The sequence below is a fragment of the Aethalodelphis obliquidens genome, unplaced genomic scaffold (genome assembly GCF_003676395.1).
Source record: "Aethalodelphis obliquidens isolate GAN/ISIS:26980383/991018 unplaced genomic scaffold, ASM367639v1 scaffold58, whole genome shotgun sequence".
Taxonomy (NCBI): domain Eukaryota; kingdom Metazoa; phylum Chordata; class Mammalia; order Artiodactyla; family Delphinidae; genus Aethalodelphis; species Aethalodelphis obliquidens.
Window position 1 is genome coordinate 7,182,725 of NW_020838002.1, and position 63,805 is coordinate 7,246,529.

Sequence of the window (63,805 nt, forward strand, 5' to 3'; positions counted from 1 at the left end):
TTCCATGTGTCTGTATTTTTTCCAGTTTTCTTCCTGTAACTGATTTCTAGTTTCATACCATTGTGGTTGGAAAATATGACTGATACGATTCCAATCTTCTTAAATATATTGAGACTTGTTTTGTGACCTAGCACGTGATCTATCCTGGAGAATGTTTCATGTGCACTTGAAAAGAATGTGTAGTCTGCTCTTTGTGGATGGAATGTTCTATCAATGTCTATTAAGTCCATCTGGTTTAATTTATTGTTTAAGGCCAATGTTTCTTTTTAATTTTATTTATTTATTTATTTATTTATGGCTGTGTTGGGTCTTTGTTGCTGTGTGCAGGCTTTCTCTTCTTGTGGTGAGTGGGGACTACTCTTCATTGCGGTGTGCAGGCTTCTCATTGCAGTGGCTTCTCTTGTTGCAGAGCACAGGCTCTAGGCTTGCGGGCTTCAGTAGTTGTGGCACACAGGCTCACTAGTTGTGGCTCCCAGGCTTAGTTGCTCCATGGCATGTGGGATCTTCCCTGACCAGGAACCCAACTCACGTTTCCTGCATTGGCAGGCAGATTCTTAACCACTGTGCCACCAGGGAAGTCCCAAGGCGAATGTTTCTTTATTGATTTTCTGTCTGCATGATACATCCATTGATGTAAATAGGGCATTAAAGTTCTCTATTATTATTGTATTACTGTCAACGTCTCCCTTTATACCTGTTAATATTTGCTTAATATATTTAGATGCCCCTATGTGTATATATGTTTACAAATGTTATATCGTCTTCTTCTATTGACACCTTATTCAGTATGTAATGCACCTCTTTGTATTTTCTTATAGTCTTTGTTTTAAAGTTTACTTTGTCTGATATGAATATTGCTACCCCAGGTTTTTTGGGGTTTTCTTTCATTTCTATTTGCATGGAACGTCTTTTTCCCATCCCTTCTCTTTCAGTCTGTGTGTGTCTTTAGCTCTGAAGTGAGTCTCTTATAGGCAGCATATAGATGAGTCTTGCTTTTTTTTTTTTTTTAACCCATTCAGCCACTCTGTCTTTTGATTGGGGTATTTAGTCCATTTACGCTTAGAGTGATTAGTGATAGGTATGTACTTATTGCTATTTTGTTACTTGTTTTCTGGTTGTTTTTGTAGTTCTCTGTTTTTTTCTTCTTTTAGTCTCTTCTCTTGTGATTTGATGTTTTTTTTTTTTTTTTAGTGTTATGTTCGGGCTCCTTTCTCTTTGTTGTTGTTGGAGTTTCTTTGGCATTTATTGAAAGTTTTTGGTTTCTGGTTACCATGAGTTTCATGTATATTGACTTCTACATGTATCTGTTTTAGTTGATAGTTGTTTAAATTTGAACACATTCTAAAAGATCTATATTTTTTATTCCGCCCTCTACATTTTATGTTTTGATGTCATATTTTACATTTTTTGTATCCCTTAACTACTTATTGTAGTAATAGTTGATTTTATGACTTTTGTGTTTTAATCTTCATCCTAGGTTTTTAGGTGGTTAATCCACTTCCTTTACATATATTTCCCTTTACCAGTGAGATTTTTTTTTCTTCGTGTATTTTCTTATTTCTTGTTATTGTCTTTTCTTTTTCACTTAAAGAAGGCACTTTAACATTTCTTTTAAGGCCAGTTTTGTAGATGAACTCTTTAGTTTTTGCTTGTCTGGGAAACTACCTCTCCTTCAATTCTGAATAATAACCTTGCTGGGTAGAGTACCCTTGGTTGTAGGTTTTTTCCTTTCAGCACTTTAAATATATCATGCCACTCCCTTCTGACCTGCAAACTTTTCAATGAAAAATCAGTTGATACCCTTAAGAGGGTTCCCTTGAATGTGACTCTTTGTTTTTCTCTTTCTGCCTTTAAAATTCTCTCTTTATCTTTAACTTTTGGTATTGTAATTATGATATGTCTTGGTGTGTATCTCTTTGGGTTCATCTTGTGTGAGACTCTCTATGATTACTGGAAATAATTATCTGTTTCCAAGTTAAGGAAATTTACAGCCATTATTTCATCAAATACATTTCCTGCCCCCTTCTCTCTCTTGCTCCTCTCCTTTTGGTACTGCTATAATGTAGTGTTAATTTGCTTGTTGTTCTACATGTAGTTGTAGTTTTGGTGTGACTGTGGGAGGAGGTGGGCTCCAGCTCTTCCTACTCTGCCGTCTTGAGCCCTCTTTCTCAACACTTTTTCTTAGTACATGATGAAACACATGGACAGAAAATCAGTAAGTATATAGACTTATATTATCAACAAATTTGACCAAATTGACATTTGTAGAATGTCAACAGACATTCTCTACAGCAGAAAGCATATTCTTTATAAGTGCACAAGGAATACTAAGATAGATGATTTCTGGGCTATAAAACAAATTCTAATAAATTTAAAGGGACTGAAATCGTATGAAATAAATTCCCAGAACACAACAGAATTAAACTAGAAATCAAAAACAGAAAGGTGTCTGGAAAATTCCCAAGTATTTGGTTTATGACAACATACTTCTAAATAATCCATTTTTCAAGAGAGAAATCATAATGGAAATTAGAAAATGAGTTGAGTGAAAAAGAAAACATGATATATCAAAATGTTGGGTATGCAGCTAAAGCAGTGCTTGGAGGGAAATTTATAGCATGAAGTGCTTCTGTAAGAAAAAAAGCTCTCAAATCAGTTATCTAAATTTCAATTTTAATAAACTATGAGGAGAAAATCAAAACTAAGTAAGAAGTAGGGGGAAAATAATAAACATAAAAGCATAAATTTATGAAATACAATTAAAAAACATAAAAACCAGGACTTCCCTGGTGGTCCAGTGGTTAGGACTCTGTGCTTCCACAGCAGGGGGGCACAGGTTCGATCCCTGGCTAGGGAACTGGGATCCTGCATGCCATGTGGCACCGCCAAAAAAGCCCAAAGACAAAAACATAAAAAAACATTTCTAAAAAAGCCACTTCTGGAGTGGTGAAGGAAGGGCCTTTAAAAATTCACTCTTCCATAAAGCAATGAGAACCCTGGCAAAAATTATCAAACCCAACTTTTTCAAAACTCTACAAATCCTTGAAACAATCCAAGGAACATCTATCGAATAAAGAGAGTCAAATTTCAGTAAGAACAGTGAGCTTTGTGGCATTTTAGCTGTCCTATTCCTTCTCTCCTCTCCCCAGCATAAACTCATTGTGACTAGCCTTTTCCCCTGAGGGTAATGTCAAAAGGAATGAGCGGCAATTGTTTAATATTGCAGCTGCTTCAGGTGATGATAATACCTGAGATAAACAAGAAACTATCAAAAAAAGACTTGAAAAACTGGGGAATGATAAGTTTATGGGAGTTTTCAAAAGCTCTAATATATTCTTGTGAATCTAGGTCATGCACATGTGCAGGGAGGTGTGTATGCCCAGGAAAGATACGAGATGACTGAATCTCTCATCTCTGGCTGATCTTGAGGCTCTGACAATCATGATGTGAAGGCTAAGACAGAGTTATAAAGTGTCTGCCAAAAAATTGACAGTGTACCTCAACATGTTCAGAGAGCCTTAGACAAAGGCTGAGAGACTTATTGGTTTAGGGGATTTAAGGAAATCTCTATCCAGTCATTAGCTGACCAACAAGTTAACCAACTAAGCAGACTTCAGTTGGCACACATGACAAAGAATACAGACTTTACAGAATTAGTTCAGAAAAGTCATTAAACAAATAAGCAGCAGCATCACCACCAACAAAGAGCAACAAGAAGCCCTGGAAAGGAGGGAGGGAGTTGTCACTTTATATTATTTTAAATGTCCAGTTTTCAACTAAAACTTACAAGACAAGGAAAGTATTGTCCCTACACAGGAAGAAAAGCAGTCCATAGAAATAGTCTCTGAGAGAACACAGTTAGTTGGAATATTTATGTTCATCTAGTAGTTTTTATATAAATATGTCCAAAGAACTCAAAGAAACCATATCTAAAGAACTAAAAGATCATATGAGAATGATGTTGCACCAAGTATAGAATATCAGTAAAGAAATATAACATTTTTTAACAAGAAACAAATATAAATTCTGGAGTTGGAAAGATTAATAAATGAAATGAAAAATTCACTAGAGAGGCTCAACAGCACATGAACACTGGCAGAAGAAAAAATCAGTAAACTTGAAGACAGTCTGATTTAAATAATTCATTCTGAGGAACAGAGAGAAAAATAGATTGAACAAAAATGAACAGAGCCTCACAGACCTATAGGACACAATCAATTATACCAACAATTAAATAAGGGGAATCCCAAAAGGAGGGGAGAGAGAGAAAGGATTAGAAAAAATATTTGAAGAAATAATGGCTGAAATTTTCCCAAATTTGATGTAAAAACTATTAATCTACATTCCCAAAGAGCTTAATGAACTCCAAGTAGTATAAACTCAAATGAGAATCTGGAAAGCAGCATAAGAGAAACAATTTTCATGTACAAAGAATTCTCAATAAGATTAACAGCTGATTTCTCATCAGAAAATATGGAGACTAGAAGGCAGTAGTATGACATATTTCACGTGCTGAAAGAAAAAGATTGTCAACCAAAAATTCTATACCAGCAAAACCATCCTTTAAAAATGACAGATAGGGCTTCCCTGGTGGCGCAGTGGTTGAGAGTTGGCCTGCCAATGCAGGGGACGCGGGTTCGTGCCCTGGTCCAGGAACATCCCACATGCTGTGAAGCAGCTGGGCCCGTGAGCCATGGCCGCTGAGCCTGCACGTCCGGAGGCTGTGCTCCATAACGGGAGAGGCCACAACAGTGAAAGGTCCGTGTACCACAAAAAAAAAACAAAAACAAAAACAGATAAATTAAGGCATACTCCAAAAAAACCCAAAAACTGAGAGACTATGTCACTAACAGATCTTCCCTAAAAGGGAGACCTTCATGTTGAAAGAAAAGGACACAAGACCAACAAGTTAACCAACTAAGCAGACTTCAGTTGGTAAAGGTAACCACATAGACAAATATAAGAAAGCGTAATTTTTTGTAAGTCTTTTTTTCTCATATATGATTTAAATGACAATTGTTAAAAGTGAGAATTTAAAACTGTGTTAATGATCTTATAATAACTAAAGATGCAATTTATATGACTAATAGTATAAAAGAGGGGGCAGAGAAAAGAGCTATATAGGAGCCAGTCTCTTGAAGTTAAGCTGGAATTAATATGAACTAGATTAATTTAAGTTGTTAATTGTTAAGATTTTAATATGTTAATTGTAATCCTTAGGGCAACCACTAAGAAAATAACTCGAAAGAAAAAAAGAAAGAGAGAGAGAGAGAGAAAGAAAGAAAGGGAAATGATAAGGGTACATTAGAAAATATCTAACATAAAATAAGGCTGTAATAGAGGAACAGAAAACAAAATGACAGAATACGTATAGAAAACAAATAGCAAAATGGCATATGTACATTCTACCTTGTCTGTAGCTATATTAAATGTGAATGGATTAAAAACACTGATCAAAGGGCAGAGACTGGCATAATGATTTGGAAATACATGATCCAATCGTATGCTATCAATAATAGACACTTCAGATTCAAAGACGCAAATAGGTTGAAAGTAAGTTGATAGGAGAAGATATACCATGCAAGCAGTAACCAAAAGAGAGCTAGAATGGTTCGACTAATAATATTAGGCAAAGTAAACTTTAAGACAAACATTGTTATAGAGACAAAGGACATTTTACAATGATAAAAGTGTCACTCCATCGGGGCTTCCCTGGTGGCGCAGTGGTTGAGAGTCTGCCTTCCGATACTGGGGACACGGGTTCGTGCCCCGGTCCTGGAAGATCCCACATGCCGTGGAGCGGCTAGGCCCGTGAGCCATGGCCGCTGAGCCTGTGCACCCGGAGCCAGTGCTCCGCAACGGGAGAGGCCACAACAGTGAGAGACCTGTGTACCGCAAAAAAAAAAAAAAAAAGTGTCACTCCATCAAGCAGACATAACAATTCCTAAATTCAAGAATAAAGTAACGAACATTACTACTGACCTTACAGAAATAAAAAGGATAATAAGGGAGTGCTATGAAAAATTATATGTCTGTAAATTAAACAGTTTCAATGAAATGGACAAATTCCTAGAAAAACAAAAACTAAATCTCACTAAAGGATAAATAAAAAATCTAAGAAGAGCTATATCAGATTGAATTGTTAATAAAAAAATTCTTCCCTAACACACAATCCAACTTAAAAATGGGCAGAAGATTTGAATAGACATTTCTAGAGAAGACATACAGAGGCCAACAGGTACATGATGCTCAACGTCAGTTATTATCAGGGAAATGCAAATCAAAATCACAATGAGATATCACCTCATACCTGTTAGAATGACTTCTACAAAGCCTTCTTAAATACAACGCCAAAAATACAAGCAACTAAAGGAAAAGTAAGTTGGATGCCATCAAAATTCAAAACTTCTGCACTTCAAAGGACAATATCAAGAAAGTGAAAATACAACTTACAAAATGAGAGAACATATTTTCAAACCATATATCTGACAAGAGACCTGTATCTGGAATATACACATAACTCCTACAAATCATATGTATTAAAAGATACACAACTCAAGTAAACAAATGGGCAAAGATCTGAGTATACATTTTTCCATAGAAGATATACAAATGGCCAAGGAGCATATGGAAAGCTGTTCAACATCATTGATCATAAAAGAAGTGCAAATCAAAACCACAAAGTGCAAATTTCACCCCACTAAGATGGTTATAATAAAAAGACAGATAATAAAAGGTGTTGGCAACAATATGAAGAAATTGGGACACTCATACACTGCTGGTGGGAATATAAAATGGTGCAGCTGCTTTGGAAAGCTGCAGTGGAATTTCCTCAACATGTTAAACATAAAGATACCATATGATGCAGAACTTCCACTCTTCGGTATTTACATGGAGAATTGAAACATATATCCACATAAAAACAGCTAGCTTCATACTTGGTGATAAAATATTGAACACTTTCCCAAAGATTGGAAATCAAGAAGAATATTTGCTATCACAACTTCTATTTAACTTTATACTTGAAGGTCTGTCCAGTGAAATAAGGCAAAAAAACAAAAATGAAAAGCATAATTTGACAGGAAAAAGTAAAACTATCCTTATCTAGAAATAAAAGCAAAATTAAACAAATTGAACCTAATCAAACTTATAAGTTTTGCACAGCAAACGAAACCATAAACAAAATGAAAAGAAAACCTACAGACTGGGAGAAAATATTTGCAAATGATGTGACCGACAAGGGCTTAATTTCCAAAATATACAAACAGCCCATATAACTAAATATCAAAAAAGTAAAAAATGCAATAAAAAAATGGGCAGAAAACCTAAATAGACCTTTCTCCAGAGAAGGCATATGGATGGCCAATAGGTACATAAAAAGATGCTCAACATCGCTAATTATTAGAGAAATGCAAATCAAAACTACAATGAAGTATCACCTCACACCAGTCAGGATGGCCATTATTTAAAAATCCACAAATAACAAATGCTGGAGAGAGCGTGCGGAAAAGGCAACCCTCCTACACTGTTGGTGGGAACGTAAATTGGTGCAACCATATGGAAAAGAGGATGGAAGTTCCTTTAAAAGTTAAAAATAGAGTTACCATATGATCCAGCACTCCAACTCCTGGGTATATATCCAGAAAAAATGAAAACTCTAATTCAAAAAGATACATGCACTCCAATGTTCACAGCAGCACTATTTACAATAGCCAAGACATGGAAGCAGCCTAAATGTCCAAAACAGATTAATGGATAAAGAATACGTTATATAGATAGATAGATAGATAGATAGATAAATTGGGACTCATGAAATTACTAGTAGGAGTACAAAATGATACAGCTGCTTTGGAAAAATGGACACTTATAAAAGCAAAACATTTACACACACAAAGAACCAGATTGGAAAAAAAAAAGTATTTGCAAAACACATATCTGATAAAAGTATTTGCAAAACACAGGACTTATATCCAGAAAAACAAAGAATTTTTACAACTCAGTAATCATCAGACCAACAACCTTACTTTTTTTTTAACATCTTTATTGGAGTATAATTGCTTTACAATGGTGTATTAGTTTCTGCTGTATAACAAAGTGAATCAGCTATACATATACATATATCCTCATATCTCCTCCTCTTGCATCTCCCTCCCACCCTCCCTATCCCACCCCTTTAGGTGGACACAAAGCACCAAGCTGGTCTCCCTGTGCTATGCAGCTGCTTCCCACTAGCTATCTATTTTACATTTGGTAGTGTATATACGTGCATGCCACTCCCTCACTTTATCCCAGCTTACACTTCCCCCTCCCCGTGTCCTCAAGTTCATTCTCTACATCTGCTTCTTTATTCCTGTCCTGCCCCTAGGTTCTTCAGAACCTTTTTTATTAGATTCCATATATATGTGTTAGCACATGATATTTGTTTTCCTCTTTCTGACTTACTTCACTCTGTATAACAGACTCTAGGTCCATCCACCTCACTACAAGTAACTCAATTCGTTTCTTTTCGTGGCTGAGTATATTCCATTGTATATATGTGCCACATCTTCTTTATCCATTAATCTGTCGATGGACACTTAGGTTGCTTCCATGTCCTGGCTATTGTAAACAGAGTTGCAATGAACATTGTGGTACATGACTCTTTTTGAATTATGGTTTTCTCAGGGTAAATGCCCAGTAGTGGGATTGCTGGGTCATATGGTAGTTCTATTTTTAGTTTTCTAAGGAACCTCCATACTGTTCTCCACAGTGGCTGTATCAATTTACATCCCCACCAACAGTGCAAGAGGTTTCCCTTTTCTCCACACCCTCTCCAGCATTTATTGTTTCTAGATTTTTTGATGATGGCCATTCTGACTTGTGTGAGATGATACCTCATTGTAGTTTTGATCTGCATTTCTCTAATGATTAGTGATGTTGAGCATTCTTTCATGTGTTTGTTGGCAGTCTGTATATCTTCTTTGGAGAAATGTCTGTTTAGGTCTTCTGCCCATTTTTGGATTGGGCTGTTTGTTTTTTTGATATTGAGCTGCTTGTAAATTTTGGAGATTAATGCTTTGTCAGTTGCTTCATTTGCAAATACTTTCTCCCATTCTGAGGGTTGTCTTTTTGTCTTGTTTATGGTTTCCTTTGCTGTGCAAAAGCTTTTAAGTTCCATTAGGTCCCATTTGTTTATTTTTGTTTTTATTTCCATTCCTCTAGGAGGTGGGTCAAAAAGGATCTTGCTGTGATTGATGTCATAGAGTGTTCTGCCTATGTTTTCCTCTAAGAGTTTTATAGTGTCAGGCCTTACATATAGGTCTTTAATCCATTTTGAGTTTATTTTTATGTATGGTGTTAGGGAGTGTTCTAATTTCATTTTTGGCATGTAGCTGGCCGTTTTCCCAGCACCACTTATTGAAGAGACTGTCTTTTCTCCATTGTGTATTCTTGCCTCCTTTATCAAAGATAAGGTGACCATATGTGCATGGGCTTTCTATCCTATTCCATTGATCTACATTTCTGTTTTTGTGCCAGTACCATACTGTCTTGATTATCGTAGCTTTCTAGTATAGACTGAAGTCAGGGAGCCTGATTTCTCCAGCTCCGTTTTTCTTTCTCAAGATTGCTTTGGCTATTCGGGGTCTTTTGTGTTTCCATACAAATTGCAAAATTTGGGGTTCTAGTTCTGTGAAAAATACCATTGGTAGTTTGATAGGAATTGCATTGAATCTGTAGATTGCTTTGGATAGTATAGTCATTTTCACAATGTTGGTTCTTCCAATCCAAGAACATGGTATATCTCTCCACTTGTTTGTATCATCTTTAATTTCTTTCATCAATGTCTTATACTTTTCTGCATACAGGTCCTTTGTCTCCTTAGGTAGGTTTATTCCTAGGTATTTTATTCTTTTTGTTGCAGTAGTAAATGGGAGTGTTTTCTTAATTTCTCTTTCAGATTTTTCATCATTAGTGTATAGGACTGCAAGTGATTTCTGTGTATTAATTTTGTATCCTGCTACTTTACCAAATTCATTGATTAGCTCTAGTAGCTTTCTGGTAGCATCTTTAGGATTCTTTATGTATACTATCATGTCACCTGCAAACAGTGAAAGTTTTCCTTCTTCTTTTCCGATTTGGGTTCCTTTTATTTCTCTTTCGTCTCTGATTGCTGTGGCTAAAACTTCCAAACCTATGTTGAATAATAGTGGTGAGAGTGGGAAACCTTGTCTTGTTCCTGATCTTAGTGGAAAAGGTTTCAGTTTTTCACCATTGAGAATGATGTTGGCTGTGGGTTTGTCATGTATGGCCTTTTTAATGTTGAGGTAAGTTCGCTCTATGCCTACTTTCTGGAGGATTTTTATCATAAATGGGTGTTGAATTTTGTCGAAAGCTTTCTCTGCATCTATTGAGATGATCATATGGTTTTTCTCCTTCAGTTTGTTAATATGGTGCATCACACTGATTGATTTGCGTATATCAAAGAATCCTTGCATTCCTGGGATAAACCCCTTCATCCTTTTAATGTGCTGTTGGATTCTGTTTGCTAGTATTTTGTTGAGGATTCTTGCATCTATGTTCATCAGTGATATTGGCCTGTAGTTTTCTTTCTCTGTGACATCTTTGTCTGGCTTTGGTATCACAGTGCCGGTGACCTCGTAGAATGAGTTTGGGACTGTTCCTCCCTCTGCTATATTTTGGAAGAGTTTGAGAAGGATAGGTGTTAGCTCTTCTCTAAAGTTTGATAGAATTCTCCTGTGAAGCCATCTGTCCTGGGCTTTGGTTTGTTGGAAGATTTTTAATCACAGTTTCAATTTCAATGCTTGTGATTGGTCTGTTTATATTTTCTATTTCAGTCTTGGAAGGTTGTGCATTTCTAAGAATTTGTCCATTTCTTCCAGGTTGTCCAATTTATTGGCATATAGCTGCTTGTAGTAATCTCTCATGATCCTTTGTATTTCTGCAGTGTCAGTTGTTACTTCTCCTTTTTCATTTCTAATTCTATTGATCTGAGTCTTCTCCCTTTTTTTCTTGATGAGTCTGGCTAATGGTTTAACAATTTTGTTTATCTTCTCAAAGAACCAGCTTTTAGTTTTATTGATCTTTGTTATCGTTTCCTTCATTTCTTTTTCATTTATTTCTGATCTGATCTTTATGATTTCTTTCCTTCTACTAACTTTGGGGGTTTTTTGTTCTTCTTTCTCTAATTGCTTTAGGTGTAAGGTTAGGTTGTTTATTTGAGATGTTTCTTGTTTCTTGAGGTAGGATTATATTGCTATAAACTTCCCTCTAAGAACTGCTTTTGCTGCATCCCATAGGTTTGGGGTCGTCGTGTTTTCATTGTCATTTGTTTCTAGGTATTTTTTGATTTCCTTTTTGATTTCTTCAGCAATCTCTTGGTTACTTACTAGTGTATTGCTTAGCCTCCATGCATTTGTATTTTTTACAGTTTTTTTTCCTGTAATTGATATCTAGTCTCATAGCATTGTGGTCAGAAAAGATACTTGATATAATTTCAATTTTCTTAAATTTACCAAGGCTTGACTTGTGACCCAAGATATGATCCATCCTGGAGAATGTTCCATGAGCACTTGAGAAGAATGTGTAATCTGCTGTTTTTCGATGGAATGTCCTATAAATATCAATTAAGTCCATCTTGTTTAATGTATCATTTAAAGCTTGTGTTTCCTTATTTATTTTCATTTTGGATGATCTGTCCATTGGTGAAAGTGGGGTGTTAAATTCCCCTACTATGATTGTGTTACTGTCGATTTCCCCTTTTATGGCTGTTAGCATTTGCCTTATTGAGGTGCTCCTATGTTGGGTGCATAAATATTTACAATTGTTATATCTTCTTCTTGGATTGACCACTTGATCATTATGTAGTGTCCTTCTTTGTCTCTTGTAATAGTCTTTATTTTAAAGTCTATTTTGTCTGATATGAGAATTGCTATTCCAGCTTTCTTTTGATTTCCATTTGCATGGAATATCTTTTTCCATCCCCCCTACTTTCAGTCTGTATGTGTCCCTAGGTCTGAAGTGGGTCTCTTGTAGGCAGCATATATATGGGTTTGTTTTTGTATCCACTCAGCCCGTCTATGTCTTTTGGTTGGAGCATTTAATCCATTTACATTTAAGGTAGTTATCAATATGTATGTTCCTATTACCATTTTCTTAATTGTTTTGGGTTTGTTATTGTAATATTTTCCTTCTCTTGTGTTTCCTGTCTAGAGAAGTTCCTTTAGCATTTGTCATAAAGCTGGTTTGGTGGTGCTGAATTCTCTTGGCTTTTGCTTGTCTGTAAAGGTTTTAATTTCCCCTTCAAATCTGAATGAGATCCTTGCTGGGCAGAGTAATCTTGGTTGTAGGTTTTTCCCTTTCATCACTTTTAATATGTCCTGCCACTCCCTTCTAGGTTGCAGAGTTTCTGCTGAAAGGTCAGCTCTTAACCTTATGGGGATTCCCTTGTATTTTATTTGTTGCTTTTCCCTTGCCGCTCTTAATATTTTTTCTTTGTGTTTAATTTTTGATAGTTTGATTAGTATGTGTCTTGGCGTGTTTCTCCTTGGATTTATCCTGTATGGGACTCTCTGCACTTCCTGGACTTGACTGACTATTTTCTTACCCATATCAGGGAAGTTTTCAGCCATAGTATCTTCAAATACTTTCTCAGTCCCTTTTTTTCCCTCTTCTTCTTGTGGGACCCCTATAATTCGAATGTTGGTGCATTTAATGTTGTCCCAGAGCTCTCTGAGATTGTCCTCAACTCTTTTCATTCTTTTTTCTTTATTCTGCTCAGCGGTAGTTATTGCCACTATTTTATCTTCCAGGTCACTTATCTGTTCTTCCACCTCAGTTATTCTGCTATTGATTCCTTCTAGAGAATTTTTAATTTCATTTATCGTGTTGTTCATCATTGTTTGGTTGCTCTTTAGTTCTTTTATGTCCCTGTTAAACGTTTCTTGTATTTTCTCCATTCTATTTCCAAGATTTTGGATCATCTTTCCTATCATTACTCTGAATTCTTTTTCAGATAGACTGCCTATTTCCTCTTCATTTCTTTGGTCTGGTGGGTTTTTACCTTGCTCCTTCATCTGCTGTGTATTTCTCTGTCTTCTCATTTTGCTTAACTTACTGTGTTTGGGGTCTCCTTTTTGCAGGCTGTGGGTTCGTAGTTCCCATTGTTTTTGGTGTCTGCTCCCAGTGGGTAAGGTGGTTCAGTGCGTTGTGTAGGCTTCCTGGTGGAGGGGACTGGTGCCTGTGTTCTGGTGGATGAGGCTGGATCTTGTCTTTCTGGTGGGCAGGACCACATCCAGTGGTGTGTTTTGCGGTGTCTGTGAACTTATTATGATTTTAGGCAGCCTCTCTGCTAATGGGTGGGGTTGTGTTCCTGTCTTGCTAATTGTTTGGCATAGGGTGTCTAGCACTGTAGCTTGCCTGTCGTTGAGTGGAGGTGGGTCTTAGCATTGAGATGGAGATCTCTGGGAGAGCTTTCACCGTTTGATCTTACGTGGGCCCGGGAGGCCTCTGGTCGACCAATGTCCTGAACTCAGCTCTCCCACCTCAGAGGCTCAGGCTTGACACCCGGCCAGAGCACCAAGACCAGAATGCAGACTATGACAAAGGAATCTAACTGTGTTACAAATAACTTACATAACCACACTGAAGGGATTGAGAAAGTAAGGAGCCAAACGAAATAACTCTGGAAAGCAGTGTTTTGATAGAAACTGAAAGCTAAAGACAAAAAGAACTGTCCACAAACACTGTACTCTGGTTGGTAAATTCATTTCTCAGAGGGGTATGGATTAGCAATTCTGAAACTACTTTATATGTATACTAAGGTTGAAGAAATAAGTAATCATACTGTAGAGAACAAGAGCAATGTTTCTCACTGTCTGAGAAAGAAGTTACAAAAAGGAAGGGAGGTAAAGGTGGGAATGAACCCTGTGGTGCTGGATCAGAGTTGGAGTTAATGATAAAACTCCTGGGTGTTTTTTAAAATATGTATAAAGACAGAGTCAGACATGAATAGAGGTATGTAAGTATATGTGTATGTATGCGTGAGTACTATCCCTACATACATTTCCCAGCTCTGTCCACCGAGAGAGTCCAGAAGCAGTCACTCTCCAGGAGAAATGAGCATTCCCAGTACCCGGACGTGGTTTGTAAATATCATCCTTCATTATAAGGGATCAGGCTCCTTGAGGAATTGTTTTATTTCCTGGAAGAAACAGAATGGAACCTCTTAGAAACCGCGGGCTAGCTAGCTAGCCAAGGGCAATCCTGGGATGGGTGCACCTATGAGCTGTTAACAGTCAAGATGCTCAGCAGTCCATCAAGGGGACCTGGGCAGGGCACCAAGAGCATCTGCTGCAAGTATCCTTTGGAGAGGTGATCCCAGGAAATACTTGTATAACAGTGCTATTTACAGGCCAGCTTACTCAGGGCACAAAGAGCATAAGCATAACCTTTCCCCAGCCCCTTCCAGGCAGTATGTCAATAGGTAGAACAGGTGGGACCACATGGGTAGTACCACACGAACATTATCAGAATCAGTAGGAGAATAAAACAGGTCAGCAGTACCCAGAAACTCAGCCTCTGAAGCAGTTGATTTGTATGTCCTAACCAGATCTCAAATGCCTTTTCTCAAGAAACATACTCAGCTTTTGATAATTAATTGCTTTTATCTTGGGCAGCCCCATTTTCCCTACAATGTGTCCCAACAAGTTAGCCCAGGTCTTCAGTGACACCTCAAGACTTGGAGCAGTAGGAGTGTTCTAAATGGTAGGACTCTGATGACATTGGCTCCTATGGTCCCTCCTCCTCCAAGAAGAGGTTTCAATTTTTGGAAACACGGGGACTTTAAAATTTACCTTCCATGCTCCTCCCTTTCTTGGTATTCTCCTGGAAATAAGAAGAAATTTATCTCTTCAATAAATTCTAATGCCAGCACTTTCTGCCAACTACAAGATTCTTTCAAGTTTAATCTCATTAAAGTCCATTGACTTTCCCCAAATCAGCAATGACCTTTTGAAAGTCTATATCTGTATCTACACAATAATTATGAACCAAGTTTTTCTATTGCCTCAAAAGAATCATTTGGTTACAGCTATTAGGGTTGAAATTAAGTGGCATAGAAAGTATTTTGAGTAAGGATTCTCAGCAATCCTTTCTGAGCCCCTACCCTACTAAGATATGGTAGTTATGAGTTTGCTCCACAATTTATTGATTAAGTCACTTAGTTCAACAAATATTTATTGCTGGTCTTCTGTGTGGGGGCCACTGTGTAAGTCCCGCAGATATGTGATATATACTAAACATTCTCTGACCTCATGAAATTTACATTCTATGTAGATAGATAGACAGTAAACAAATAAAAAAGTAAAACATGGTACAATATTTGGTGGTCAGTTCCATGAAGCAAAATAAAACAAGGAAGGATAATAAGAATTTTGGGAGGAGAAGAGTTTGAATTTTTTTTAAGGGAAATCAGGAAACACTCAATGAGATGGCCAAATTTAAGTAACACCTGAAGATGATGAGGAAACAAGGCATGTGGAGATCTGGAGAGTGAGCACCACAGGCAGAGGATTCAGCCATTACAAAGCAGGGTCCTGGGGCATGGGTGTATGTTATATTTATTCTCAACTGTATTATAATTTATGTGAATAATTATAGTAATAGATATTGCTAAATTAAAACTAACTCCAAGCTTCCACTCAGCAAAGCTGATGAGATGTTCAGTGACAGTCATTATTGAGCGTCCTTCCCACTCCTTAGACTCAGGGAAGAGTCCCTGTGCCCTGGAAAGGGGCCTCCAGTCCACTGCGGTCATTGCTGGAATGGTCATGGCCTGAGCTCACTGCAGAGCAAGCTGCTTTCTGCTCATGACGTCCATCTTCCTCATGACCAACTTGCCCCCCCAAGACTGTAGCCTCAGGGATCAGTCCCCGATAGGCATGTGCTATCCCCATCAGATGTCCTGCCCCATCTAGGAATGCTACATGGGAGCTGAAGTTCCCTGCTTCTTGGACCTACATCTCGGAGCAATCCCTCCATCAACACGGGCTTCAGGAATCAAACTACTAGCCTCCTGTCTTAAACCCTGAGGATATGTTGTATATGAAATAGTCTCTGACCTCATGAAATTTACTTTTTTTTCCTGTGTAAAAATGTTTATTTGTACTAATGCTTAGAATATAAGAACTGAAAAAAAGAAAGACACCTCAACTCCAAAGGGACAGTGAATTAGGGCCTGCCTGCAGCCAAGAGGGAGCACACTCCAGGGTGTCCTGGTACGGACTGTCCACCCTACTACTGAGTGTCACCAGGCAGAAAATTGAAGAATCAGCGTGTGAAGATCTTACCAGCTGCTAGCAAGTGTTGAAGGAACGAAAGGGAAGCCAGGATACACAGAGCAGGAGGCCAAGGCTCCCAATTCAGTTCAGGGCAGGAGCTGAATGTCCAGGTCCAAGAAGAACAAAAGGGGATTTTGAAGGTACACTTCCATTCCTCACCCCCCAATACCTCAACGGAGCTCCCCAGCCCCTGTGAGCTAGGTTTGTTTGTCAGTTATGCTGTTGGTGGTGGTGGTAGGCTGGTTGGTTGGTTGGTTGGTTTATTATTTCTTGGTTGTTAAAAGCAAAGGCTTATTAATTTCCTGGGAGGCAAGGAAAATACAGGACACAAAGCTTTTAACTGCTCTCTTGAGGGAGGGTGGAGGGAAAAGTATTTTTATCCTTTCAACAGAAGAAAATGAGTTAAGATCTTAATCAGGTTAATCTACCACATAAACATCTTTGGAGTCTTCTCCAGGCTCTCCATCTCCAGGACCACCAGTCACTACCTTGTTCCAGGTTACTGTTATTTCTTACCTAAATGATTGCAACAGGTTCCCTCCCGATCTCTGTCTCCAGTCTTGTCCCCTCTAACTGTTCTCCATACTGATACCAAAGTGACCTTTCTAAGGCAATAATCTGATGAGGCTTAAAATTTCTTTGCCAGTTAAGAACTGAGAAAAGATTCGCCAGGATTTCTGGGAAAACTCTTCTTTCTCTCCTGTGAGATTCTCTGCCTTCCTACGAAGGTGGTTGTGTGCCATTTTGCCTCCAAAGCAGCCTGGAGGAGGCTTGGCAGGGAGAACTGCAGGGTAAAGAAATCCAGAACCACTGAATTAAATCAACCCTGAAGTCTGCCCTATCTCTGGACTTCTTGTTAGCGTTTTCTTTTTGTTTCTAATATTTCAGATGATCAAAAATATGGAACAGAGATTGCACAACAATGTGAATATACTTAATAGTGAACTGTACACTTAAAATGGTTAAGGTGTTAAATTTTATGTTGTGTATTTTACCACAGTTTTTAAAAAACATTACAAAAATGACAACAAAAATATGGAGAAATAGTATAATGACCACCTATATTGTATATTTGGATATTACAGTATCCAACTTGAAAATTTCCCTGTTAGTTAAGCCAATTCGAGCTGAGTCCAGCAGCAGAAGCCAAAAAAGAAACTTTCCATTACTGCCCCTTCCTCTCCCAGCCTGTGAAATGCAACCCAGCAAGGACAACATGGGCCTTAGTTTTAGCTTCTGGCCTCCTCAGTAACTAGAGACTCAGATGAGGCTGAGAGCAGACAGCGTGATGTCTCAAGAACAAGTTCATGCAGAAGTAGCTGCTCACCTCCCATGACTAAGAATTCATCTCCATACTTATCTCTTACCTGTGATCCATGCTTTCCACGTCTGCATACAGGACCTCAAGTGGCCCTGACAGAGCCCTGTGATACAGGCTGGTGATATTGTTCCCATTGGCCAGAAAAGGAAGCCGAGGCTCAGAGACTGAGTGACTGTCTGGGGTCACACAGTGACTGAGCAGGGTTATCAGGACCCAGGGAGATGGTCTGACCCCACTCCAAGCTCACTCTCCGCAACTCTTGCCACCCAAGCTGTCTGGACACCTCCAGGGGGAGCAGGAGTAACCCAGAGAACACAGGACGCTGGCTAAGACATGGCTCGTATTCCTTGGGACGTCCGTTTTAGCTTGATGTTAAGTAAATTTAAAATTTTTATTTAGTAAAACACACACAGATGAGTTCTGGAGTAGAACACGAAAGTGCGACTTGTTAAGTTAAAATGTGAGATCTCGAACTTTTAGTTGATAATAACGTAACAATATTGGTTCATTAATTGTGACAAACGTACCACAGTGATGTAAGATGGTAACAATAGGGAAAACTGGGTCTGGGTATATGAGAATTCTCTGTACTATCTTAGTAATAATACTGTAAATCTAAAATTGTTCTAAAGGGACTTCCCTGGGGCTCAGTGTTTAAGAATCTGCCTGCCAATGCAGGGGACATGGGTTCGATCTCCGGTCCGGGAAGATCCCACATGCCGCGGAGCAACTAAGCCCGTGCACCACAACTACTGAGCCTGCGCTCTAGAGTCCGCGTGCTGCAACTACTGGAGCCCACGCGCCTAGAGCCTGAGCTCCAAAACAAGAGAAGCCACCGCAGTGAGAAGCCTGCGCACCGCAACGAAGACTATCCCCCGCTCACTGCAGCTACAGAAAGCTCGCGCACAGCGGTGAAATAAATAAATAAAAATTTTAAAAAATAAAGCTGTTCTAAAATAAAAATTTTATTTTTAAAAATGTGAGATATCAAAGAAATTGTAGAATCTCAGTCTCCTCCAGGAATACCTGGTCACACTCCTCTTTCGTTGAAGGTATATCAGAAGCCATGTTTAAAAAGCATTGCCAGGAACCCTCCTACACTGTTGGTGGGAATGTAAATTGGTGCAGCCACTATGGAGAACAGTATGGAGGTTCCTTAAGAAACTAAAAATAGAGCTAACATATGATCCTATAATCCCACTCCTGGGCACATATCTGGAGAAAAACATGGTTCAAAAGGATACATGCACCCCAATGTTCACTGCAGTGCTGTTTACAATAGCCAAGACATGGAAGCAACCTAAATGTTTATCAACAGATGAATGGATAAAGAAGATGTGGTACACATATACAAAGGAATATTGCTCAGTCATTAAAAAGAATGAAATAATGCCATTTGCAGCAACATGGATGGACCTGGAGATTATCATATTAAGTGAAGTAAGTCAGACAGACAAATATCATATGATATCACTTATATGCAGAATCTTTAAAAAATGATACAAATGAACTTATTTACAAAACGGAAACAGAGCACAGAGTTAGAGAACTTATGGTTACTGGGGGGAAGGGTGGGGGGATAGACTGGGAGTTTGGGATTGACACGTACACACTGTTATATTTAAAATAGATAACCAACAAAGACACACTGTATACCACAGGGACCTCTGCTGAATACTCTGTAATAACCTAAATGGGAAAAGCATTTGAAAAACAATGGATACACGTACATGTATAACTGAATCACTTTGCTGTACACCTGAAACTAACACAACATTGTTAACCAACTCTACTCCAATATAAAATTTAAAAATTTTTAATAAATAAATAAAGAGCATTGCCCATGCCCTGTTGTTCACAGAGTAAAAGGACATTCTACAGCATCTTGAAAACCCTGCATTTCTTAGGAGAAGGACAAGAAAGTAGGACAGTAAGGGCTCATACACTCTCCTCCCCAGGTCTCTGCCCCCTTCTTAGCACTATGAGAAGAGTGAGAGGCAAATAATCACTTAGCCCTTCCCAGGTTCCCAGGAGAGCAGAAGGGATTCTCTTACATCAAGTCCGCTCCAGCACCTCACCCCATTCCAGCCTCCACCACAATCTTCCAGAGATAATTCTATTTGCACAGCCCCAAATTATCTGGGTGGAGCCCCAGGAAGAAGTAGCGAGGTCTCAGCCATTTACGGTAAGTCCCAGAGCCTGCACACCCTGGCACCTAGTGGGCACCGTTCACTAGTTCCAGGGCTAGTCCACAGGGGAGGGGGGTGCCTTCTCAGGAATGTCCATGCAGAATTCCAGCCTCCATCTGGCAAAGAGACCTAAGGATGGAACTTCACAAGACTAGGGCATGCGGGTTCTGTTGCTTCTGAGAGATTCTTCCGCCATCTGGAAAATAAGCATTGAAGTTCCACCTTCAGGTTGGAAAAGGGGCTCTAGCTGCTGTCTTCACCCAACTGTAAAAGGACCAAGATCCAGATGTTCCTCACAATCTCCTGGCTCTCTCTGCATTTGTGCAGCTTAAGATGGGCAGTTGGGCTCTAAGTTGGGGAAAACGGAAGAGAAGAGAAAAATTCAGAAATTATACCCTCTAGTTACACTTTGAATAGCCACCGTGTTTTAGTTGAGCCAGAAGTGATTTACAGAAGCAGCTTTAGGACCAACAGCCGAGACCTTGGACTTGAATGACTGAGTTAAGGCAAGGTCATTTTTCCCCTGATATCATCATCTTTATCAATCAAACAAATATCATTGATTGCCCAATACAATCCAGAGCTCTTAAGGAATTTATGATCTAATTTGGGTATCAGGAAAGATGCATAAAGAGATAATAAATAGGAAAAGCAAAGGAGAGAAAAAGAGAAGCAATATCCGATGCTCCCTGGAGGTTGGCAGATAGGGAAGTCTCCATGGACAAGAGAGGGCTTGAGATACTGGTCAGACAAGAAGGGAGAGAGCCAGCCAGACATGGAGGACAGCAGTGGGAAAGGCACAGAAGCAGGACAGTGCCTGGCATGTTAGGGAAAAAAAGAGTAGGTTAATTTGACTGGAATAAAGAGATTGGGTAGAGGAGTGATGTCTGAGGGGCTGGCAGAGATGGGAGGGTAGGCAGCCTAGAACTTTGGCTAAAACTTGAGACATTGTCCTCTGGGTAGTAGGGAGCTCAGGAGTGAAAACCTTGGTATAGAGGAGGAAGGGGTGGAGTGGACTGGTGACAGGGAGACCAGTGAGAAGGATGTGATCTTGGAGTAAAACTGAGGTGAGTCAGAGCAGAACCAGAATGTGGGGAAGGCAAGGAAGCGACCAATGCAAGTGACTGATGAAGAGCAAATGGGTAGGAATCAGTGACTGAGATGGGAGATGGGAGGAAGGCAGAGGAAGAGAAAAGAAAGAAGAGCAGACGTACTTGGGATGACTCCCTGGTTTCCACACTTGAGTGACAGAGGGAATGATCACATTCCCAGCAGAATTTTTCTTCCCGTTTCTCGACAAGATTCCTCTCGTTCTTTTATTCTGGTTGCCCCTCAGAACTAAAGAAAACTCCATCCTAGCTGGTCCTAACAGAGAATAACATAGGATTCTGATGTCCTTTTTGTATAAAGAGAACCTGAGGATATGTGACTCATACAAGATTGAACAGATGGGGCAGAAGCAGACAGGTACTAGGAGCTCCTAGATCTGATGATTCACAGGAGAATCTTAAACACCAGAGCCTCGGAGAACCACCACGATTATTTAGTGGACCCACTTCTCTTTACAGACAAACTGAGGTCTGCAAATGAAGAATGACCTCCCCAAGGTCACACAGCCAGTAGATAGCAAGGTAAGCCTAGAACCTTGCTTCCTGAATCTTAATCCAGAGTTCCTTGCATTTCCACTTGTTGCTTAGTGTTTTATCTCTGTGTGTGTCTGTCTGGCTGTCTGTGGTGTGCACGTGCTTGCTGAGTGACAGGGGGTATTTTATTGGAATGATATTTTCTCTGTGGACTTACTACAAAACATACCTCACCTGACTTCTCACATAATAACAATAGTAATTCAAGATTGGCTTTTGTTTAAAAGCCTGAGTTTGTGACTTATATGAGAGTTGGTTTCTCTTCCCATCTCTACCCCAACCATCTCTGGATCTATTTTAGGTCAAATGGTCTCAGCTGAGCTCTAAGATCTGTCTGTCACCTTTCCCAGTTCTGTCCCTACACAATTCTGCCAAGGCATGGAACAGATATGACATCTTTTTCATTTGAAGCCAACTTTATCAAAATACACCATTTGTAAGCTAATTGGGAAGAAGGAGGATTGGGGGTAAGAAAAGGAAAAAAACAAGAACACATAATACCAGGTGCTCACTGAACATCTAAGAGGGAGATAAAAGAAAGGAAGGAGAGATGGAACACTGATGGAAAATAGGAGAATGGCCTTGACCAAAAAGGATTTTAGATTAATGGAGAGAAGGAAGAGCATTCTGCCCACTCCAGCAGAGAGGTTCTTGGTAATTCCCTCTGCCAGCCCCACCAGAGTGGTCCCTGGAGGAACCCTGAACAAGACCCAGACCTTCCACTCCCAACATTCTGTGGCTAATTGGAAAAACTCATTGATACTTGGTTTACCAGTCAGAACCCTGATGTTATGCCAGTCTCAGAAGCCACCAAATATCCAATGAATCCTCCCCCTAAAAAGTACTTACAGGAGGCAGAAGGCCTCTTCTTGCCCACGGAGGAAGACACACAAACCATCCCAGACACTTTTCTCTTCCTCCCGAAGGGGGCTGCCTGGTAATGTTCCCATCCCTCCCAAGGCCCTGTGCTGCCAGGGACACCATTCAGAGAAACTTTGTTATCTCCACACCTGTCCCAAGGCCAGGATGGCTGACGCCAGAGCACCTGGGTTCCTTCCTTCTCTGGGGTGAGCAGCGGATGTGTCCCAAAGAGGGTAAACATTGACATGTGGAGCCATGCTGGGGTCAAGAGGTCCGTTTGTTTGGTGTTCTGAGAACCAGCAAGAGGAAATGCATTTTAGCCAGGAAAGAAAAAAATTAACATGTCCAGCTGTGAATGACAGCCAAGCCAGCGGGAAGGTGGGTGAAAACAGACAGCTGAGAGAGGGACTGGCTGGGCTTCCAAGAAGATATCACCTGAAACGGTGGAGATGGCCGGAAGGCCAGGGCCCAGTGCGAGAGCTACGGTCACCTCATACACAGTGGTCACTTTGTCACTCACTGACCATGAATGTCCCTTGATCAGCACGCAGAATTGTACTTCCAGAAGTAAAGGAGGAAAGCCAACCATGTCTGAGGCCAGCCTTGCTTATAAACTGTGAATTCTTGGAAAGTGTATGTGTGTGTGCATGTGTGTGCACACACGGGCACCACCATGTGCCAGTGGCAGACTTCATCTTCATTGGGTATTTCCTGCTGCCGCTATTACTAAAATACCTTGGACTCTCTGTGCTGATATATGAGAAGCTGTTGGCCTTTTTAGCTTTCTACTGGGCTACCTGTCTTCCAGTCTCCATTTCTCGGGCCAGTTCCCTCATAGGGAGACATCTAACTGTGCTAAACAGATTTAACTAAACTGAGATAAGTCCATGAATCCATGTCATCACACGTCAGCAAAGCTCTGAAAATACAAGTATTCAGAACCAACTAGGTCAAGAGCCACCTAAAAGCACAGCTTCATTAACTCGTAAAGCACGAAACCCAGAGGCGAGAGCCTTGAGAAGCATGCTCGAAAGTTCAAGGAGTGCTCAGACAAAGAAAACCTTGGCCGACAAGCAGAAATGTCTTTCAGAGAAAACAAGAAAAGCCTGATGTCTTTCACTTACCTTTCCTGGACAGCTGCCTTCTTTTGAGATGCCCAGCTCATTTGCCTGGATTCATCACAAGAGAAGCAGATTCTAACTACCTTCCATCAGCCAGAGAAAAGGAATATTACATTTTGGAAGGTAAATTCAGGGGGCTGGTTTTGGGATGATGAAGTTCTGACAGTCCCCCAGAGTATTTTCAACCCAAAGTATAATTTTATAAAGAGGCTTATGTTTTAATTTGCCTGTCTGTAAAATACACTCTCATGAAATGTCATTTTCTTTAAACCTTCTTATTTCCTTCCTGTATGGATCTAATGAACTTGATGGTATATAACATCATACTTGGGCTTTAAGTCAATAAGTTCCTGTATAGTGGTGGGTTTTTTTTTAATGGCTCACCCTATAGAAGGTATGAAGTTGCAGAATCCTAGTAATCAAAGCCAACCGTTGGCTTTGCAACTAGAGTATACGAGGAAACAGAAGGTAGAGTGACTTGTCCAGAGCCACACAGTGACAGAGGCAGGGATCTAACCTACCCCTTGACAACAAGTCCAGGGCTCTTCTCACTTCTCTGGTGGCCAAAAAGGGGTAGTATTTTGAAATGTTGACCTTCCCAGAAGGGAACACTTGAAAACTATTGCAAATCCTAAAGATGAATCTAGTGGCTTCCACAGTGATTGGGTGAAAGGTAAGAGAGGGATCAAAGGGCACTGAATAAACAAATGGGGAAGAAAGCCACTTAATTGTTCCTAATTTTAAGAGCTATTCAGATCCCATCAAGGGCATAGAAGGGGCAAGCCTGCTCAAAGATTAGAGGTTTGGGCTTCCCTGATGGCGCAGTGGTTGAGAGTCCGCCTGCCGATGCGGGGGACACGGGTTCGTGCCCCGGTCCAGGAAGATCCCACATGCTGCTGAGCGGCTGGGCCCGTGGGCCATGGCCGCTGAGCCTGCGCGTCCGGAGCCTGTGCTCCGCAACGGGAGAGGCCACGACAGTGAGAGGCCCGCGTACCGCAAAAAAAAAAAAAAAAAAAAAAAAGAAAAAAAAAAGATTAGAGGTTTACCTTCCATGACTGCAGCAAGACCACATAGTTCACCTGAAAAATAGGAAGAAGAGGATTTGCTTCATCCAGGACCAGCGATAGTGCATCAACCAACCTCTGCCTTTTGACAGTTTCCTCAAGCATCTGCCCAGAGTCACAGGGTATTTCCTGCTGAACCTGAGATCCTCCTCCAAGCCACATCAGCCCCTCATAATCTTTCTTTCTGGGCCTTTCCCTAAAATTAATTCCTGATAGACAGTATAAAAGACCAGTTCCTCCAAGGAGAGAAACTCCCCTGGCTGCCACAGGAGGCCAAGGCACTTGGCAGGTAAGACTCATTAACTGGAATCTGCAAAGTTGATGATGAAATTTCCTAACGGCTTCTCAGAAAGCTTGGTACTGCCTTTGGACTTGTCTTCTTCAGGCATTTTCTGGTGCCAGATTTGGCAGGTCATCCCTGTTTGGGACAATGTGATTGAATCCATAAGGGAGAATGTAATTGAATCCGTTGTGGGGCAAAGAGGCTTTTCTGAGTCTGAACACCGAGCCATAGAATCATAAACTCTTAGGGCTGGAAGGTACCGTATTCCTCGCATCCATCCTGTTTAGGAACTAAGGTCTAAGGCACATCATGTGTCCAGGTCGCACAGAAAGTTGGGGGAAGATAGTAACAGAATGATGCTCCATGTGGGGTTCTTGAGACCGATGCAATTACGATATGAACGCTAATGAAAATTCACTCTAGTGAAAAGTTTGCAGTGTTTAAGGGGTCCCCTAAGCCAGGGATCTCACATCTTCAACCTCTTTCTAGTGTCTCATGCTATTTCCAGCAGACCTGGACATCTAGTTAGCCCTGAATGTCTAGTCCCAGGTGTCTCCAATGTCCTGTGGACACTATGTTCTCAATCAGATTTATGAATTGCATCAATATTTAAATGGGTTTCATCCTGGGAAAATTGAGTGATTGAATCATATTGTTTTTTTATGAAACTGCATATCCCGAACCCTGTGGCTAAGGGGGATTTTTTCTGCTGTAGAGAGCTTGATAAGAGCTTGTCTCTTCTCTATTTTCCTCTTGATACTGGAACTGCTCAAAAGATCAAATAGAACATTCTTGGGGGTGATGGTGAGTTCATTGGTATTCTTTCCGGCTCATCCCACTACCCTCAACAGAGCGTTCACCATTCATGGAAAAGAATCCTACTGATGGCTTCCCTTCTGAGGCCTTCCTGCCGCACCCTTGGTGGCCTCTCAGCAAGTCTGAGAGCCGGATTCTGGGAGATCGTGGTACTCAGTGTGGTCTGCAGACCTGCAGCATCGGCGTCACCTGGAACTTGTTGGAAGTGCAGGCTCTCGGGCCCCTTCTATAACCTTCTGAGTTAGAATCTGCATTTAACAAGGTCCCCTGGTGATTAGTAGCCACACTGAGGTGGGAGAAGCCTGTTAAGGGACCATCACCACCCTCTCCCTCTGCACCATCTGGATGTTGAACTTCGCTGCCGTGAGAGTTTCATTCATTCAGCACGTACCCAACACCTATTATGTACCAACACTAGGCTTGGGCAGTGGAAGAAACAAAAATAGGACGTAGCTCTTGAGAAGCTTATGATCTGACGGGGAAACGGACATGAAAACAGTGACACGAGATGTGAGTAAAGTACTGTGGGAAGAGAGAAAAAAGAATGACCTAATTTTGCCTAGATCTGGTACACTTCACAGAGAAGGTGGCATTTGGCCTGGGTTTTAAAGAACGAATAGGAGTTCACGGGACCAAGAGGGCATTGCGTAGGAGAGTGTGAGTAAGAGGCAGGGGATTGTGGACCAGACTGGCATTTGAGAGGCAGAGGCTGTGGTTCTGTCTCCAGATAACACTTCATGTCTCAGGGAAGGCTCCAAGCTTTGATGCAAACCAAAGGGCTTGGGAAAGGGTTTCTGCACTGAGCATGATGATAAGAATGTGGGTAAATATCCCAACATCCCAGAAGCCTCTTTGCTCCGGCTGCAGCTAGGGTTCCTCCAGGATCTTTCTGAACACCCCTTTCCCAGCAGCATGACCTCGTGTTTGCTTTTCTCTGCTTTCTGTCCCACATGCTTCCTTCACACCCACCAGGAAAGATGGCCGAGACAAGGAAAATACTTTAGCTTTTGCCTTGAGGTTCCCTCCCTCCACTTTTCAGTGATGGGGAGTATTAAAGAGGTTCCAAGGAAAGGAGAGGAGAAATGAGTATCTAAGGACTTTTTCCTGTTCAGATTTCTCAACTTTTATTTCTCCAGCTATGATATTTTTCTTCCTCAATCTATTTCAGATGATGCCTATTTTCATAGACTAACCTTTCACTTTTTGTTTTTGATTTATCATGAAACACACTAGTCATTGAAAGAATAACATAATGCATACTTGTGTGCCCATCAGCTCTCTTAAAAATCAATGATATGGTGGTTGTCAGGGGCTGGGCAGAGGGAGGAAGGGGGAGTTGGTGTTTAGTGGGTAGAGAGTTTCAGTTTTGCAAGATGAAATAGTTCTAAAGATCTGTTGGACATCAATGTGAATGTACTTATCACTACTGTACTGTCTGGTTAAAATGGTTAAGGTAGTAAATTTTATCCTGTGTGTTTTCACCACAACTTAAAATAATATCAGTGATGCTTTTTACTCCAAAACCATCGTATCTGTTTGCTTAAAAGGGCAGATTTCTGCTGGCTCAGTGATCTCCTCGAAGCACAAATAGGAGGACTACGTGGGGCCATAGAGGTGCAAGGACAGGAGCCCACTGAGGGAGGGGTCAAGCTGTTTTCCTCTTGGGGAAAAAAAAAGTGCCAGGGAGAATCTTGGCCAGAGAGGTATTTATTCGCACCTTGGTTTGTTTTTTTTTTCTACAGTTAGCTTACAAGAAGTACATTCAACAAGATAAAAATTATTAGGGGGATCATCAAAGGTCAGAGGAAAAGATTGGGGGAGTGCAAGGGAAGCTGAAATTACCTGTCCAGATACACAGTTGTCCTTTTCTGGAGAGTATCTGGAAGACCTCCTGGGTGGTCTCTTGGGCAAAACTCTAGAACCACGATTTCTCTTAGGGAGCTTTGAGTAGAGACAGAGGGGGCAGCCAATCTGAGGACGTTTCCGGGGTCCAACCAGTGAATGCACACTATGGGGAGAGCCTGTGCCCTCTCGTGAAGAACATGGTCTAGATGCACGATCCTTCCATCTGTACAGCATGGGTGCCTCCTGGGCTGGAACTAGAATCTCCTCAAAAGACATTTTGGGTCTATCCCACCAATCCTAATGAACTCTCTGAGCTCCAAAGCCCCTCGTCAACAAACAAAGTTGCACAATTTTAATCTGATGATTTAGGTTCAGAGTTAAAGCTCATGATGAAGGCGTTGATCCAAGAGCAGGAATCTCTTCAGGCAACCTGGGACACAGCTGTGAGCTCTGGAGAGCTCTGAGCTTCGCCACAATTTTCATTCGTGTTTTCCCATCATGTCGACTCTTTGAGGGAGGGTGGCGTTCCTTGCCAGTTCCCATAGGAGGAACTGAGTGTCTGCTTCTCAGGCACACTCCCCTGGTGCTGGGCCAGAGGAGGATGGCTTTCAGGGAGCAATACATCCTGAGGGGAAAAAAGGAAGAGGAACTCCAAAGTTGTGTTTTGGGTTTGGTAAGAGCATTTGTCACCGGTGACAAGACAGGTACAGGAAGTTGGGTCACGGGGTGTCAAGGCAGAATCAGACATCCTGGATCACTTGGTCCAACCCTCTCACTCAATCAGGCTGGGGGCCCAGAGATGTCAAGTAACCTGCTCAATGTCACAGAGCTAGTTGGAGCAAACGCATAACTACAACTCAGGACCTTCTGACCACAAAGCCTGTGTTCTTTCCCTTCCACCACTGCCTCTTTCCATCTCCCAGGACCTACCATGGGCCTGCACGTATGGTAGATGGCTAGTTAGTTACTGTGGTTCCCCCTCCTCTGTTCTAATGTTAGGGTGTCTCATGTTCTCTGGGCTTTCTCTGCTTTACCACCCCCTTTCTGTGATTCAGTCCTACCCACGGGGACTCTACAAGGCTCACATCCTGATCCTGGTCTCATTTCAGCGATGAGGGTCCTCTTCCATCTCCCAGTCCTTTTGGCTTCCCTGAGCTTGTTCCAGGTTGCAGAATCTGACACAAATGGTAAGTACCACCTTGTACTGTGTTTCCTGGGGCTGCCGTAACAAAGGACCACAAACTGGGCGGCTTAAGACAACAGGAATTTATTCTCCTACAGTCCAGGAGGCTGGAATTCCTAAATCAAGGTGTTGGCTGGGTCATGCTCCTCTGAAGGCTCTAGGGGAGAATCATTCCTTGCCCCTTGCAGCCTCCGGTAGCTCCCAGAAATCCTTGGCTTTTACATGCGTCACTCCAACCTGCCTCCATCTTCACATGGCCTTCTTCTCTGTGGTGTCCTCTGTGTGTCCTCTCCTCTTGTTATAAGACCACGAGTCATTGGATTTAGAGCCCACTCTAATCCTGTACCTGTATGACTTCTTCCTAATTAGCTACATCTGCAAAGACCCTATTTCCAAATAAGGTCACATTCTCAGGTGGTAGTTGGACAAGGTTTTTGGAGGGACACTATTTAAGCCACTACACTCCCCTTGTTCAAAGACTGCATCCTCATCCCCCCACCATTCCAGACCCCAATTCGAGTAAAAGAGGGAACCCCACCTCTACTCTACACCATCCCCTTCCCTACCTCAGGGTCCTTGTGATCAGCGAAGCCTTTTGAGGGACTTGTTTTCAGATCCACTTCACCAAGAACCAAAAAAAATCCCCACAGCCCACAGCCCAGAGCCAACCTGAGTGGTCACACGCCTTCTTAATCCCATCACTGGGTCCAGTCAGGCCTCTGTATCCACAGGTTCTGCATCAGCGGATTCAACAAGCAGTGGATTGAAAATATTTTTTTTAAAAGATTCCAGAAAGCTCCCCGGCTCCCAAAAAAAAAAAAAAAAACCCACTCTGGTAACTATTTATATGACATTTACATTGCATTAAGTATTATAAGTAATCTGGAGGCGATTCAAAGTATACAGAAAGATGCGCATAGGTTATATATAAATACTATGCCCTTTTACATAAGGGCCTTGAGCATCCTGGGGGGTCCTGGAACCAATCCCCTGTGGATACTGAGGGACGAATGTATTCTACTGGACTCCTAAAGAGTGATATTGACACCTTACTGAGGATCAGAGAGTATTCTTCCCATTCTGGGCTTTTCCTCCTGTCGAATGTTTCCTAATCTTGATCTTCTGCCTGCTCAGGTTTGAGTGGTGGGGATAATGGTGGAGAAAGAGGGAGACAGAGCAAAGGGCTTCTCCAAAGAGTGGTGTCTGATACCCTGCTCCTTGCTTCTCCCCCTCCAAGAGCAGGCCACCCGCACCTTCACCATCTCTGATGCTGTGAGTCAGGTCAAGATCCAGGTCAACAAGGCCTTCCTGGACTCCCGGACCAGGTAGGTGAGACACACATACCACATGCTTCTCTTCCTAGGCTGACGAGTGCATCTAGGCCAGTCCTGACAAGCCAATGAGCCAGAGCAATTTTATAACCTGCCGTTCCACTCCCAGCCCCTGCCCACCTGCGAGTATGGGGCAAGTATGAGTAAAAGCCAACAGTTCCTAAAGTCCTCAGCCTCTAAGTTACCTTGAAGGGGATGTCTCATCTGATCCTATAAGCACTTTCTTCCACGTGGCTAAGTGATTCCTTAGGTCATGCATTGCAGACTCTCAGAAAGCCTGTCCCTAGAAGTTCTCCGTTCATTCAACATGTCTTAGGTCAGGTCCCTTTGAGGCAGAACCTGAGACCTGGATTCACATGCGGGTGGCTTACTGGGGAGCGCTCTCACGAAAGCTGTAGCGGAGTGAGGGAGTGAGGCCAGGTAGGTAAAAAGAAGGGGTTAAGCAGGGATGTGGTTTAAGGTCTAGCCCCAGCTGACCCCACAGGGAGATCCGGAGTGCAGGCTGCACCTCAGAGTCTATCCTACCCCAAGCGAGAGAGCAGACCTTTCACCTGCCAAAAGGGTCCTTGATGTCAGCCAGATGTGCTGCAAGCACTGGGGGGGGGTGGGGGGGCGCAGTGTAGCACACTGTGTGACTCCCAGGCACCTCCAGCCAGGAAGCCACCCTGACTCAGAAGCAATTGCCAGGACAGTTACGGGAGTGAGCCGTCAGAGGCTAGGGTAGGGGCACGCCAAAACTATAAATGGGCCCAAATGAACTTGAGAAACGTGCAGGACACCAGCAGAGTCAGCCACCTCCCGACCATGTGTAGGGCCTGGGTTTCCTGAAATAAGCAATGCAGACTGGGTCCCTGCCCTCAGAAAGCCCATGCTGGAGCTAGAGAGGCAGAAAAACAAGAGTAACCACTTTACTGAGCAGAAAACAACCTTACTCGTTCCTCTTGCTGCCCCTTTACTGGGCTTGGGGTTTCATTCCTCCCTGGCCCTTGCATAAACTCTCAAGAGGTCCCATAACTTTTTTGCTGACTTTTAGATGACAAGATGTGCTCTGATCACTTCTAGTCCTTTCAGGAACTCAAATGTCAGCAGAAGAAGACAAAGCCCAGAGCCTCTCACTTTCCTCCCCTCGGAGCTGCTTTAGGCTTTCATAGTGAGAGGAGGGCGCATGGTCCGCCCGTCCCTCTTTCCCGAGCTTCTCCTCATCCCCCAGCCCAGGACTGTCCCTCTTAGGGGTCAAGCTGGGGGAGGTAGGAGAGATACAGGATGGCAAAGTCTAAGTCGCCTGGACAGCTTAGTGCCTGGGTGTTAGGGGTTGGGTCAGAAGCTCCTTCCCTCCTTGGGTGCTTTTCGGCTCTCAGAGATTCTGCTGCCAGCTCTCTGACCCAGAGAAGTTTCTGACCAGTAGCTCACAGCTCCACCCCTCAGCCCTGGAGCTTGCGGCTCCCTCCGTCACCCCTCCTCGCACCATCTTGGGCCAGGTCCCCTTTAAAGATGCCGCAGAAGACTAAAAGTTTTGCTCTGCTGCTGGAGGATGTGCCGATTTGGGGCCGAGGGCTGCCCTGTCTGGCTTACTCTGCTGTTAGGTGCACAGCACGAGCCACGTCTGCTTTTCTTGTTCTCTTTGGGCTCTTGGGGCAGGAGTCAACCACCAGCCATAGCTCCAGGACACACAGCAGGGCCCTCCTCTCAAGGCCCTTGTCACTAGATTGAGTGCCAAGGAGAAGCCCCACAGTGGCAGGAGGGAACTGCCTGGTATTTCAGCAACTACCTCCAGACGAACATTCTCTCTCCCTCCTTAATGTCAATCCTTTTATAGCCCAAGGTCGGGGTAGAATAACAGCCTCACGATTGGTTTTCGTCACCTCCTCTGCAAGTCGTGCTGCCCAGGACGACCCAGCCCTGCCTTGGAACTCGTCCCCACCGATTGGTTCTTGGATTTAGGGGTCTCATGGAGACACAAAGAACCACATTTAAACATCTTGTTCACAAGCACACGCACAATCCAGTGACTCACAGTCTGTGACACGGAAAATGAAGGAAATAAGCAGGGCAGCGCCTGCTACTCTAGGCGCAGGGAGCAGGGAAGCCTGACGGAGGATGAGAAGGAGCCAGCCATGTAGAAAGCCAGGGTCTGGGAACAGCAAAGGCAAAGGTCCTGAGGCAGGAAAGAGCTTAGGGTGCTCAGGCAACAGAAAGAGGGCCCACGCTGGTGGCAGCAGTAGGAAAAGAGGACACACGGGTGGAGCCTAAGGGCCAGATAATCAGAGGCACAGCAGTGGCTGACAGCGGCTGGGGGAGAAGGGGAGGGATTGGGCTGGCTGTTCATGGGTGTGGGGTCTCCTTGGAGGGTGATGAAAATGTTTGGGAACTAGATAGAGGCAAAGATCCCACAACGTCACGAGCACGTACACAGTAAGCCTGTGGATTCATGTACGTCACAGGGAGAGCCAAGAGAGTGCTTCAGGCAGAGTGGCCTGGTCTGCTTTTCATTCGAAAAAGCGCCTTCCTGCAGCAGGATGGAGAACAGATGGGAAGGACAGGAGAGGAGGCGTGAGTCCCATTAGGAGTCTGCTGTGGCCATCCAGATGGGAGAGGTTGGGGGCTAGGACAAGGGGGTAGGCCTGGAGATGGAAGCAGAGTTCCTCCAAGGCCCTTCTTGCGCCCGTGGAGCCCGGCCCTGAGGCAGAGCAGGGCCAGTCCCTGGCGAGTCAAGGTCAGGCAGGAGACCGCGCAGAACGCTAGCCAGGGGAGAAAGGCAGGAACAGGTAGGGCCTTGCATGGGGCCTTTGGGTGGAGCCCTGGGAGGCCCAGCAACACACCTTCTCTCTTGGGTGGGGGGGGCCCTTTGGGACCCATGATGATGGTGACGGCGCTGATGCTAACACGTGTGAGTGTTTACTCTGTGCCAGAGACAGCTCTCAGCTCTTCACACGCCTTCCTCCCCCAAATCCTAGAAAGTGCTAAATCCGACTATGTGAAGTAGCTGCTTTTGAAGGTCAAAATGATCAAATAACAGGATTACTACCATTATCCTCATTTTATGGGTAAGGAAATTGGGTACAGAGATGTTGAGTAACTTGCTCGAAGGCACACAGCTACTAAGTGGCCGCAGGAGTCAAACCCAGCCAGCGTGTTCCAAAGGCCCTGATGTAAGTAACACAGTGAGTCCTAGCTCACTCAGAGGTCATGTCTGTAAACCAATCCTGGGGGAACCAGGGTTCAAACTCTAGGTCCGTGCTGTCCAATACAGGAGCCACTGACTACATGTGGCTACGGAGCCCTTGAAACGTGGCTAGTGACACTGAGGAGCTGAGTTTTTAATTGTATTTAATTTTAATGCATTTCCATTTAAACAGCCACATGTGGCTAGCGGTTACCACATTGGACATGCCATGCAGCAGTCTGGGCCACTGGGCCATGATGTCTCTTGTAACAGCAACAAAAGGCAGTCTGGCTTATCTTCTTGGGTCCTTTCTTACTGAGGTTGGGGGGAGGTTGGAAGGGGTCAGACCTGGTGAATACAGGTCGGTCATCGCCCATTGTCGACCTTCAGGCTGAGCACGAGGCCCCCTCATGCTTGAAGTAGCATCGATAACCTGATCCACGGGGACAGGCCAGGAGTTACAGCCTGTGACGCATATCCCCAAAGGAGGCTTGCCTTTGTGAGAATTTGAGCCACTTCCAAAATTTCAGTCTTAGAGCCATAAAGATCATCTCATAGGACCCTTCATCTCACACACAAGAAACTGAGGCACAGGAAGGGGGAGAGGGTTCTCATGCAGGGACTTTTCTGACACCACCTTGTCCTTGGTCACCAACTTCTTAGTAGTAGAAAGGTTTGGGGCTTCTCTTTTTATAGATAGGTAATTAAGACAAAGCCCGAACATCTGGCCCAAGAAATGGTCAACAAGAGGCTAGATGCTACAGCCACAACTAAACAAACTCCACACTGACTCTAGGGCCAGATCGGAGGGAGGATGCTTTCATGGGCAGAACTGGGGCCCATGGGCATGTTATTTCCAGAATTCTCGGTGCACGAGGCCAGCTCCACGGTCAGGGGTTCCTCGGTCTGAATCGGTACATCCTGGGACTTAGGTGTTTTCAGGTTCCCCAACTGATTCGGAAGCAGCCAGCACAGCTGCAACCCTCTGACTCTAATTCAGGAAGTGCTCATGTCCATCTGTCTGCCTTCCTTGAGAACCAGACTTAACGAAGCTTAAAGACACACTGTAGCTTCCTCCTCCCAGAGGAGATTTCCCAGAGGAGATTTCCCAGAGGCATCAGAGGAGAGCTAAGAAAAGATCCTGAGAGCACAGGAGTGGGGGTCTCCTGCATACTGCCCACACCCCCGCGGCTCTGCTGTACACACACAGCACCTCACACCCCTCACACCTCACACTACAGGGTCGGAGCCGAGGGCCCGGTCATGACTCCCACGTTGCTCTCCATTGTAGGCTGAAGACGGCCATGAGCTCTGAGGCACCCACCACCCGACAGCTCTCCAAATACCTCAAGCACGCCAAGGGCTGGACCCGCATGGCCATCCGCCATGGGCAGGTGTGGGAGGAGTCCTTAAAGAGACTGAGGCAGAAAGTGACCCTGACCAACATCACAGGTACAGAAAACCCACCAGCCCTCTGATGGCAGGAAGGGGTCATCTCTCCGCAGGAGAGAACACAAGCCACCAAAAGCCACAGTTCCTACTGGGAGCCATGTCCTCTCTCTCCATCAGAATCATGGACTGCAGAGCAAGGAGGGGCTGGGCGGACAGCCAGGCCAATGCTCCTTTTGCAGAGAAAGGAACTTGGGCCCAGCAAGGTCACACTGCCAACTCCACATGAGGGGACATTTGTGCCTTTTGTTATAACACCATCTGTAAGGCCTCTGTCCAGAGGAAGGACTAAAGTTAATAAACACAGGCTCCCTGTCCCAAGCCACAGTGTCACCACTTCCGCCTGTGGATGGGACATTTCAGCCACCTGTGTCAGGGGGGATTTACTGGGATTACGTCACAGGTGATGAGCTGTCTCTTCTGTTCTCGGTACCCGGTACCGTGGAGCTGAAACAATGAGTCGATGGATTGATCGTGACCTCCTCCACCCCTCCACCCCACCCCCTACCAAATGTCACTGTTCACGGTGGGTCACGGAGGAAGGGGATTGGTCTTGACAGGAGGAAGAGGCTGCAGGTTCTCCCTGGGAAAACATCAAGCGGGGGAAGATAGCTAGCCTAGGACTTGGGCAAATTCCAAAGTTCCAAAAGGAGGAAACCAGGACAAGGTAGGGAGAAGTAGGGAGCACTTTGGACTCTGAGACTCAAAAGGTGCTGGGGCTTGAACCTCAGCCCCTGCCAACTTCCGCAGGTGAGCCCCCGAAGAAGGCCCCCAGAGCCGGATTCCCTTCAGGCTGCATTAGGACCCATTCTGTGCCCACGTGGAGGTCTCTGATGCCTGAAGCTCCCCGCTCTGTTACTCCCGCCGAGATCACAGCGCCCCTCACGTAAAGATGCCCCGTCCCTTCCCAACATCTTTCCTATCTAGATTCCTGCGTGCTTGGGACCTTAGACGTCAGTGGAGCTTTAGAAGAAAAGCAATCTTCTCAAACTAACTCATACTAACATGTACCTAACCTCTCAGGGGTATTGTTCTAAAAGAGAGATCTGTTGATTCAAAGGGTCTGATAGAAAAAGAACTACTAACAATTCTGGAGACTGTTACTATCTGTGTGGCCTTGGGCAAGTCTCGTTCTCTCATAAAATGAGAATTTAAATTCTTACCTTAATGAGTTGTCAGGATTCAATGAGAAACCCCCTGAGAAATGCTTACTTAGAACGTAAAATGTATACCCCAAAAAATCAAGTTCAAAAAATGAACCTCGCCTCAGGGCCTCGGAATGGAGAAAGAACTCAGCCCTTTTGGCGTCCCTTCTCTTTCAGACCTTAGCCTGGACTTCACTGCACTCTCTCAGGAGGTGGGCTGTAGTGTCCCAGTTCCTTTGGTGAAATGTGATGAGAACAGCCCTTACCGCACCATCACGGGAGACTGTAATAACAGGTGAGTGGCCAGTAGGTGGGTTTAGGAGGCAGGTTCTCCCAATCACCACAGCCAACCCATCTGTCCAGCCCACCTGCCCTGCTCAGCCCAGCCAGGGGCTTTGTCCCTTGGGCATTACAGGCTTAACTCCCACCGCCTTACCCTCCTGGACTAGCGTCCCACTGGAATCTGTTCTGTTGGAACCCCGCTAACTTCCCCACCTTCTAAAGAGACCACTGTATCCCACTGGAAGGAGCACCTTTCCCCAGCGCAGAGGAGCCCCGCGCCTTCGGAGGTGGCAGTAGTTCCAACACCCCACATTTGAGAGGCCCCTCCTCCGCGCCCCCTTTCCCTTGGGCAGAAGCTCCGGGTCCTTCCCCAGGGGATCCCCGTGGGGTTTGCGGAGAAGCGGACCCCGGAGCGAACCCGCCGCCTAGGCTGAGGGCCGGTCGTGCTGTTTCAGGAGGAACCCCGCGCTGGGCGCGTCCAACAGGGCGCTGGCGCGCTGGCTGCCGGCGGAGTACGAGGACGGGCTCTCCCTGCCCTTCGGCTGGACGCCGAGGAAGAAGCGGAACGGCTTCCCTGTCCCGTTGGTGAGGGCGGACACGGGGTGGGGGCGAGCCCCGAGCAGGCGGGTGAATGATGGGAGTCAGAGGGGAAAGGATGCCCTCCCACAAACACACAAGGAAAGGAAGAAGAAATAGGTGGGAGGACAGACGCGCGGTAGAACCGCATCCCGAGAGAGAGATGGAGATTTGGACTTCCTCCCTGGTGGTGTTCCGGAAAATGCCACTAGAGAGCAGCAGAGTCCGGGTCCCGGAGCCCAGCCACGGGATGGTCACGTCCCAGCTGCCGTCAGGCCAAGTATCCTGGGGTCTCCCAGGCAGATGGCTTCCCCGCCCCATCCTGTTCGCGCTTGCCCTGCCCCAGCCCCTGGAGTGCATCAGCTGGTGCTTGCCGGGACGTCCTATCTGTTGGCCTCATCTGAGTTGGCGGGCCCTCCCCAGAGCCCCTCTTCTATTCCCAGACACCTGGCACCTCCGTGGCACTTACTTCAGGGACAGCCTGTCTTTGTGTTCCCTCTCTGAGTGGAAGGAGCACTGGCCTTGAAGCCAGCACGTCATACAGACCTGGCCCCTTGTAGCGGCAGGACCTTGGTGAGTTGACCTCACCTGTCTGGTCCTCAGTCTCCTCATCTACAAAATGGGGGTAATGCCACGTACCTCACAAGCTTGTCATGGGGATGAAGTGCACCCGTTACATCACAGGTACTCTATAAACTGCAGTTGAATCTGAATCCTCAAAGCACCTTTTCCTCCCTGTCCTTCTCTCTCCACCTGTAGGCCCGTGAGGTATCCAACAAGATTGTAGGCTACCTAAATGAAGAGGGTGTTCTGGACCCAAATAGGTCCCTGCTCTTGATGCAGTGGGGTCAAATTGTGGACCACGACCTGGATTTTGCCCCCGACACGGAACTGGAGAGCAGCGAGTACTCCAAAGTACAGTGTGATGAGCACTGTATCCAGGGAGACAACTGTTTCCCCATCATGGTAGGCCCTGCAGCTGCGGGTCCCTGGCAAACCCCTTGCCTCCCTGATGTGGCAGACGTTCCCAGCCTGTCAGCCAGGACCTCCTGGAGATCTTGAATGTTGATTAGACAGCTTCCCAAGCCTCACACGTCTATTCATTCACTCACCCATTTATTTAGCAAATAGACATTACTCAGCTACTCTGTGCCAGGCAGTACGCTAAACACTTAGAATTCAAAGGTGAATGAGACACTGTCCCTTCCGTCAAGGACAAAGGACCTGTGTGGGAAATGGATGAGTAATCACTAATGGCAAAACTGGGAAGCTCTGGGGAGTGCTGTCTTCATCCCTGGCCCAGCAGCACTGATGTCATCTGGGGTCTTATTAGACATGCAAAATCTCAAACCTCATCCCAGACATTGGGAAGCAGAATCCACATTTTATGGAATCCCCAGGAGATTCATTTTACAGACAGTGAAATTTGTGGAATGCTACCATAAGTCATCTCAGAGTCGGGAAGGCTACTCCCAGAATGGATGAGTCAGGATGAGTGGCAGGCATTTGTGGGAATTTCCAGCAGGAAGGGAAAGGAACTTGCAGTGGTGCACCTTTCTTCTTATTCATGATTTTACAGTTAGAGAATGATTTCTTCACTCAAACAAATCGGGGCTGTGTGTTGTGGTGTAAAGAACATAAGCTGTGAAGTCAGGTCAGCCTAGATCTGAATCCCACATCTTTCCCTTTCAGTTTGTAAGATCTTGGGCAAATGACTTAACCTTTCTGAGCCTCCGTTTTCTCACGTGTAAGATGGGACAGAATTGTCTACCTTACAGGGTTTTATGAGGACCAAAGTGAGATAAAGTATGCATAATGCCAAGCACACGGTAGGTCCAGAATGAATAAATGGTAGCTGTTGTTAATTATTAACAAACCCTTTCCTGCCTCATGTCCTGCTTCCTTGTGCCGGGATCTCAGGACTCTCTCTCAACCACAAATTCGGAGGTTTTGCTATGAAAGATTGAATGATTCCCCCTCAGCCCTTTTAGTCAGCAGATGTAGTGACCTTCAGGGAGTTGGGGGCCCAGGATTTATAGCATCAGCAGGAGGCATCTGGAGCCATTGTCTGGTGCCAGGGTCCCAGGAGGGCACCATCAGCATCTTTGCCAGCTGCATCCAGACCTACCCTGGGGAGAGGTTGCCAGCTGTACCACCTCTGCCCAGTCACCCACCCCGATCTCTCTGCAGTTCCCGTGCAACGACCCCAAGGTGAAGACTCAAGGGAAATGCATGCCTTTCTTCCGGGCCGGGTTTGTCTGCCCCACTCCACCTTACCAGTCATTGGCCCGAGAGCAGATCAATGCTCTGACCTCCTTCCTGGACGCCAGTTTAGTGTACAGCCCTGAGCCGAGCCTGGCCAGCCGCCTCCGGGATCTCAGCAGCCCACTGGGCCTCATGGCCATCAACCAGGAGGCCCAGGACCACGGGCTGGCCTACCCTCCCTTTGACAACAAGAAGCCAAGCCCCTGTGAGTTCATCAACGCCACTGCCCGCGTGCCCTGCTTCCTGGCAGGTGAGTCTAGGCTGGCAACAGAGGGGCCAAAGGACAAGGGGATTATCCTGGGGCCTGAGAGCAGAGGAAGGCCAGAAGAGCTTCTCGAGGCCACTGGGCGGCTTCCAGGGAGGCTTTACCATTGCTTCTTCTCATTGTCTCCTGGAAAAACACACACCAAGACACCATTGCCGTGGGCAGTGGTCCAGGACTGGCAGAAGGGCGCAGATGAAGACAGAATCTAAGAACATGTGTTCACTGTATAAAAAAAAAAAAAATTAAGGGAGTCCAGTAAAGCACAAAGAAAATAAGAAAATCCACAAAATCCCACCACTCACAGACAATCGTTAGCATTTTAGTGCCTATGTTTCCAGTTTTTTTTCTGTCATACATCTAGTTCTACCTTGTTTTACACAATTGGGGTCATACTAGAAGTAATTCTCTGTCTTCTCATTGTCTGATGTCTTCTCTTAATGTATCACATCTTTAAATATTCTTCTACATCATGATCTTTAATGGCTGCCTGGTATTCCATGACATATATGTATCATAAGGTATTTTATCAACCTTACTTGGAGACATTGGTGTCATTTCTAGTTTTTCTGTGATTTTTGTTTGTGCGTTTTTGTTAAGGTCCTGAGCATCCTTGTTGATGAATTATTGTGCTCATTTTTTTTTTTTTTTTTTTGCTGTACACAGGCCTCTCACTGCTGTGGCCTCTCCCGTTGCGGAGCACAGGCTCCAGACGCGCAGGCTCAGCGGCCATGGCTCACGGGCACAGCTGCTCCACATGTGGGATCCTCCCAGACCGGGGCACGAACCCGTGTCCCCTGCACCGGCAGGTGGACTCTCAACCACTGCGCCACCAGGGAAGCCCTTGTGCTCATTTTTAATAAGTTACTAAGATAACTTCCTAGAGGAGGACGTTCTAGATTAAGAGGAATGTGTATTTTTAAGGCTTTCTATAAACTTCTATAAACACAAAGTCCCCACTCCATGTATCCTGTACGCAGACAAAGCCCTCCAGTTCTCTTCATTCCGGGGGCTTATGCGCTCCTGGTGTTCTCTGCCTGTGGCTTCTGGAGGCCTTCTCTCTTCCAAAAACCCACTCTCCCAGGACAAACCCCCAGCCCACCCAGACATGGCAGAAGACCCAGATCTCTTGGTAGAGCTCTTGGATTCTGTGTCCATACACATCCCGCATCAGTCCAGACACAAAACTAAGCCCTTCCTGTTTTCCATTAAAATATCCAGTAAGACCAAGCATTCATGAATTTAATAGACTTTCCTGAAGATTAGCGGACACAAGGAGAAGTCTCCTTATGAAACAGCTGGTCTTTTACCACCTATACGACCCTCTCTTCCCAATAGCCCCCATCTCTAGATTCTTCTCCCTTATTACACAGAGGAATTCAACCCTACCCAATCTCTTACCCTCAAACTTGCATTCCTAAAACCATCCAAATTGCTCCACACAATAAAAAGCCCCTCGTTTATTTGTAGGTCCTGTCTTAGAAGGCAGTTGGGATTTAATTAGCAAAATTTTACTTTTTAATGTCACCTGTATGTAGTCTTTCTTTACCACAGTCTTGTGGGTTCGACCTTATTATCCCCATTTTCACAGACATGAAGACTGAGGCTTAGAAATGTTAAGTAACTCGTCCAAAGTCACAGAACTAAAGAGTGTGTGTGGAGAGCTGGGATTCAAATCTATGAATCGCAACCCCGATCTCTTTCCACCTTAAACTAACTGGAAGGAGGGGCTTAGGAGAGCTTCCCTCTGGGACACCACATTTATTCTTTGGGCAGGTTACTGGGTTCTGGGGCTGCTCAGGGAGGACCCACGCTTCTGCCTTCTGGGCTTTCAGGAGATCCCCGAGCCTCGGAGCAGATCCTGCTGGCCGTTTCCCACACCCTCCTTCTCCGAGAGCACAACCGGCTGGCCAGAGAACTAAAGAGACTCAACCCTCATTGGGATGGAGAGAAGCTCTACCAGGAAGCCCGGAAAATCCTAGGGGCCTTCATACAGGTAAGAGGCTCAGGAGAACTGCCTCACGTGCCAGCCTCGCTTCTGCTCCTGGCTCTGCCCTCTGCCCGTGGCCACGCGTCCAGTGACCTCCTCGGCTTTCCCCCTTCCTCTCCTCTGCTGCTTCTTTCCCACTGTCTCATTCTTTTAAACCCTCCCTTTTGTTTCTTCAGCTTCTCGGCCCCAAAATGAATCCCTGGATTCAGGGTGTTGTAGAGTCATTCATATGTCAGTCACTCAGTATGCCCGCCCAGGGACCATCACTGGGACCACAGGCTCCATCACTCCTGGGACTGTTACATCACAGTTATTTTGATTGTTTTGATTGGATTATCTTCTAAAATTTTCCACACCTAAGCCACATGTCACAGGCATAGTCAATTGCTATTGTTGATTGACTGATTGACTAACTAGAAGAGACTTAGAAAAATTGATATGTTGATATTAACCATACACATATTTTTTAAACATTTTATTTAAAAATAATTGTAGATGCTCAGGAAGTTGTATCAAAAAGAAAAAAAAGCACATGCACCTAGTCTCCCCCAGTGCTAACAGTTTGCATAACTATGGTACAATATCAAAAGCCAGAAGTTAACATAGATACGAACCATAAAGTTTATTCAGATTTCACCAGTTATAAGTGCAGTCAATTCATGTGGGGGGTGTGTGTGTGTGTGTGTGTGTGTGTGTGTGTAGCTCCATGTAAGTGTATCACATATGTAGTTTCATGTAATCACCACCACAATAACGACACTTACCTCTACCATCACCACAGACTCCCTTGTGCTACCTTTTTATAGCCACATCCACCCTCCCCCTTCCCACATCCCTAACCCCCGGCAACCACTAATCTATTCTCCATCTGTACAGTTATGTTATTTCATGAGTATTATATAAATGAAATCATGCAGTATGTATTCTTTTGAGACTGGCTTTTTACTTTCAGCATAATTTCCTTGAGGTTCATCCAACTTGTTACATACATCAATTGTTCATTTCTTTTTGTTGTTGAGTAGTATTCCATGTTTTGTTTAACCATTCACCTATTGAATGACATTTGCATAGCTTCCAATTTGGGGCTATTATGAATAAAGCTGCTATGAACATTCGTGGATAAGTTTCTGCATGAAAATAGGTTTTTATTTCTCTGGGATATATGCCCAAGAGTGCAATTGCTGGGTTATACACTAAGTCCATCTTTAGTTTTAAAAGGAACTGCCAAAGTATTTTTCAGAGTTGCTGTACTGTTTTTTACATTCCCACCAGCAATGTATGAATGATCCAGTTTCTCTGCATTCTGGTCATTATTTGGTGTCATTACTCTTTTTTTTTTTTACCCTTTCTGATAGGTATGTAGTGATATTGCATTGTGGTTTTACTTTGCATTTATCTGATGGCTGATCATATTGAACTTCTTTTCATGTGCTTTTTTGCCATCTGGATATCCTCTTCAATCAAACATCTGTTCATATATTTTGCCCATTTTCAAAATGGATTTTGTCTTTTTGTTGAGTTTTGAGAGTTCTTTATATATTCTAGATATGACTCCTTTGTCAGATATGTGACTGTAAATATTTTCTCCCAGTCTGTACTTTGTCTTTTCATTTTCTTAATAGGGTCTTTTGCAGAGTAAGTTTTTAATTTTGATGAGGCCAAATTTATCAGTTTTTTCCTTTCATAGATTGTGTTTTGGTGTCAAGTTTCAATTCTTTCCCTAGTCTTAGGTCCCAGAGATTTTTCTCCTGGTTTTATTTTTCTAGACATTTTATAGTTTTATCTTTTACATTTAAGCCCATGATCCATTTGAGGTTAATTTTTGTATAAAGCATAAGGTTTAGGTCAGGGTTCATTTGGGGTGGGGGGTATGGTTGTCTAATTGCTCCAGCACCACTTACTGAAAGGCTATCTTTCTCCTTTTGAACTGCTTTTGCTCCATTGTCAAAAATTATTTGGGCATTATGTGGCAGCCTGGATGGGAGAGAAGTCTGGGGAAGAATGGATACATGTATATGTATGGCTGAGTCGCTTTGCTGTGCACCTGAAACTATCACAACATTGTTAATTGGCTATACTCCAATATAAAATAAAAAGTGTAAAAAAAAACTTATTTGGGCATATTTATGTCAATCTATTTCTAGGTTGTCCATTATATTCCACTAATCTATGTGTCTATTCCTACACCAGTACCACAGCGTTTAATAATTGTAGCTATACAATAAGACAACATTAAGAAGAATGACTCCTCACTTTATTCTTTTTCAAAATTATTTTGGCTATTGTAGGGTCTTTACCTTTCCATATATATTTTAAAACATGCTGATCTATGTCTACAAAGAAATCTTGCTGAGATTTTGATAAGAATTGTATTAAAACTATAGATCAATTTAGGGACAATTGACATCTTTACAATGTTGAGTTTTCCACTATATAAACATAGTATGTCTCTCCAAGTATTTAGATTTTCTTTGATTTATTTCATCAGCATTTTATAATTTTAATCAGATCCTATACATGCTTATTACATTTATACCTGAGTATTTCATTTCCTTTGGAGGAATTGTAAGTGGTATTACATCTCTTATTTCAGTTTCCACTTATTCATGATCAGTGTATAAAAATATAATTGATTTTTATGTGTTGATTCTGTATCCTATGACCTTGTTGAATGCAATTAGTTCCAGGAGTTCTGTAGATTCCTTGGGATTTTCTACATAGATAGTCATGTCACCTACAAATAATGACAGTTATATTCCTTCTTTTCTAATTTGTATGTTTTTCATTTCCTTTTCTTGCCTTATTACAGTGGCTACAACTTCCAGTACTATAGTGAATAAGAGTGATGAGAGCAGACATTCTTGTCTTCCCAATAGTAAAAGAAAAGCATTCAAGGTTACACCATTAAGTATAGTTAGTTGTGATTTTTTTTGGTAAATGCTCTATATGAAGTTGAGGACGTTCTGCTCTATTCCTAGCATACTGAGAGTTTTTATCATGAATAGATGTGGAATTTTGTCAAATGGTTTTTCTGCATTGTTTTAGATAATCATATGACTTTTCTTCTTTAGTTTATTCTGCTTGCTTTAGGTTTACTTTGCTCTTCCTGCTAGTTTATTGAGGTAGTAGCTTAGATTATTGATTTGAGAGCTTTCTTCTTTTCTAACATAAGTATTACAAGTGATATAAATTTCTCTCTTAGCACTGTTAGTTGTATCCCACAAATATTGATATGTTATATTTTCATTTTAATTCACTGTGTATGTTTTGTTGTTGTTGTTTCTTCGTTTCAGACTTTCTCTTTGACCTGTGGGTTATTGAGAAGTATATTGTTTTATTTCTAAGTGTTTAGAGATTTTTCTGCTGCCTTTCTGTTACTGATTTCTAATTTGATTCCATCATGGTCAGAGAATATACTCTTATGATCTCAATTCTTCCAAATTTGTTAAGGTTTATTTTATAACCCTGGTATGGTTATCTTGTTGAATGTTCCATAGGTCCTTAGAAAGTATTTGTATTCTGCTGTTGATGGGTGTAGCGTTACCCAGTACATCATTCTTCTTTCCTTTCTGGAGGTCACACGTCTTACCCCTGTGCGTGTGTCTCTCTCATCTTATCAGGACACTAGTCTTTTTGGATTAGGGCTCCACCCTTATGACATCATTTAACCTTAATTACCTCTTTACAGGCCCTATCTTCAAATACAGTCAGATGAGAGGGTTAGAGCTTCAACATATGGATTTGCATCCATAATAAGGCTTCTTGGACTACAAGAAAAAGAAACCCATGCAAGCTAGTTCAGATGTTCAGTACAGGTTCACCCTATACATGTATCAACTGGAAGCTAGTAAGGGTTTCTCCCGGAACCCCCAGGCAGGGAGTGTAGTTGGGCCTCAACTAGGATGAGAGCCAGAGACTGAAAACCATCTGGAATTAGGGCAGCTACTCTCACTCTGTCTCTCCCTCCTCTCTGCTCCTCTCTTCACTTCTCCACTCTCCTTCTCTGCAGATGGGTTTTCTCTGCTTTTCTGCACATGATAGAAGATGACAACCCATATCACCCCATCTGTCCCCTCAGATAGAGCACCGCCAAAAATAGCTTGAATAGCTATTTCTATTCAAGCTATAATTTCTTGAAGAGCTGCATTTGAAATCTAAGTTCCTGAGAGAGAGAATCTGACTAACCAGCTTAGTCTGGTGCCACAGCTGGGCCCATCCACTGTGACCAGAGGTAGGGCTTCTCACACCCTTTTCTCATGACTTGTTTCTCCTTCCAGATTATCACCTTTAGGGACTACCTACCTATTGTGCTAGGTGATGAGATGCAAAAGTGGATCCCTCCATACCAAGGCTATAACGAATCTGTGGATCCCCGAATTTCCAATGTCTTCACCTTCGCCTTCCGCTTTGGCCACTTAGAGGTCCCCTCCACTGTGTTCCGCCTGGATGAGAATTATCAGCCATGGGGTCTGGAAGCAGAGCTCCCCCTGCATACCCTCTTCTTCAACACCTGGAGGATAGTCAAAGATGGTATGTGCTTTCAGGGAAGCACTGTCACTAGGCTGTCTCACTCTGTAGCCTGCTTCTAGGGAAACCTGGCTTGGAAGTCAGACTCCAGGCACTTCCTGTGTGACCCTAGGCAAGTGAATTCACCTCACAGAGCCTCAGTTTCTTCATTTGTAAAATGGGGACAGTAATAATACCTATCTCATAGGATATTAAAAAAATAGAAATATATGTATAAAGTGCCCTACAATGGTTCCTGACACACAGGATGTGGTTATTATTCTTTCTTTCTTCCGCTGGCCTTTAAGATGCCGAGTTTTCCCTGTTCCCTTTCCCTGCCTCAGGTTTCTCTGATCCCTGCAGAAATAATTCCTAGGTCTGGTAAAAAAAAAAAAAAATTGCTCTTTTCTGCTCTCCTCTACGGCTTTCCACCTACATTAAGTGCCAAAGGTTGAAGCCAGCTCCCCTTTATCCTGAGGTGGGCTGTGTTGAAACTGGCTTTACTTAAGGCCTGACAAGTCAGGGCATTTTCCAGAGATTTCTGACATCTCTTCCCAAGCTGCACAGTTCATTGGGGGAACATATGGAAGTGAAGGAGCCAGCTCTCTGAACTGGAACTTGAAAGAAACCCTAACCTTATGCTCATGCCATCGCCCCAGGATGGCAGGTGGTCTGGACTGACCCCCAGCTCCCAGCATACCCTGCGGGCTGCACTGTGCTCTTCTCTCCTCCCCACTTCCAGCCTGAGAGGTGCAGTTGGCCCTTCTTTCACCTGAGAAAGAGAAAATGTCTGGTGGAGGGAGGAGCCAGCAGTGGAAGATGTCCCCAGCTGCCCCCATCCCCAACATGGCCTCTGGGTCTCCCTTTCAGGTGGAATTGACCCTCTGGTGCGGGGCCTGCTGGCCAAGAAGTCCAAATCGATGAATCAGAATAAAATGATGACGGGCGAGCTGCGCAACAAGCTTTTCCAGCCCACTCACGTGATCCACGGCTTTGACCTGGCTGCCATCAACATACAGCGTTGCCGGGACCATGGGATGCCTGGTGAGTGGGCCTAGGGTCCTGCCAGGCCTGGGGAACTTTTAGCTACTTTCTGGGGTTCCAAGGGACTCTTGTCTGTAGCCCTGAGGAGGTGATCACTTCTAAAACAGAAGGCAGAGATGCCCTTTTTTTTTTTTTTGACCGTGCCACGCAGCATGTGGGATCTTAGTTCCCTGACCAGGGATAGAACCCGTGCCCCCTGCACTGGAAGCACAGAGTCTTAACCACTGGACCTCCATGGAAGTCCAGAGATGCCCGTTTTTAAAACTCACTTTGCTCATCTGTGAAATGGAATCTTCCATTCTCCTTAATGCAGAGACCAGAGAACACATCTGGTACTTTCTTTGAGCTCCTCAAATGAAAGAAATCAACAACTGACTTGTAAAACCAGTTTAAAAGTCCAGAAAATATTAAGAAAAGGGTAACAGAGGGAAAACAACGACTATCGGATCTTCCTAAATGTAGTACCTAAGAGCCAGACTGCCTGGGTTCAAATTCCAGCTATGCCCTTTCTACTCATGTGACCTCAGGCAAGTTGCTTGACATCTCTGTTCTTCAATTTACGTTTGTGTATGGTGCTTAGAATAGTTCCTGGACCCGTAGTAAGCACCATATAACCTTCTAGCCCCCTCGAAGCTTAAGTGCCACAGTATAAAACAATGGCTCACTGACTCCCCTATCCCAAGGGCTGCGAACACAGACTTTCTGGGGCTGATGGAGCTGGAGTGGGCACTTCTGCAAGGGGGATGAGACAGCTCCAGCCTCTCTGCCCTAGGGTACAACTCCTGGAGAGGCTTCTGTGGCCTCTCACAGCCCCAAACACTGAAGCAGCTGCACGCCGTGCTGAAGAACAAGTTGCTGGCTGAGAAGTTACTGGTTCTCTACGGGACCCCTGACAACATTGACATCTGGATAGGGGCCATCGCTGAGCCCCTGGTAGAGAGGGGCCAGGTGGGGCATCTCCTGGCCTGCCTCCTGGGAAGGCAGTTCCAGCAGATCCGTGATGGAGACAGGCAAGTGAGACCTCAGGGGGGAGGGCACGGAGGGCATCCCTTCTCGGAGGTGGGCCGTGGGCATCCTACAGGAGGACTGACGCCAGACCTTGGCATGTTCCGGTGACCCCCTTCCTTCCCCTCTGGCAGACGGGGGAGGGTCCAACAGCTGGGCTGTATGGAGAGACCCTGCTTCTGTCTCTGCAGGTTCTGGTGGGAGAACCCTGGGGTCTTCACTGAGGAGCAGCGGAACTCTCTACAGAAAATGTCCTTGTCACGCCTTGTCTGTGACAACACCCACGTCACCAAGGTCCCGCTGCACCCCTTCCAAGCCAACAGCTACCCCCAAGGCTTTGTGGATTGCTCAGCCATCGATAAGCTGGACCTCTCACCGTGGACCTCTGAGGAGAATTAGGGGCCTGGACTCCACGGCCTCACAAACTCTGCAGTAAAGCTCCCCTTGGTCCACAATGCCACCTCAAGCAAGCTCAGTGACCCGGTCCCTTAGAGCGCCATACCTAGTCCCAGCCCTTCCTCCCAGCCGGGTCTCTCTACGCTCCCTGGATGCACACCTCGCTCAAGCCCGAAGCCAGCCCCCTCGGGCTCTCCAGCTCTTCCTCTTGAATCCATCCTCTCTGCCTGTGGAAACCCACCTTTCTGTCAAGACTCCGAGATACTCTCTGAGATACCTTCCAGTCTAGCTTGCCAGACGTCAGCCATTCTCTCCCCTGAAGAAGTCAAGGCCTTTACACCCTTATCTCTCCTCCCCGTGATTGTAAACTCCCCGTGATTATAAACTCCCCAAGATTGTAAACTCCTTGAGCCGGGGACTTCAGCCCACTTCCAAGTGTGTTCCGTGGCCCCCAGCATGTAGCTCAGCACACAGTAAGTGCCCAGTAAACATCTGGTGATTGACTACGGGTGCTGGCAATGACCTTGTTCCCCTCCCGAGGCAGGCCTTGGAATCACTGCCAAATGAGTAAGTGGATGTTTACAGCTCAGACATGTCTCACCACCAACAGGTCGTGTGCACGAGTCTATGGGGTGAGAGGGCACGGTCTGGTGGGATTTCAAAGCGCTCTTAAAGAAAAAGAGGAGGCAAGGGGCTCCTGGGGAAAGAAGCCATGGCTGTGGGGTGGCAAGAGAGCCCTCAGTGCCACGGGGTCAAAGAGGGAGGAAATCCAAGCCTGGATTCCCCAGAGCTAAAGTTAATTCCCTTCCTGGGGCCCTTCAGGGAAATACCCTCTTCTTCTAGGCCAGTCCTTGGAGGCTGCGGGGCCTTTGACGGGCAGCTCCAGAACATGGCTAGCGCTGCCACCCAATACATATTCATGAGTTGTTTTAAAATGACCTTCCTGGGTAAGGTCAGCCCAGCCGGGGCCTCCAGATCCCCTGACTGGCGGGGCAGGGGTGGGAGGCACTTAGCCATCCTGTGGGAAAAGCCCAGGAGCCACAAGGCCTGGGCTGCAGCCCTGACTCTGGCACCCTCTTCTCTGAGGCCTCAGATGAGGCCCTTAACCTCACTGAACACCCCTCTTGTCATCAGTGAAATGGAGCTGAGTAGTATTTATCCTGCTAGGGTGACGTGCCGGGGGCTCCTATGGGCATGGGCCCCCAGCATCCTGCATGCTTTCAGGCTCCAGCTGTGGGTGCCCCTCCCCAAATGTGGGAAGAAGGGAGGGAACAGGGAGGGAATCTACCAATCAGAGGGATTAAGCTCCAGGCAAGTTTATTAGGGAAGCATGCGCCTTCCCCTCCCTCAGCCCAGCCTGCTGTCCCAGTCTGGGAACCTGGCCCCGTGAAGGCAAGAATGAGAAGGAGTCTGCTGTCCTAGGGCCTCCGAACCACTGTGCCAGCTCCAGGGATGCAGGATCCAGAGATGCCTTGTTATCTGGGGAGGGAACTACCTTCCCATCACCCCTCTGCTCTTCCTCTCCTGCAGTAAAAGTGTGTGTCCCCTCTATTTCCCGGCCTGACACAGAGTGAGCACGTAGCAAATACTTCCCAGAGCAATGCACAAACAGAAGGCCTTGGGGACCACAATTCCTGTTCCCCGGGGAAGGTGAGCGAAGAGGCTCTGCTTGGTTTGGCCTGGCCCCTAGGCTTCTAAGAGCTGACTGCTTTCCACGTATGAATTGGCCAAAGGAGGACTCCTGGATGTCCTGACCCCCAGTTCAGAAAGGGCCCTGAAACACTGACCACCCTGGTTCAAGTTCAGAGCCCAGAGCAAGCCTCATGCTGAGGGTCCAGCCTCACTGCAGACACAGCAAAGATCCCCATCAGTGATGTTTTATTCTCATAATCATCAGGTACAAACAAATGGTACAAAAGGGCCAGTGGGCCCCAGTCCCTCTCCAGGCAGGCTCCTGTGAAAAAGCAAGAGAAGAGAGTAAGGAAGACAAAGGGCAGCCAGGGACTGAGCCTGGCTCGCACGGGCCCATAACTCAACCACCACCCACAGCCCCACTGCTACTAGCCACTCCTCTGGGGTCGCTGGTTCACCTCTGCTACCCGGACCCTCTCAAGGTATAAGCTCCGTGGGGGCAGAAATGGTGTCTGACTTTTTCTGTATGTTTCCCATGCCTAGCACAGTGCCTGGCAGGTAGTAAGTGCTCAATAAACTGAGTACTAGAGAATGCAAATGGACCTTCTAAGGAGCCGTGATAGCTGTTATTTACAGAGAAGAAAATTCAGGCTTAGCAAAGGTTGAGGAACTTGTTCAAGGTCACATAGCTGGTGAGCTGCAGAGGCAGGATTTGAACCCAACGCACACAAAATACTACCCATGTTCACACACACACACAAAATGCAATTTATATTCACTGCGCACGTACACACACACACACACACATGAATGAATGTCTAGTCATTGGTTTTTCTGGCTGGCACCCAGAACAGGGATGGGCCCACCTAGGGAAGGGAGATCTCTGTGGTTCCAATTGGCCAGCCCAGGTATGCCCAACCTTCACCTCACCACTGCACCCCCTTACCCAGCCTCTAGTTCCTGTCCCTCCAGGAACCCAAGTCCAACGCAGGGAGTGCACTGCAGTTGACAAAGTCCCGAGGGAACGTGTTGGACTCGAAGATGTTGTTCTTGGACACGACGGTGATGCCTGTGTTGTCACAGATGATGCGGGGCAAGGAGATCTTGGCCAGGGCCTGCTGTTGCTGCGGGCTGAACACGCCCTTGTTCTGCCACCAAAACCTGCACGGGAACACCGCTGGCCATCATGCCTGAGGCCCTCCTGGGCCGGGAGGGCATCCACTGGCTGGAGATGCTCCCGGATGACAGAGGACCACGGCAGACACCGGCCCCACAGCACGGGGGAGCTCCAGGCCCTCAGGCAGCCCAGGGGGGTTCAAACAAATAGAGCCCCACTCACAGCTGTCCAGCTGCCTCCCCCGCCCATGCCCCAGCAGCCTCCGGGCACCGCTGATGACAGACCGGGAGCCAGGCCCCCACTCATTCCCAGTGTAGCCAGGGCTACATCCACGTGGGGAGAAAGGCCCTTGGGGGTGGTTTATAATTTGTCCACCTGGAGTGGGACACCTTTTAAAAATGATCCCAAAGGCGCGATTCAGGCTAGGGTAGAACTGGGTGTGATAGATGTCAGGACCCCAGGAGCAGCCGTGGGAAAGCGAGGATGGGACCTTTCAACAGAGATCGGTGGTGCCGTGGCGGCAGCCCGGGACCCGGAGAAGAAGTGACTACGAGTGGCATTTTCTCTCTTCCCTCCTTTACAACCAGGGGTCCAGGTGCCTCCTTGCTGCGCCCCCAACAGATTCAGGGCGCATTAGGGATGACCCTGAGGCTCCCCAGAACACACTCCTTCTAGCAGGAGGAAGCTGGGGCCCCCGAGGGTCAGGGACAGGCCCACCGCCGCGCAGCGGGCCTGAGCCCCTCGGCCTCCGTCCTCACCGATCACCATCGCGGAGCTTCCTGAACTGGGTCCCGATGAGGCAGGCGAGCAGCAGGCCCACGCGGCCTTTGCTGTTCAGGGGCTCGGCCACACCACCCATCCAGATGTCGATGTTGTTGGGCGTGCCGTACTGGGCCATCAGCTTCCTCGCCAGGTCCAGGTTCTTCAGGACCGTGCCCAGCTCGCCCACCGTGCTGGGCTGCGGAAGCCCGCAGAAGCGCCTCCAGGCATTGTAGCCTGTATGGGGGGAGGGGAGAGACGCCCGTGGGTGGGTCCCAGAAAGGCCACCTTCCCAACACAGCGAGGCCACGTACTGAGGTACCTGAGGGAGGGGAGGACACAGAGGGGCTGCCACCAGGCTATAAACCCCACAGGGAACCCTGCGGCCTCTCCAGGGGCCTGGGGACAGCTGGGTCTCTCCAGGAGCCTCTCTTTCTCCCCTGTCCTCCCACCCTACGGTAAATCCTCAATCGCCATAACTCCTGCTGGCATCTCCCGGCCCCCTGTGGAGATCTCAGACCCGTGATGGATGCAGTGTGTCTAGAAGGATCGGCCACACCAGCTGTCCTATGACACAGGCACGGGCGTGGCGTGAGGCTGATCTGGGCTCCCATTCCAGCTCTGTCATGGACGTGGCTGGAGAACCTGGGCAGATTCTGAATTTCTCCAAGCCTCGGTTTCCTCATCAGTAAAATGGAGGTGATAATAATCTCTTCCCCTCAGAATTCATGTAAAATGAAGCAAAGTGAAATGAGATGGAGACAGATTTTGAGACTGTGGGCGGGGGCTTGTGGTTATTACGATGATGCTCTAAGTTGGAGGGTTACAGCAACACAAAGGAGGTGGGAGGTGCTGGAAATGGGGCAGATGGGCCCAGGGAGAGGTAGGGGCCTGACCTCAGACCGCATCCTAAGAGCAACGTTCTGGGGGTTCGGGGGAGCCCTGGGCAGCTGGGGACACTGAAGAGGGCAGGCCCTGGAGTGGGAGGTGGGGAGGGGCGGGGCCCTCACCTGGGAGGCCGTGGTCCCGGCTGCGCTGCATGTTTAGAGCGGGCAGGTCCAGCCCGATCCTCATGACCTGCTCAAACAGCCGCTCCCGGATCTCATCCACCGCGATTTGGTTCTGCAGATTCAGCTTCGCAGGGGTGGCCATGAGGCCCCGGAGGATGGGGTCGATGCCACCTGGGGCGAGAAGAGCAAGGTTGGGGGAAGGATCTGGCTCGGTATCGGAGCTCAGACCAGAGTCACGCAGAACCGGGGGGATTGCAGAACAGGGCTGGGCATGTGCGGCTCTGGTGCCAAGGTGTCCCCAGCGGGCAGGTCCTCACTGAGGCTTTGAGGTCTCGGGGGTTAATGCCATTCAGACTGGCAAGGCTCCCAGCCCCTGGCCTCCTGGGTCACTGAGGATTAGTCAGTACAACACACAGGAAGGAGCCAGCTCCTACAAGCCATCTCCACCAGAGCTCACCAGAGTCAGGTGAGCTCTGCTTGAAAGTCAGAGGCTGGAAAGTCAGATCAGATCCCCAAAGATGGAAGGAAAGAGGATCTGGTCCACCCTAGCTCCCTGTGACGAAGCCCACCCCCATCCCACCCTCGGCTGCCAGCTAACTCACTCCTGGCTTAGGTCCCGCTCACCTTCCAGCACAACCCTCCAGCTGGCAAAAAAGACCTTGCTGAGCGGAACACGAGGGTTGGGCTGCATAGGCTGGTACTGATCGTTCAGGCGGAACATGAAGGGCTGGATGAGGGTGTGGCCATAGCGGAAGGCGTTGGTGAAGACGTTGGCGATGCGCGGGTCCACCGAGTCATTGTAGGAGCGGTACTCGGGCAGGTACTTCCTCATGGCCTCCGGCCCCAGCACCAGGGGCAAGTAATCTCGGTAAGTGATGATCTAAAGAAAAGTCACGCAGAGCAGCCTCTCCACTCATCCCGCCCAGCAGATTCTTCACCTGCTCCTGACTCAGGGGATCCCTCCCTCGTATAAGGCCAGAGATTTGCCTCCCACAGCACTAGAGCTGAGTCTCACAGAGTGGCACCGCATGGCATAAACAGAGCTCTAGTGCTTGCCTGCTGTGTGCCCTTGGGCCAGTTATTAACCTCTCTGAGCCCCAGTTCCTCAAATGTAAATTATGGGTAATTATGCTGCTCTCTGCCCTAAAGTATTACATAAAAAAAGGGCTTTGTTACTCCTTGCAGTAGCTCCCTTGCCCTTGTTACCCATGGTCCCATTTCTCCTACAAACTTATTAGCTCCTTGAGGGCAAGGGTGGTATCTCATTTCTCTTGAAATTACTCAGTGCCCAGCAAGTGCCTGGCTCACAGTAGGGTTCAATATATTGCCTGTAGGAGGAGGGGAAGCAAAATGGAAAAGGGCCACCCTAGATGCTTTCTCCCAGTGAAAAGAAAAGAGATGGAACAGTCCCACTCTAGATTCTAGACTCTGGAATTTCCTCTGAGGTTTAAATGAATCTCACTTTCTTAGTGCAAATTGAAAACTCATCCTCAGCTCCAGCAACTCTCTCTCCTCCAGGGTCAAGGAGTATTAACAAGGGGTGTGCATGTGCGTGTGTGTGTGTGTGTGTGTGTGTGTGTGTGTGTGTGTGTGAGTTTATGTCTTGGGGAGACAATGGGGATGCTGGAGCATCAAAAGTTGGGAGAAGGGAAATCCCCTGGAGGTCCAGTGGTTAGGACCCTCTGCTTCCACTGCAGGGGGCACGAGTTCAATCCCTGGTCGGGGAACTAAGATTCCACAAGCCATGTAGTGCGGCCAATAAATAAATAAATAAAGCATTTAAACATTTCAAAAAAAGTTCAGAGAACACCCCCCCATGGATAAGCGAGGATAAGGAGAGCAGGTGACCTGTGATAGAGCTCTAAAGAAGAGAGAGTGTGCAAAGGAGCCAAGGGTGATGATGAGATGAAGGAAAGGAGAAGCATTTACTGAACAGCTACTGTGCGCCAGGCACTTTAGAACCACCTGTTTAAACCTCCCAGTACCATTCCTGGTGGACAGGAAAGTTATCAGTAGAAAGGTCAGCAAGCCTGGGAAAGAGGCGTTGGAAGGCAAGTGACCCTTGTCAGGTGCTTAGTATCTGCCAGGTGTTTTCATATGTGTCCTTTAATCCTTACAGTATCATGGATGAAGAAACTGAAGCTCATGAGGGTTAATTTGCACTGATAAGATGTGGCAAAGGCATGTCTGGATCCCAAGTCTGCCGACCCCTGGCATCACTGACGCACAGGACCGCCTACCTGGACCATGGCTCCCACGATCTTTCGGGCTTCCTGATAGAGCTTCTCTCCATTCCAGCAGGGGTTCAGGCGCTTGAGCTCTGTGGCCAGCCGGTTGTGCTCCCGCAGAAAGAGTGTGTGCATGGAGGTGAGCTCAGGCATCTCACTTGAGCGGGTGTCCCCTTGGGGAAGCAAGAGCTACTGTCATTCCTAAGACCTCCCTCCCAGAAAGGACTTGCTCCACTGAAACTCTCTCCCAAGCCAAGGCCTCAAATGCCCCCTACCCAGCCCTCCTCTGCACCCATCTTTCCACGCCATGCTCAGTTTACACCTCCTCTAGGAAGCCTGCCTTGATGCCCTGGTCCACCATAATAGCTCTTCCTCTAGCAGTTTAGTGGCACTGCTGGTCAGAGATGCTCATTCACTAAGCACCAGATCTGACACAAGACTTGCCACCTTCCCACACCTGAGACTGGTAGCACCTTGAGGACAAGGACCATGGCTTGTGCCTTTTTGTATCTGACCCTCCCACCCAATGTATACCTAGACACATGGGGTTTAACACAGTGCCTGGTACAAAATAGGAGATCCATGAATACAGCTTGATTGACTTATTCTCTTGATTCAGGGAAGGCTAGAAAGTAGCATGCACGTTGGCTCTCCCTATTTTCCTGTCCATGTGGGACACAGTGAATGATCACAGCCCTCTCTCCTGCTAAAATTGGATGCAACCTCAGAATCCTTCTTAACACAGGACTCTAGAAAGCCAGTACCATCTGTTCAGAACTGCCATCCGCACCTTACTGCATGCTAATTGTGCAGCCTGCTCAGGGCAGGGAGCCAGGGCACAGGATGTTTGAAGTCCGCCCTGAGACTGTGCAAAAGAATGAAGTGTGACCCTCTGATCCCTCAAGTCCTCCCCTAAACCTGCTCTGGAAGTACCAGAGGGTTAGGGCCAAGCCCATTTCTGCAGGACACTGGGTTCAGTCCTCCACAGCTCTAACGTTTGTCGAGAAGGATATTCTCTGAGAGCAGCTTTTCCTTCCCACAACCTGACAGAGGTCACGACCATCCAGGCTGGGAACATGTGGCTTAACACCATGAGGAGGCCAAGGAGTGCTGCTCTTCCCCCACTAGCCCAGAAAAGCCCACACTGGTGCTGACCTTGATTCTCCTCCCCAGGGCCCACCCATCAGGAGCCACCAGGAGGTGAGGTTGGGAGGCCAAAGAGAAAGGCCTCAGACCCACTGTTGGGTTTAAAGGTAAAAGTGTAAAATTTCTGGGCACTACCTCCATCATTGCCCCAACCATATCCCCAGGAATGCCAGCTGTTTAAATCAAAAATCCCACCCTCTCTTATTACAGGGAATCAAGGCGGATAGGTGGTGATGTGCTGGAGCAGCTCTGTCCAATAGAACATGAAGATGGAAATGTTCTACATTTGAGCTGTCCTATATGGAAGCCACTAGCCTACGAGGCTGTTGAGCATTTGAAATGTAGCTAGCGCAGTGGAGGAATCTCATTTTTAATTTAAGTTCATTTAAATTAACTTACACGTAAATGAAAATAGCCATGTGTGGCTAGTGGCTACCATATTGGATACTGTGATTCTAGAAGGTGAGGGTGCCATGTTGCTCTCTGTCCCTTCAGTTCCCTGTTCCTGGAGGACTCAACTTTCCTCTCTCCCAGAGTCCAGAGGGAAAGAGAGCAACCGAGAAAGGGCTGAACAGAGGGACAGAGGCTCGCTCCTTGGCCAGCCCTGAGTCTCCTTCTTAGGTTTGGGGTTATTGTTTTTGTTGGTTTGGGGTTTTGTTTCTGTTTCGCCTCTCTGGCTCCATCCAACTTGTTACCAAGGCAACTGGATTAATATCATGAAGCTGATGAGGACAGTCTCTCTAAATGCAAACCCACAAGGGGCTCTCAAACGGGCCCGCTGTGGCTCCGGTAGGGGGCGCCCCTGCGTCAGCCCAGGTCCCTGCCCAAGACTGACCTGCCAGGAAGCAGGGGATGTTCGCGGTGCGGTTGGTGAGCAGGCACGGGTCATCGTGCAGGTTGTCAAAGGGCAGCAGGGCCCGGCCGTTGTCATGGAAGCGGGTGTTGACGGCCAGCAGCCCCAGCTGGTTGGTCAGGTTGCGCAGCTTCATGGCCAAGGGGTCCTCGCTGCCGTACACCATGCTGGCGTCCACGAAGGAGGTGAGCGCGTTGATCTGGTTGCGGACGGTGATGTTGCTCCCTTTGCAGGCCGGGCTGGAGCGGAAGAAAGGGATGCAGTCGCGTTCGTTCTTGATGCGGGGGTCATCGGACGGGATCTGCAGCACAGAGAGAGGCCCGGCGGGCGCGCCGAGGACAGGGACAGAGATCAGGAGTGGCTTTCCCCCGCCCACCCTCCTGAAGGCCTTAATTCCCACCTCAGAAGCAGCCTAGAGCCCAGGACCAGAGGGGGCAACCCAGATACTAAAACGGAGCTCCTCGGCCCCCTCGGCCGGCAGGAAGGCGTCTCAAGGCCCCCAGGGGATCAGCCTGAGTTTCCACCAGCAGAGCGCCTCCACGCTGGAGGGGTGACGAGTAGGATGCTGGTGTGGGGGATGTGGGGCCCGCTGAAGGGGGTGTGGCCAGTCCTCTGACCCCTCCCCCCAAACCTCCTTTCTCTCCTCTTTTCTGTCTCTGCTCCTCCCTCCTCTGTTCTCTAGATCTGGTCTCTACACTCTCCGGGGGCCTCCTCTCCCTTTCCCCTTCCTCTCTCTCACTCTGGCCCCTGTGTCTCTCTCCCTCTCTCTCGGATTCTACTTCCTTCTTTCTCCCCTCGTCTACCTACTCTGCACGTGCCTCGACCAACCAGCCCACTCTCAGCCCTGCTCCAACCCCAAAACCCAGCCTCTGTGTGATGTGGGCTTGGGGAGAGGGAGCCTGTGAGTGGGGAGGGAGGAGGACTGAGCCCCCGGCACCTGCACACAGAGGTTTGAGGGACGGTGGGAAGGTCCCTAGCCCAGAGTGGTGGGGGATGGGGGCTCAGGGCCAGCCTTGCTGGGAGCCAGGGAAGGAAGGCTGGGCAGGGAGGGAGGTGTTCCCTTCCGGGAACGCTGCCCATCCCGCGACCCGGCAGGCTGGCCGGTGGGGCAGGGAGGGAGTACCTTGAGCGGGAAGCAGGGAGGCTGCTGCAGGCAGCTGGTCTCGCAGTTGATGCCAGTGAGGAAGGAGACACGGGCGGCTGGCTCGGGGGTGAAGTCGAGGTCATGGTCGAGCAGCTGGCCCCACTGCATGAACATGAGCGAGCGCTCCTGGTCCGGGGTCAGGTTCTCCGTGGGGAAGCGCACGATGTCGTTCGAGACGGCGCGAGCCTGCGGGACGCGGGGAGTCAGGGGCCCTGGCCTCGGCCGGGCCTCTCCCACTCCGCGGGCCAGGGCTCACCAGGGGCACCGGGAAGCCGTTGCGCTTGACCCCAGGCGTCCAGCCGAAGGGCAGGGAGAAGCCATCCTCGTACTCCGCCGGCAGCCAGCGCGCAAAGGCGCGGTTGGAGGCCCCTAGCGTGGGGCTGCGCCTGCAGGGGTGGGGGAACAGGGCGCTGACGCCATGTGGCCGGGACCACCCCCCTCTAGCCACCACCCACCCGCCGAGGGGAGGTCCCCAGCGGCCGCACCTGTTGTTGCACTGCCCGGTGATGGTTCGGTACTGGTCCTCCTCTGGGCACCTCACCCCCAGGTCCTGGTAGGCGCAGCCGCTAGTCTTGGACAGCAGATTCAGCTGGGCAGGTGTCAGCACGTCTGCGGGGCCGGGAAAGTAGGGGGCGAGTGGGAGCTGAGACCCTATTTTCTATCCTCTGCTGGGGAGCCTCGGTTAGGGGGTGTGATCTGAGGACATGGAGGGGAAGCTAGGATGCCTGCTGAGACCCCCTGGAAAGAGGGGTTGGGGGAGCCACTGGGATTGAGCGAGGGTCTGGGGATGTAGAGGGAATGGTACCCGTGACATTGAAGCGGCCTGGCCACAGGGGCCGCAGCTTCCTCTCCAGCAGGCCTAGGGCCACGTGCAGGTAGTCAGCTGCCCTCACCGCTGTCCTGGTGGCTGCCACTGGCTGCTTGAAGTAGGACAGGAGGTCCATGGGGCTGGCCGAGCCACTGTGAAGCCGCCGCTTGATGCTGCTTGGGGGAAGGAGGAGGGAGGGCCAGAGAAGTGAGGCAGAGACACTCAGCACAGCCCCAGCCCAGGGTTCTGGACACAGAGGACAGTGTAGACAGACCCACAGTTAGGAAGCAGGTTTCTCTTTTTAAACGGGGTTTGGACCTGGGTGCCCAGAGCCCAGGCCACGGGAGGCATGGTTTGGAAAATGTTCTCGCACCCAGAGCTAAAAAGACTGACAGGGCTCCCCTGGTGGCGCAGTGGTTGAGAGTCCGCCTGCCGATGCAGGGGACACGGGTTCATGCCCCGGTCCGGGAGGATTCCGCATGCCGCGGAGCGGCTGGGCCCACGAGCCATGGCCGCTGAGCCTGCGCGTCCGGAGCCTGTGCTCCGCAACGGGAGAGGCCACAACGGTGAGAGGCCCGCGTACCGCAAAAAAAAAAAAAAAAAAGACTGACAGACAGAGGGCCCCACGCCCAGCCACAAATTCCCCACTGCCTGTTCCTTCTCTGAAAGGCCTGGGACAGCCTTGCCCAGAGCCACGCCGTACCCCGGCGCCCCACCTTTCCCGCCGCTCCTTGTAGGCTTTGTCCACTAGCCGCTTGGCCTCCTCCATGCAGGTCAGCACCACTGAGGTCTCCACTTCCCCCAGGACAGCTGCCCAGAACAGGGGTCACGAGGTCAGGAATGGGCCCAAAGCCCCCATCAGGCCCTAGAGCCCGGGTGGCTTACACTGAGGAAAGGCATCCCGGGGACTCAGAACCTCCCCCAACACACCACCTTTTCCCTTCCTTCTGAACTGTTACCTGGAGCGGCACCCTCAGAAGGCTGGGGCATGGCTAGAATGACCAGGAGTCCTGCTAGGCCCAGGGGCAGCTTCATCTCTGCAGCAAGACCCCAAGCCCAGTAAGTGTCCAAAGCCCACAGGGCATTTAGGGAGAAGAGAGCCCCATGTCCCTCTCCTCCCAGGCCCCTCACTCCCACCTTCACCCCCCAGTGCCCCCTCAGTGGGTTCTGCCAACAGACGGAGTCCAGGACCCTACCTCCAAAGTTCCCGTGCTCCAGCTGGCAGTGACATCACCTCTTAGCTAAATCTGGGCTTTTATGTCCTCCAAGCTGGGGGAGGGGCAGGGCAGATGAGGCCCGCCCCTGGAGACTGAACTCTCTCTCCTCCCCGCCTGGGCCCGGGGTGCTTAGAAAGAGTTCTCTGATATGGGTGATACGGGCAGGAGAGGAGGGACCAGAGCTGTCTTCAACCTTTGAACTTAGCACCCCCAGAGTTTCTCAGCTCCCCACTGTGTGCCTAGACCAGTGCTGTCCCCAGGGGGTGCAGACAACTAACCGCACCCCCTCCAAAATTCTGGGTCAACTGAGTATCCAAGGTTCCTTTAAAGGGACAAAAGTTAGGAACTGACAACCTAAGGAATTATGGGAAACAGAAGGTGAAGGAGAGACCTGGAGTGATGATGGCCCGATCTGCCTCAGGGCACCTTGCCCCACCCCCAACAGTAACCTGACCCCTGTGACCAACCTTGATGGGCAGCCCTCCATTCTTGGAGAAGGCTAAAGGGACAGGAAATCTGGCTGGGGACCGTTGGGCTTCACAGGAAAGAAGACCCTGGGGGCCGTGGGCTGAGGACCAAGGTTAACTTCCTCTATCCCTCTCTTCATCCCCTTTCCTCTTGGCTTTTGGTAGGGGGCTGTCTCCAACATCCCCACCATCTGCCCCCAGATTTCAGGAACCAGGAGAGAAGAGAGCTGGTTGTGGTTAGTGGTCAGTTTGGTGACACAGCCCAGTGCCTCCCAGGGACAAGATCAGTGTCGTTAGGATTTGCATTAAACTTTTGAAATAGAAGAGGGAGAAGCCCTGGGGAAGACTGGCAAAGGGACTGCCATTCCGCAGCAGGAAAAGGTACCCTACGACTAATGACTGTGTCTGTCCACCTCCCTGTGCCCTCGTCAGTCTGGGCACGTGCCAGCCGTGGCCCCCATGTCCTGTTTGGTCTACCCACACCTCCTACCTTCAGATACCCTCCTGCACTCACTCTCGCCTTCTATGCCCAGACCACATCTTGGCCAAGGAACAAGGGACAGAGACATCTTCCCAATGTGCCCAGTGATTCTGTCATCTGCCAGGAAGCAGAGTCCAGGGTCCCATGAGAGGGGAGGCCATTCTTCCAGCCTTGTTCTGCCAGGTACTTGCTATGGGTGAACTTGGACGAATGGCTCTTTGTGAATCAGGTTCTAGAATTGTATAGGCTTTTGAAAATACTTTTTTTTTCATCCTGTAAGTAACATCTATTTCCATACATGAAATGTTATAGAATAAGTAAATAAAATATTTACAATCAGGTGAGGTTATGTGTAATTTTTTTTCTTTCCAGGTTTGCCATCTTTCACATAAATAAGAAGCAGGAAGGAAAATAATTTCCCATAATCCCACCACTCACCAATAACCCCATTTCATAATTTTATATCCTATATGTAGATATAATATGTATTTTAAGCAGTGATAAGAACATACTTTAGGGGGATTCCCTGGCAGTCCAATGGTTAGGACTTGGCGCTTTCATGCCATGCCTGGGTTCAATCCCTGGTCAGGGAACTAAGATCCCACAAGCCACGTGGTGAGGCCAAAAATATATATTATTTTTAATATTTACTATTACTTTAAATATTATTTTACAATCTACTTTTTTTAAAATTTTATTTATTTATTTTTGGCTGTGTTGGGTCTTCGTTGCTGTGCGCAGGCTTTCTCTAGTTGCGGCAAGCGGGGGCTACTCTCCGTTGCGGAGCACGGGCTCTAGGCGTGCGGGCTTCGGTAGTTGTGGCTCGCGGGCCCTAGAGCGCAGCCTCAGTAGTTGTGACACAAGGACTTAGTTGCTCCGCAGCACGTGGGATCTTCCCAGACCAGGGCTCGAACCCGTGTCCCCTGCATTGGCAGCCGGATTCTTAACCACTGTGCCACCAGGGAAGCCCCTACAATCTACTTTTAATACGTAATTTAGCCTGGACATCTCTCTGTCAATAAAAAGATTTATTTCGTTTCTATGTCTGCGTAATATTTGGTATGAAATACTATGTTTTATTCACTAATCCTCTCTCGTTAGATACTCGGGTCATTTCCTATTTTCACTGTTATAAGCAGTACTAGGGTCGTTATCCATGGAGTTAAATCTCTAGTCGCATCTTCAGTTATTTCCTTAGGTAAAAAGTCCTAGAGGTAAAATTGCTGCATATTTGGGTATCCACGTTTATAAGGCTTTCACCCTCCCATCAGCCATGCGTGGGAGCACCTGTTCCCCATCGCCCTCATCAACTCTGACGATTAGTGTTCCTTTACTCTTTTAAGGGAATTGTCAGAGCCCAAGAGGTAAGAGACATTTAATCCAAGTTCCTCATAGCACAGATGAGAAAGATGGAGGTCTGGGAAGGAAATAACTTTGCCTAGGGCAGCAGTGTGGCACAGCTCAGAAAACTCTAGTTGTCAGGTCTCTTGACTTACAAATGAGTGCTGTTTACCCAGTGGCCTCTGCAGGTGTATCGCTGACCTTTCACTCAGGCATTTGCTCAATGAGTAGGTACCGAGCCCCCGCACATGACAGGTACTGTGCTGGCCGTTGGGTGCCCTCCGTTGAGCAAAGGCCCTTTCCTCCGTGAGCACAGGGGGATGCAGACCGATGGCAGCCCAACAACCTTGGGCAGGGTTCTTTGGGGGCATCAAAGAAGACTTTTTTGAGGAATTGGTGCTTGAGACTGTCTTGAAGAATGTTTATAAGTTGGACACAGGGAGGAAGAGCATTCTGGACCCAGAGGATGACACAGCAAAAGCCTTGACACAGGTGGGCTTCGTCCAGACAGTTCCAACATGGGGGACAGGGTGGGGCAGGATGAGGCTGATACGGCAGGCAGAGGCCCAGGACACAGCGCTCTTGCTGACCTCCTGAGAAGTTCTTGTCCTGAAGGCTCCAGGGAGCCGCGAAGGTCCTGAAGTGCATGGTCAGAGTTCATTTTAGGAAGCTCACTTGGGCTGCCAAGTAGAAGTTGCACTGAGGGGACAGGCCCAGAGGCCACGTGCCAGGCAGGAGGCGTTGCAGTGATTCATGGGCGTCAAGAGACCTGCCCTGATTTCTCACGGGTGGTGTTGAGGCAATGAATGAAAAACTAAAGGATGAAGGATGAAGGAACTTCAAAGGATGAAGTTAAAATGCCCTTCACTCTCTATGCATGTGGAGGGGGTAGAATTCTCAAGATTTATAATCCCCAAGCCACCTGCCTTTGGCTCAGGGCAAGGGCTGTGGGTCTCCATTTGTGTGCAGAGGTTTGAGATGCTCTGATGATGTGAGATGCTCTTTATGATGTTTCCAACCAATTAGTAATGGCCCAGGTGGGACCACTGTAAGGCTGCCCAGTCTGTATCTCTGTTGATCCCTCATCGAGGCCCTATTTGTCTGGCTCAGGTGTAATTGAGGCTCAGAGGGCTTCTCAGCACGCAGAATAGCCAGAAGGAGAATGTCTGCCCGAGGAGATATTTCAGACAAGCCTTGTCCCACAACTTACCCGCTAGCTCCCTATCCTGGGGGTGGCCTCTGGAGGGCACTGATGAGACTGCTACACCTCATGACTATAGCCCTTTGAGGGAGCCCCTCCACCCACCCACACCTACTGCCCTCCTTCTCTCCATTTGCCTTCCCAAACATCCCCACTCCTAGGGTGAAATCCAACTGTCTATGGGGTAACGGGCTCACTCTGCTACTGCTTGCAAAACAGCTTGTTCTTTCTTAATGCTGTTTAGGAAACAGTTCAGTTGGGATTACAGCCAGATTTCCTGTGTGTGTGTGTGTGTGTGTGTGTGTGTGTGTGTGTGTGTGTGTG

The 63,805-nt window shown here is 46.8% G+C and overlaps 2 protein-coding genes across 5 annotated transcripts; one reads left to right on the forward strand and one right to left on the reverse strand.

Moving 5' to 3' along the window:
• Positions 1-15,813: 15,813 nt before the first annotated feature.
• Positions 15,814-48,551, forward strand: LPO (lactoperoxidase). Of its 4 annotated transcripts, XM_027087083.1 has the most exons (14): positions 15,814-15,824; positions 24,757-24,825; positions 28,590-28,667; positions 29,901-29,988; positions 34,449-34,609; positions 35,929-36,046; positions 36,489-36,618; positions 37,369-37,575; positions 38,800-39,124; positions 40,972-41,132; positions 45,404-45,656; positions 46,503-46,676; positions 47,449-47,686; positions 47,873-48,146. In XM_027087083.1, exons 3-14 carry the CDS (start codon positions 28,592-28,594, stop codon positions 48,078-48,080), a joined length of 2,139 nt encoding a protein of 712 aa, XP_026942884.1. In that variant the 5' UTR covers positions 15,814-15,824; positions 24,757-24,825; positions 28,590-28,591; the 3' UTR covers positions 48,081-48,146. The 4 variants fall into 4 exon arrangements, with proteins under 4 accessions (XP_026942884.1, XP_026942883.1, XP_026942885.1 ...); XM_027087082.1 differs by lacking the exon at positions 15,814-15,824 and having other exon boundaries at positions 24,640-24,825; positions 47,873-48,551; XM_027087084.1 differs by lacking the exons at positions 15,814-15,824; positions 29,901-29,988 and having other exon boundaries at positions 24,668-24,825; positions 47,873-48,253.
• A 1,390-nt stretch (positions 48,552-49,941) lies between these two features.
• MPO (myeloperoxidase) lies at positions 49,942-59,995 on the reverse strand. The gene is made up of 14 exons (XM_027087087.1): positions 59,971-59,995; positions 59,734-59,811; positions 59,491-59,584; positions 58,772-58,947; positions 58,452-58,575; positions 58,223-58,352; positions 57,946-58,152; positions 56,805-57,123; positions 54,836-54,996; positions 53,220-53,475; positions 52,596-52,766; positions 51,585-51,822; positions 50,656-50,870; positions 49,942-50,031 (listed from the first exon to the last, which is right to left on the reverse strand). Exons 2-13 carry the CDS (start codon positions 59,807-59,809, stop codon positions 50,663-50,665), a joined length of 2,160 nt encoding a protein of 719 aa, XP_026942888.1. The 5' UTR covers positions 59,810-59,811; positions 59,971-59,995; the 3' UTR covers positions 49,942-50,031; positions 50,656-50,662.
• Positions 59,996-63,805: the final 3,810 nt, after the last annotated feature.

What these genes read in the sequence shown, in the direction of transcription:
- MPO (XM_027087087.1), bottom strand. Translation starts at nt 59,809, where the DNA reads ATGAAGCTGCCCCTGGGCCTAGCAGGACTCCTGGTCATTCTAGCCATG. An exon ending in AGGCCGCTTCAATGTCACGG is followed by an intron (nt 58,576 to 58,771) that starts GTACCATTCCCT and finishes CCGGCCCCGCAG; the next exon opens with ACGTGCTGACACCTGCCCAG. An exon ending in AAGCTCCGCGATGGTGATCG is followed by an intron (nt 50,871 to 51,584) that starts GTGAGGACGGAG and finishes GTTCCCGTGCAG; the next exon opens with GTTTTGGTGGCAGAACAAGG.
- LPO (XM_027087083.1), top strand. Translation starts at nt 28,592, where the DNA reads ATGAGGGTCCTCTTCCATCTCCCAGTCCTTTTGGCTTCCCTGAGCTTG. An exon ending in CTGGAGGATAGTCAAAGATG is followed by an intron (nt 45,657 to 46,502) that starts GTATGTGCTTTC and finishes TCTCCCTTTCAG; the next exon opens with GTGGAATTGACCCTCTGGTG. An exon ending in CCGGGACCATGGGATGCCTG is followed by an intron (nt 46,677 to 47,448) that starts GTGAGTGGGCCT and finishes TCTCTGCCCTAG; the next exon opens with GGTACAACTCCTGGAGAGGC.